At 42.5% G+C, this 72,089-nt stretch overlaps 2 protein-coding genes across 3 annotated transcripts; both read left to right on the top strand.

Annotated features, from left to right (window-relative positions):
• Positions 1-20,433: 20,433 nt before the first annotated feature.
• On the top strand, positions 20,434-36,694 carry LOC118208978 (short transient receptor potential channel 4-like). Its single transcript, XM_035383998.1, has 12 exons — positions 20,434-21,406; positions 21,791-22,197; positions 25,672-26,193; positions 28,973-29,309; positions 29,968-30,107; positions 31,923-32,236; positions 33,019-33,214; positions 33,411-33,605; positions 33,926-33,967; positions 34,152-34,241; positions 35,786-36,444; positions 36,543-36,694. The coding sequence occupies exons 2-11, from the start codon at positions 21,820-21,822 to the stop codon at positions 36,434-36,436; spliced, it is 2,865 nt and encodes a 954-aa protein (XP_035239889.1). The 5' UTR covers positions 20,434-21,406; positions 21,791-21,819; the 3' UTR covers positions 36,437-36,444; positions 36,543-36,694.
• Positions 36,695-42,217: 5,523 nt separating this feature from the next.
• postnb (periostin, osteoblast specific factor b) lies at positions 42,218-63,125 on the top strand. 2 transcript variants are annotated; one of them, XM_035383843.1, is made up of 23 exons: positions 42,218-42,386; positions 43,210-43,308; positions 49,683-49,747; positions 50,347-50,504; positions 50,828-50,992; positions 51,121-51,267; positions 51,661-51,802; positions 52,782-52,994; positions 53,567-53,701; positions 54,463-54,611; positions 55,342-55,478; positions 55,618-55,748; positions 55,977-56,107; positions 56,435-56,537; positions 57,224-57,291; positions 57,762-57,807; positions 58,033-58,062; positions 58,427-58,498; positions 59,496-59,765; positions 60,460-60,504; positions 60,848-60,934; positions 61,634-61,672; positions 62,220-63,125. In XM_035383843.1, the coding sequence occupies exons 1-23, from the start codon at positions 42,268-42,270 to the stop codon at positions 62,246-62,248; spliced, it is 2,580 nt and encodes an 859-aa protein (XP_035239734.1). In that variant the 5' UTR covers positions 42,218-42,267; the 3' UTR covers positions 62,249-63,125. The 2 variants fall into 2 exon arrangements, with proteins under 2 accessions (XP_035239734.1, XP_035239735.1); XM_035383844.1 differs by lacking the exon at positions 58,427-58,498 and having other exon boundaries at positions 42,219-42,386.
• The last annotated feature ends 8,964 nt before the right edge of the window (positions 63,126-72,089 follow it).

Here is a 72,089-nt window from a genome sequence, read left to right as displayed (position 1 = left end):
CAATGAAAAGGACTATCAGAGTCCGCAGCCTTAATGGTAAAGAGAGAAGAAGAAGAAAAAAAGCACTTAGTAGTTAGGACTTCTGAGAAACTGTTGTCATTAAGCTATCAGTCGTGGTTTAAGACCACAGAGTGACTGTAGTCTATTGAGATGGCTTTTAAAAACCTTTCCTGCTTTCTGCCGACTACACAAAAAAAAAAAATGACACTCCGAACTCTTGCCCTTTCTTTCTCCTTAAAGGCACTGCCAGACACTAAATAGTACAATTAATATATATAAATGCTAAATACTTAAAATATGTGATCACACTCTCAGATATAAAAGTACAGTGGAGGTAAATTTTTGTTCTTTAGGGAACAAATTTCACAATTTTACCCTGGAAGTACAACAATATTCTATGAAGTACCTTTTACAAGCAAAAAAGGTACAAATGAATTATTTACTGCTGGCCAGGGGTGCAATTTTATGTACCAACAGGCATTTGTACCTTTTTAAAACACTTTTTCATTCCTTTTTTTCAGAGAGTTCAGTACACTTTTCCTCTTTCCCCGCTTCTTGCCGTTTCTTACTTTTCTGACAAACCATCACCTCCGGCTTCTTGGGCAGTTCAGCGCGGGAATGATAATTGGTCTACAGAGGCCTTGCCCCTCAAGATCATAATATGTACTTTCTGAATGTGGACTACTCTGAGGTTCTCTGTGAGAGAGCTGGAGTCCTATGTAAGTGAGCATCTGTCAGTCCTGTAAGTATAGCATAATGAATTAATCGGGCTTGTAATGCAAAGGTTGCTGGTTCAATGCAGCAGGGACACTGGATGCTGTTGTACACTTACACAAGATACTTAACCTGAAAGGCTGTAATATATATCCAGTTGTCAAAATGAACAATACAGTATGTAAAAATTGCTCTGGATGACAACGTGTGCTAAATGCTAGTAATGTAATGTTTTTTAAAAATGGAACATATTTATGTGTAATCCCCCGTTTGACACAGGCAGTAGTTGTTGAAAGGAACATCTCAAAAGGGATAGACTGACTGATAAAGAAATTAGCAACACCTGTGTTGATTAGCATTCATCCACAGGTGTCAACGCCTTCAGGCCAGGCTGCTACTGTGGAAGGCCTCGAAAGCTCTGCAGGTTTGGACTGCAGAGGGGCAACACTTCCTACTCACACCAAACCTTTTCTGGTGAGATGCTTTTCTTCTTTTTTTTTTTTTTTTTTTTTTGATTCTCTTCAAATTTCCCTCGAGGTGTTCATGGATGTCACGTAAGCTCTAAGTGGTTTCAGCAGGCATTTACCTGTCTGTCTCTGACTGTCAGGGGCTCCTAAAAAAATTAGATGCAACTGGAGGAAAATTTAAAGCCATTTTCCAATTTCAGCCCCGGCGTACGTTAAACGCAGAGAGGTTTGAATGACAGCATCACATTAGGGGGCAGTGTCCAGAGACGAGCAGTTCATTTCAATGTGCGGAAGAAAGCCCACCCTTCAACTAACCTTCCAGAATCTTCCCTCGTGACTGTTGCTCGTTCACTCCAAAAAAGACGGAAGCATGCCCAAACACGAAATCGTGAGCTTGTGAAGGTTAATTGACGATGCGCTGATTTACGGAGCTTAGACTGCGCGGTCACCACAGAATCTTAATGAAGTGTAAAGCTTTCGCAACGAGGGACTAGGCAACTCCCTTAAGGAAGAGGGTGAAAACATAGCGCTCGTTTTTGCTAAATGTCTCTCTCGTGAAACATCAAATAATCGGTTACAATATTAGTTCAAGAAGCAAAGCATTGTCATAAATGTTAATCCCATATTTCATTGAGAAAATGTAGGTGCTGTATACATTGCACATTGTTAAAGGTGGAAATCCATAGCTTATGCAGTTGGCCTCTTAGCCGTTCTGCATCAATTTACAGCTGATTAGACACTCATTTTCTTCAAAGACTAAACTCTCAGCTTGATCTGCAGCACATATATATAGTTTCTTGATCAGGCTATGGAGACAGGAAAGTCAGTGAATTTTAATTGAGATCACAGATTCACTAATTAACCCACTGGGCAAAATTTATCACAGAGGCTACTGAGCCAAGCTTCAAGGTTTTTTAAATATACATATAAGGAGAAATTATGAATATGGCAATTACTGCGACAGATTGTGGCAGTTTTCAACGAGAGGAAAGCATGTGCTTCATGTGCACCAAAATAGGGTTTACACTTTATATGTGTCTCGTCATTCTGTATATCCCTTTGAAGAGGAGGTCTTTTGGAAGGTTTTTTTTGTTTTTTTTGGAAGTCAGTGTTCTAAACTCCATTGCCTTCAGTTACCAGTAGTGATTGTTACATCAGACTGCATCAGACTGTCCAGTTAAGAACATTATAATCACATACTGTATTTGTGATTACAGGGTAGCAATTCTCAGGTTGAAATTTCATTCGCTGACACTGGTGAGTCGATATGTTTGGGGAGGAGGTAAATTTAATGGCATTGGAGTGCCATGGAGTAGCTAGCTACCCAAACATCTGTGTGCCTAAGAGATCCGGCCAGGCTATATACTGACAGACACACCAGTGAGATGCACCAGGAAAATACTAAGGTAGAGCTCATCGGGATCACCACTAATCGCTTCAGATAGAATTCTCCAGTCACCTAACTGGGCGAGTGTGAGAGTCCCTGTGTCCTTATTTCTCACGCAACGCCCCAGAAGGGAAAAAAAAAGAGTTTAACTCTTGTGCCAGATTCAAATAAAATTCCTAATGTCAGTTATATTCCTTTTATTTTCCTATGGGCACAGTTACTGTGAGTGCACCTGTTTAGCAGATGGTTTATTGATCCATTATATAATGCAGTCTTATTCACTCATTTTGAAACGAGTGGGGCCAAGAATCGATCTAAATCGAACTCCAGAGGGTGCGGTTACTTGTTTGCGATATAATGAAACCTCTTGTTAGACAGGGACCATCCAAGCCTGGGTAGTCCCAAACAGCCACGGAGAGGAATGTCCAACCGCTACCATGCCCCGGAACCTTCTCTGGCAGTTTTTTTCATATCACCAAAGAATTATAATAATAATAATACCCTTGCATTTATATAGCACCTTTTCGAATGCTCAAAATGCTTTACAGTCAGGGGGAACTCACCTCACCCACCACCAATGTGTAGCACCCACCTGGGTGATGCACGGCAGCCATTTTGCGCCAGAAAGCTCACCACACATTAGCGAAGGTGGAGAGGGAGAGAACATATTTTAGCCAATTAAATCTGGGGATGATTTTTGGTGGCAGTTTGCGAGAACCAGATCTGGGAATTATCTATCTTATTTCCAAATCCAACCATTTTTGGGCTACTTTTTATTCTTCCGGGTTATGAATGGATAACCGTATTTGTTAGACTGTGCCCTCCTGGATTAAAATGAGGGTGTAGGGACAGGCTAACAAATATGGTTGTATCTTTATTTGTATCTTTGATTTATTTCATAATAAATCGTAACTTTTGAGAGATTCTTGACATCATTTTCATTATATCCAAAATGCTGCAAAAAGGCCTGAAAAACTGAATTTATATCTGTTTTTTTTTGTGGATTTGGATGGATGCCCAGGATGTACTTGAGCAAAATTTATTTCAATGTCTGAAATTTTGTTTATATGCTTGCATGTATTGATATGCATGTATGCACGCCGTATTTATATGTATATTTTCTGTAAGTATAGTCACACGACACAGCTCATCCTAGCAATCTTGAGAAAAACTTCCACATAGGTAAAACCCAGAACAGGAAGAATAATAGAATTTTTGCCGCTGATGAATGAACCTCAGCCTAATAGTGTCTTGAAAATATTTCTCAATGCATTGGCAGTGGCATTTCTGCCAGGTATGGAGCAGCAGAAGGTTGACAGAAGAACGTTCCAATACCTGAGGTCTCCTCTTCTGGGCCCCTGCTCTCCAACACAAACCCATCAAGGCCTTCTTGAGCCCTGGTGGTTTTCGGCTTCCTGTGGCTCCAGGCTGCTAACAAGGTTTCATTAATGTCAGGTTCCCAAAGCCATTTGTCTCCGCACAATAACATTAAAAAAGTATCCCAAATTGGGTGGGAATACGTCCAATCTGGCAACACCGATACAAAACACATTGGAGTTGCGTTCATCTTACGGTCCGTGAGCTCAACTTTCTTTGGGTCTCATTTATTCTTGCCTGACCCCAAGACCCAAATCGAAACAGTACCTCTGAAACATCACCCCCCTGCTATAGGCAGGCCTACCGGAACAGGGTGCCCTCCCCCATTTCTGATTTTCGCCGGTATTGATTTAGTGTCACTGAGGGACGTGTCACCCAGTTCCCAAAGTGCGGTTTAGCAGAAGCGCAGATTAGGGTGTGGGAAAAGAAAATTGCACGCGGCACACAAAACAGTCGAACACGGCCGATGACAAGCTGGCGGCCATGCCAGACGATGTCTGATGAGATATGAACGTCGGCAGAGCCTGCTTGATTCAGTCAGTTTGCTTGTTTGTTTCATGAGATGGAGAGTAACACTTCTTTGAATCTTTAAGAAGTGTTTAGAATTTTCATTCCAGCCCTATCTCCTGTGTATGTCATTTTTTACTCAAATTAAAAGCTTATCAGTGATTAATCAGAAAACAAATAATGCTATTACATAGAACCTAGTGCAGTTAGTCATTGCTTGATGTTTCGGACACCAAGTTTATTCACAGTGTATTGGTTATATATGAAGCATTCTTGCACAATGATCCTGTTGCTGAGCTGACATCAATCCTTTTGCTTTAAGAAACAGAAGACGGGCATTAAGCAGGCATTATTTACATTTCCTGTGCATGGCTAATTAAGGACTAAATGGTCCAGGCAATGCACGGTAATCATCCACTAAATATGCTTTAGTACTAATCTGCTGATTTTCTTTTACTGGAAAAACAACAACAAAAATGGGATTATTGGGAAATTGGTCCCCAGTTTCAAATGTCCACCTCCCTCTAAAGTGGAATTTTCTATTTCGCTTATTGAATTACGACAATTATGATGTTTTCTGAATCTATATCAGAAGAAAAATATCAGACCGCATCTGACCTTTTTCACTGTTTTTCTCAGAGGTTTATAGGGGCTGATCAAACAAAATATGCAAAAAATATTTGGCATTGACAAAAGGTTATGCTAATTTGATAAATTGTTTGTACCATGTGTGATCCAAAACATGAATTCTATAACTGAGACTGGATAAACACATATATACTGTATATACTCAAAACTACCACATTTCCCTTTCATTTATTCTTATTGATTTTGATCACCTTATACCACTGGTATTTAAATGCATAAATCAATCTACATTTAAAACAATGTTTTTGGCTATTTAAATATAATGACCATTTTGAAAACATTTTTTATGAAATACAAAATGCAACCTGATATATCTGTATGCCAAGTATGAGATATCTGTGTAAGTCGAAACATTTCAGAATGCTACTGTAATGCGTGCTCACATATATCAGTTTCATTTGTCTGTGAGGTGAATGAAAAATAAAATACTATACATCTTCTCTGTCATGTGCCACCTTCATTAGAGAGCAACAAAACTGACAAAACCTGACAAGCCAGAGAGAGAGAGAGAGAAAGCGTTGGACTGTTTGAGGAAAGAAGCCACTTCAGTAAAACCAGATTGCTGCAAGTGCCTTCTCTAGTTTCAAGGAGACTTCAGCAAATTGTATAAATTGGAGAGGAAAGCAAACCAGCATGTGTATTTTTTATTAAAATGATCCAAGAGGAGGAATGAAAGTTTAAAAAAAATAAAAAATTCTCTCTGGAATACTGATTCTTCAATTTGCACATTTTTGATTTTATTGATCAACATATGCTTTGACAGATAGTCTGCATATGAGGTTGAGGAACCGATTGCTAATTGCTCAGGCAAATGCAATTGCCTGCACTGTAAAGCACTCGTTCTCTGGAGAAAATAGCTTCCAAGGGATGTGAGATGCAATGCATTGAAGAGCCCAAGGCCTTGTTCTGCAAAGGCCTGCTGATGTGAAACATATCCTCCATAAAGCGATAACAAGATTAAAATTAAAGTAACATCTGTTCTAAAACTCAAGGGCCCCAGACAGCTAGTCATTTAAAACGAACAAATACAGCACAGAACATGATCGTGTCTGCATGGCGCCATTTAGAGGCATTCATATTCAAAGGTGAAGGAAGAAAAAAAGCAATTTTGGGTTTTTTGATAACTCGTCCTCAGCTTGAAACTCTCTGCAACCGCTTTCACACATCGTTTACCTGTTTACACAGCTCCCAAATCAAAGATCACTATCTGCCATTTTGTCTACGATTGCTGCCATTTCTACAGTGTGCGTCTGTTCCAGTGCGATTCGCTTAATTTAATTCTGAGATGGAGCAATGGGGCAGGTCCATGAAACACTGATGGGTTTTTCGCTATGACAAGCAATCGCAAATGCAATCTAACCAAGCTGGGCGATTGTACAGCCGGGTGAAATTGTCACGGCGACAGTGAAGAGCTGTAATTGGCTGTAATGGAATGCCACTGCTACCCAGAGAAACGGAATATTGGTTTGAAAGCCCTACGTGTGTCATAGGCCTCTTTTCAGTCAACATTTGTCCGTTTACTTAAAATTAAATGAGTTACTCTTTTTTTTCTTCTGAAAGATGGTTTCAGTGATTGTTGAATTCACCGTAGCAGTAGGATCTCGCCTTAGGTCATTGAAACAATGTGATTTCCATTTTTCCTGAACAATTCAGTTTCAATATTTTAAACAGTGTATAGCTTCTTGAGAACAAAATAAAATGCCTGTGACACCTATAATGTAAGGCTGGCTCTTTGGAAAGAGAAAATTCATGAGGAAAAACACGTGATCATCACTGAATCTGACACATTGCTATTAGACCACAGACTACAAGCTAAAAAGCTGCTGCAGCTGTTATCGACTGGACGCAAAGCACAATTCGTGGGTGACATATCAATCAAATATGCTGATGCACTAAAGCAGTGTTGCCAGATTTGGCGGATTCCCGCCCAATTGGAATACTTTGTTATTGTGTGGGGGGAAAAATGGCTTTGGCCGAGTTCACCATTTTCAAAACTGGCCACACTGCGCTAAAGGGAGGACTATTCTGAATTAGGTTGCCAGATTTAAAAATTGTTCACCACAATTAGAAAAAAACTGACATTCTGGTCCAAAAAAAGGTATCTGGCAACCCCATTCTCAATCCAGTGTGTCTGTGATAGCAGCAAAGAGAGGCCATTTTGTTTCCCTCCTGAACTCATTGATGATAAAATAATGTTGAAGAGAGTAGTGTGGGGCTTGTGAATTCACAAAGAGCAGGGGTTTTCAGCTTTTTCTGCTCCAGGGACCCCCACCCAGGCTCACCAGGAGACCTCCATCAAGGTTATATTTTTAAAAAGATTTTATATTTTGAAATATTTTCTCAAATCTATACAGTATATGGTCATTGCATATCAGGTTTGGTCAGAGATCCCCTACAGTACCTTGAAGGACCCCCAGGGGTCTGTAGAACTCCTGTTGGAAACCCAGGACGTAGAGGGTTAAACACTGGTAATTGTGTACCCTTGTGCACAATACATGGTTGCTCATTTGCATTTGCTTCTCTATGGACATGGCTGTGGAGGACAGGGTCTAAAAAAAAGCTATATCCATGAAAAACAGCAACTGTTCACAAATCCATTCTCTTTGAATGTTTCAGATTTCTCTTCTTCTTCTTAAGTGTTTGCCGTTGAGAATCATTCCTCCAAGGGCCTTTTTTTTTGGTCCTTTCTCATCTGTTCACAAGTACTCATAAAGCCAGCCTTGATAACCGATTCTGCTTGTCTTAAAATAAATCAGGACGATCACGCACCACCAAAGACCTACTGGCCAATCGGGAGCTCCCCAAACCCCCCTCCCCCTTCGCTTCGCTTCGCTTCCCTTTCTCAGATTCATGCCTGTGCGAGGCCCACTCACAAAACCAGAGTGGTTTTGGAGAAGAGCGTGTGCAACCTGCTGCAGCTGAGTGCTAATAAATGCATACGGGGGGGGGGGGGGGGGGGGGGGCATTAAAAAAAAGAAAAACAAAATTGGCCTTTACTCCATATTTTCAGATGCTTTGGAAACACTCGCAGATGGGTTGCTACGTTTTTCTCATGAAACGTTTCTCCAGCGCTCGCAGTAAATGACAGTTCTTCAAGTCATCATCATAATCATCATCAGATGGTGTCCTCTTGATCGATTCAAGGCATTGGATTTCATAATATTTAATTACAATATTTTGGTCTGCCTGAAAAAGCAATTTGGACCAACAGGTAACAGTACAAGCTTGGTCTAATGAAACTGTAAAAAGAATGATCGATATTCTCTGTCTATGATAGCAATAGGCACAAATGGAGGTTAGTGCCAATCACATCCTTCTGAATTATGCATTAATTCTCATGTTCACTGGAGACTGGTTCTTATTCAGTGGAAATGTCATCTGGAAATTAAGTTCTCACTCTCTGCTGACATCCTGCAATATTTAGAGCCCCAGCAGCATGATCTTCTATTTGCCAGGAACTAAGGCTGGGGCAGGTTTGTGCTGAGAAATCATTTTTTCCATTTCAACCTAAACAGTTTTGTACAAAGATAATTTTTCATTTCAAGCTAAACATGACAGATTCTGCTCATTTTAAATGTGATAATATGTCTCTTCACTGTGTGCAAGACACCAATCACGGATGGAGAGTCATCAAATGCACACAGGCTTGAAATGTTCTGGTTTTTTTTTCTTCTTTTTTTTGAAGAAAGAGGTCAAGGACATGATCAATATTGCCAATTTCCCACCATCTGACTGCCTTCTGTCTTAATTTACCTCCACCGTGGACGCCAGTGCATGCAGACCCCCTCAATTACATGCAATTGTGTTCCTTCTTTTTATTTTTTTAAAGAAATGCATCCGCTGTGGTCCACAAAACCAGAGGTAGTAACAGTGGAATGTTGTGCAGTGGTAGAGACAGTTGCGCTTCCCCTTGTCTCTTGTGTTCTTCTGCTAGCTGACAGAAAACAGAAACCGTGGGTTTTTTTTGGGGGGGGGGGGGGGGGGCAAAGCGAGAACTTACAGCTGTCTGTTAACACCAACAGAGCTTTTAACCCAGGGTTATAATTTTCTGGTCGAGCGATTCCTCCTTGGGGATATTGAGAGTGAGCGCCCTTGTCTGTGTCTGGCCGGACTTGGGATTTGTGAGTGAGCATGCTTCTTAGTGGCCTGAGCTGGAGCCAATCCTATTGAGTTGAATCTTTTGCTCTCTGTAGCCTGTAGACCAGAGGTGGACAACGAGGGCCATATCTGTGTCTGGTTTTCATGCCGACTTCTGGCTGTCATTACTTAAATAGCCCTAACATTTTGCCATCTGACATTTTAGCTATGTTTCCTGATAAGCGCATGAAGACTGCTCTTGTGTCCCTGTATAAAAACTTTTACTGTGATCGAATCTACGAGTGAACAGCTGTTGGTGAATAAAGCCAATTAGCTCATTTGGCCAGGGTAACTGGTGGAAACAAAAACCTGCATACACACCAGGGCCCTGTTTCACGAAGGAAGATTACTGAGTTAGCTGGATAACTGCACTGAGTAAAACCCGGAACCCTCCCAAATATGGAACATGGACTGAAGTTAAAAGAGCTGACACAGGTTTTGCTTAGTGCAGTTATCCAGCAAACCCAGTAATCCTGCTTTGTGAAATAACCCCCCGGCCATCCAAGAGTTGCCCACTGCTGCTGTAGGCCCTTTGGATGACCAGTGGGCAGAAACTGAAGAATACTCTCAAGCAGCAGGAACTTCTGCAGGATAGACATACAAGCCACCGGTCTGTTTGTACTATTCAAGAGACCATTTGTATTATTATTCCCCAAAATGACTTTGTCATTGTGCTGTACATAATGTACTGTTCTTTGGAGTGGGGTGCCAACTGATGGACATAATGAAATGTAAATCTTAATCTCCCCGCACACAATCTCACTTTTGCCACACCGACCGTCCTTCCCCTGAAGCAATTCCATTAACCTCGAGAGATTCTCAGCCAACAGGGAAAAAAAAAAAGAACTGTAATTACCTCAATGCAAAAAGGCCATAAAATACTTCAAGTGTTGTAACGGAGGGAGCAGGGTTTTACAGGGTCTTTGTTCGGAATTGTCTCGCTGAAATGGATTTATTGCTCTCACCTGAGTTCGTCTGATTAACTCTGACTGAAACCCTGGGAGAACTGATAAATCCGAGCCGGGGGCGCAGGCATGGGGTTCAAACAGGGAGCGAAGCTCTCACTGCCCTCCCTTTTGCCTGTTTTTACACGCTGCTCTCTCTGGACAATGGGGAGCTAAGAAAAATGTAGGCTACGGGTAACGATAACTTTTGTTAGTCCACCACTGATTGTTTCCTCTTTGTCCCTACCAAAGCACGCCTCATTCAACTGCTAGAGATCTCACTGAGCTGCTAATAAGTAGAATCAGGTGTGCCAAATTAGGGTTGAAATGAAAACCTACAGGATGATATATCTGCAGAAACAGGGTCATCCTTCTGGAAAACTGAAAATGAATTCGAAGCTACATCTAGAAGAACTTCAGTTATAGAACTTCAGATGGAACTGAACGTTAAGATTCCAGAGAACGGCAATTGGTTTTTCAACACTTACACTCAGTGGCCACTTTACAGGGACGCTTGTTCTTTAGTTCGAATAGTCTGCTCCTATAAATGGCAACTCATGTGGCTGCAACTCAATATATAAAGCATGCAGACATTGTGAAGTGGTTTCGTTGTTGTTCTACCAAACATTAGAATGGGCAAGGCGTATGAGCTTAGCGACTTTGAATGTGGTATGATCATTGGTGCCAGACATGGTGGTTTCAGCATCTGAGAAACAGCTGCCCTCCTATGATTTTCACACACTGCCATCTCTAGAGTTTACAGAGAATGGTGCAATAAACAAAAACAGCCAGTGAGTGGAAGTCCTGTGGGCGAAAACACCTTCTTAATGAAAGAGGTCAGAGGAGAATGGGCAGACTCATTCATGCTAACAGAAAGGCTACACACACACACACATACACACAAATAACAGCTGTTTACAACAGTAGCATCCAGCAGGCTGTTCTGAAGGTACAACGTAGACAATAGATAGGTGTACCTAGTAAAGTGGTCACTGAGTGTATAACTGGGCTAAAATAATTGAATTCAATTTGATCAGTTTGTGCCAAGTGCCCTCTTGCATCACAATTCACTAATATACGTGTGCAGGCAGATGCCAACATATTCTCAAGCATGCGCCCCCTGCTGTCAGCCCTTTTGGCTTTTTTTTTTTCGATTTTTGTTATTTTTTCATTTTTTAAACCACAGGTGGCCTTTGTGATAGCAATCTGCAATTTCACAGTATTCAGAAAGAGACCATTGGGCATGTTACTACAATGAAAACTTTCGCCTGACAGCCACTTGTGGCTGTGTAATCACTTTTTTTTTTTCCATGTAATTGCACAGAGTTTGTTTTACAATACTGCTCCTCCATGTGGAGCATTGACACAATTTGCTGCCTTGTTACTTCTGTCACATCCAGGATTGAATTGCTGAAATGTTTATTTATTTATTTATTTATTTATTTTGTGATTTTCAATTATAAATAGCATAACATTGAGCTCCAGGCGAGCTCTATATTCTTGGAAAGATCTGTATTCCCACAGCAGAGCAGGTTATGATTTGATTTGTAAACAAGATACATACAAATCAAGTATTCGCACAATGCCAGGGTTGCCAAGCCTCATGCATCTGGCTTTTGAGTTGGCAACTCAATGTGGAAAGTTTATTCTAACCTAAAAAAATGAAAAAATCCCCAAAATAAACAAAATGATTTATGTGTCTGCAAAGCCAGGCACTCTCCCCCTTTCACACAAAACAGATGTGAATCATTTGATTACAAAATTAAAAATATGGAATATAGAGCTAAATAAACATTTTTTTTAATTGTCTTTGTCCCAAACATTATGGAGCTCACTGTTTGAGCAGGGAAACAGAAAAGCTACAGAGAGCTGAAGATTGAATGAGATCTGTTTGCATATTACGCCACAGCAGTTACATTACACTGCATTATGGGTATTTGACAAGTTTCTTCTTATAATATTCTATACCAGCACTGCACAATCCTGTTCCTGGAGACTATCCTGTAGGCTTTCATTTTGACATTAATTTGGCACACCTGATTCTACTTATTAGCAGCAAGATCTCTAGCTGTTGAAGGAGGTGTGCTTTGTTAGGGTTGGAGTGAAAACCTGCAAGGGTAGGTCTCCAAAAACTGGGCTGGACAGCTCTATTCTATACATACAATCCATAAATACAGCTGTAAATTTTCTGAAGTAGTTCAGGTTAAGTATAATTCTCTCAAGGGTTCAACGGCAGTACCCCTCCTGGGAATCTAATGCACAACCTTGGAGTTATGAGCCCATCTCCCTAATCCTTATTATACAAAATGCCCAAGTATTGTGTTGTTTTTGCTCTGCAGATTGGATTTGAAATGAAACAACGAATACGAAATTAAAGTGCAGACTGTCGGCTTTAATTTGCCGGCATTTAAATCCATATTGGGTGGTCTGTTGCAGGAATTACAACCCTTTTTATGTGTGATGTGTATGTGTAATGTGACAAATCTAATCGCTGAGCTGCATTATGCAGCCTACATGGCTTATAGTTCAAGTGTTGCTGAATAATGCGTCCCCAGTGAGCACTGAAATACATTATATAAACAGGCCACAAGCTCTGAAACTAGTAAAAATGACTGACTCCCCCCCCCCCCCCCCCCCCCCCCGCCCTCCTCCCCATCCCCATTGAAATCCACGCCGCTCTGCTCAAGCATTAATCTCAATATGATATTCTAGTGACCTTAACATTAACACTGAGCAATTGAAAATTATTGCTCTCTCTTTGAACAGTAAACTCAATGCACCAGTGAACAAAGTGGGCCATCCAAATAACTATTAGCAGATAAAATGAAGAAGGGGTCAAGAACAGTGAAATCTGCAATGCAGTTTTGTTTGTTCCTATGTCCATGTGTTTCATTACACCCGTTTCTGTTACACCTTCTCAGACCAAAAACCTGCTAAAATGCATGCAAAAAGAAAAATCTTTCCCTTTTATGGCTTTTCGGAGGCAGAAAATGAACATCCAACTCAGCCTTCTACCAACAAGAATTGTAATTCCCGCAAAACAGTTTAATTCCCTGGTACAGTCCCCTAAGCCATCCTCAAACTAAAGATTCCATGTCTTTAGTTATATGTTGTCTTCCAGGACAGATTTCTCAGGGTAACACGTACTGTATCTTTTCGGAACTGAGGTGAGATTCAGCAGAAGCCTTGGCAGCTCATCATGTGGGCGTGACTTGATCCTTCTGCTTTGATACACAACAGTACCACAACGTTAATGTTGGCTGTGGCTAACCGCACGGGTGGGAGTGGCTAACCGTAAGGGTGTTAGTGGCTAATCGTGAGGGTGGGAGTGGCTAACCATGTGGGTGGGAGTGGCTAACTGTAAGAGTGGGAGTGGGAGATTGAGTCAGAATTCTGAAGAATGGACTTGGTCCCTGAATAATCCTGCCAGCCTGGAGCAGAGTAGTTTGTTTATAACAAAACTGACTCAGCAAACTGTCTTTGTTCTATAAATAAATGAAAGTTTACTTCTTTGGATGTTTCAATTTATCTTCAGGGGGAGGGGGGTGTCTGAAAAGTTGAGATTAAAATTTTAGATTTCTTTTGATAGGTGGGCTGAGGTGGAAAATCCAGATTCAGAAAAGTAAAAGTCCGGCCAAGTATTTTGTTGCAATCACCTAGATTTGCTAATTAGCACAATTCTTCAGCCAGGAGGTAGAATTAACTCATGAAATGGGCTGGCTGAGTTCACGGGCGATGGACACACATGGCAGGACTTTCACTTTCTGACCCCTGGACTTTACACCTCTGCAAGGTGGGAAGTGACTCAAAAGCAACTTGAAACAAACGAGTTCTGTCATCAGATAATCCTCAGTGCTAGCTGTAGAAATATTTACGTGAATATTTATTCTCAGCTGTTAACCGCATAAACAGACATGCTCAGTTCCTTCCAGCTGTGCATGATCCCAAAACCTCTTTCACAGAGGGTAAGATGGAAAGAGGCTCACTGTTCTCCATGCTTCTCAGTGCTAAAAAAAAAAAAAATTATTCCCCATTAGTGGAAAATGTGAAATAGAATTCATTAATACAAAATAGCTGTTTGCTGTGCCTGTCCACAGTGCTTAAGGTATTAGCATTACAATTGAAAATAATGATTAGGTATCTTTTTGAAGGACAGAAGTGTCTGTGTGGAGGGCGGGGGGAGGGGGGGACAGAGAGAATGAGAGCTAAACAGAGAGATGCAGATGCAAAGAGGAGAGAGAGAGAGAGAGAGAGGCAGAGAAAAAGGGAGGGAAAACCTGAGGGACTGTGAGTAACCACCCTGCAAGATACAGAATAACAGTTGGACTGAGAAGATACCGCATAATATGTTGTACATATAACATATAATTATACGTTCTGTAAATTTTAGTATTTTAAAAATAAGATATAAAAAGAGAGAAACTATATTTTCTTTCTTGTTCTGTGAACTTTCTGCAGAAAAGATATACGTTTGCCAGTAAGGGTAGTTTTTCTTGTAAAGTCTACAGGTCCTGGAGTTTAATTTGACCTTCATGTGATTTATACCCATCGATTCTGGGCTGCAGTAACACATAATGCATCTTCTATCCTAATTAATTTCTGTAACAAATTCCGAAAAACACAATTCACAGATGGGAAATTTTCTGATGCTTGGATTAAGAGAATTAAAAAAAGAACCGTGACCTCATCTCCTAATGAGCTGTCCATCTTAGAGACCCACATTGTACACTGTGGCTTTCTGGCACTGGGCCTGAAAGTCTGTGCAGACCATGCTGCTGGTCTCCGTTTTTCCTCGGTCAGCACTTAATTGATTAATTACAGGAGTTGATTGCACCAGGATTGGGCAGTCCCTCTGTATACTCTTGTGAACAGCCATCTCCCCAAACCCAACCATACTCACACAGAAGCGGTGTTTGTTGCGTTTTTTTTCCAAACATCTCTAAGGTGTCGACTGATTGATGACTCATCAATTCATCTGTTTTGCGTGCCGATTGTACCGCCTCCTGCCACCCATGACTTTTCCCTCCTCCTCCTGGTCGCGTTGGGGGATGCCAGCCAGTGGAAGCCGTAGTCTAGGCAACAGGACGCATTCCAGGAGCCACAGCTCTTAGATGCCATAGTTTATCCGGTGCTGCTATCGGCTCCCAAGTGTTCAAGTGCCTGCATGGCGACCACCTCTCTTGTCACCTTCTCTGTGAAAAGGCTCATGTCTCATGTCTGAGTGACAGCTCTGATTGCGATGTTTTTTTTTCATGCTTGGTCCTGCAAAAAGGGTAACACCTTTATGATTGTTATTTTTCCCTTTTTTTATTCATAATTTTGCATAAGTATTATTACATATTTTTTCAGTTTCTCACTAGCCTCTCGTGCCTTTCATAACCAAAACCATAAACGTCCCGGTTTCAGAAATGCAGTCAATGGAAAACACAACAGGAAAACGACTTTAATCAGATATATTATCATTTCCACCGAGCCATTTCCTGCTGAGCAGAAAACTGTAAGTTCTTTAATAATTTATATTATATTTGGATTTATTTAGTGATCTATTACACTGCACTGCGATACACTTTGGCTCTCGGAATCAGCAGGCAATTTGCTCATCAAGCAAGAGAGAATGACCACAGCGGAATCAATACTGTGTCTTTCTCCACGGCGATACGGACATCCTTTCTCCAGCAAACAATACCAACGGCTCATCATTTTAAAGTGTGGTCGCAATTTGACCCCTTTACAGTGTTACATCTAATGACGTTAGCCCTGCTGCTTGAATCACTATTGACTGGGGTGCAATTAGTCAGTCTGATTCCCCATCAGTAGTAATCATATCTGCCACAAACGCTGAAACAACATCCAAGACACTTAAAGACTGGACCTCAGGAACTCATAAATCCTCTGGCAGGCCTAGAAAATCCATTAAGAAAATTCATTGTCGTAACGCATCAAACCACAGTTGAGGAGAGGTTTCTGCCAGACGACTCTGTAGAGATGTCATTCCAGTAAAGATTATATACATCTGCTGTTTTGTTTCGGTGTGTTTTGTGAATGCATGCTGTTGAATTAATAGCAAGTGGACCAGTCTCCGTGGAAAATGTCCAACTTAGTAGAGCTTTTTTCAAAAATACAGTGCAAGTAAATTAAACAAGGAAAAGCTCGGTGCTGTGTTATTTTATAACCAGTAATTTTAGTGTTTCACTAGATTCAGTTTGATTTCAGCATGTTTATAGACATCCATGCTGCTGGCTGGTGTGTGAAGTTTTTCTCGGTCCATTGCTGCAGTCTTGCTCCCAGGTATAACTGTGTATTGCAGAAGCTGTTCATTCCTATCTACGGTAAAAACCTTTTGGTAGAACAAAGGGGAAATACACACGGCATTAAAACCTCACCCTGTGGTATGGTTTTAAAATCACGCACAACTGCTATCTGTTTGCAAGGCCTCACATGAGTGAGAAAACAAATACTCGGAAGAACAGGCACTAAACCGTCCAGACCCACGGCACAACTTGGCGAACTATAGCCAGCTATGGCACGTCCTCACCTCTGTAAAGTTATCTGTAATCCTCCGTGTGTCCATACATCTGTATCGGTGGTTATAGCTGTGTGTCCTTAGCTCCTAATCATGCGTACAGGATAGCATCTGTACGCTCTAACTAGGTTAACTAAAGTAGGCGATCCGTACGTGCTAACTAGGTTAGCTAAAGTAGGCGAAACGCGAACATGTTAGGGTTAGCTAAAGTAACGTTAGGCGATAAAGATGTGCTTAAAAATGTTGTGCCGTACCACCTGCGCATGCGTCCTACTAAATGAAGCACCACCTGCGCATGCGTCCTACAAAACGTCCCTGAAAGGTCGTCCATGAGTTAGTGAGTGAGTGACCACAATTTGCCATGCATAGCCCACGGCGATAGTTCCTGTGCGCCATGGGAAAAAGGTGAGTCGGAAAGTGTGATTACTGAAGGACACTCGTGAGATTTTTTTTTTTTTTTTTAAAACATTAATTCACAAATTCAGACCCACTGAATAATAAATACCATGTTAAAACATGGTATCTAACTATCAAATTTTCAACTGAATAGTTTTCATTCCAAAAGCAAGAACTAATGCACACATTCTAAATACAAACTGGATCCATAACAAGCACAAAGAAGAGAGACATAAAACCATAAATGTATTACCTAAAACCTTCAAAATACCATAACCTGTTCTAGTACAAAAGGTGGGAGCACTACAGGGTGGGAATGGGGGGGGGGGGGGAACTAAGATGCACTCTGAAGAGGTAGGTCTTCAGTTTGCAAGTTGCGTTGGACGATAACAAATAGAAAATGCATAGAATATTGCAAGCATTCAGAACTCCACAACCTTCCAAAAGTGATTCGCAGGCAGTTATTATAGCCAAAGTCTACCTGCTTACAACGGCCGACACAGGGTAAAACTATTGCTCCAATACACATGCTCGCGTGTAATTATAGCGACGTAGGCCTTGATGTAGTTGTTTTGACATGCCCTTTGACGCGAGACTTGACATATTGGCCTAATGTCTAAATTGAGATAAATGTAGGCCTATTTGATTAGCCCGCAATATTACAATTACAATATTTGCACCAATTCAGGGCGCATTTTGTTACTTTTTCCCCCCTTGAATTTCTGATTATTCGGAATGATCACGGATTGACCAAATTTCTCCCCCCTACGGCTGCTCTCTGCTGCAGGTCGGAAACGTATTTCGGGACTACTGTGTTTCCCCTCCGCAGTCTAGGAGAGGGTCGTCCTCAGTTGGGTGGGTAATACCTAAGAGGGAGGGAAATGGAGGAGAGTCTACGTGGATCGCTAAATCTAGCAGGAATTGTTCCACTGACAGTTCGAAATCTCTACACGACACGCGTTTGCTCTTTGGGTCAAACAGAAAGGCTGTATAAAAAAACGAAAAAAGAATGAATAAATAAAGCAAACTAAATGAAACTCATTTGGTAAGTGTTAGTTGATTTAATTGCAAGAAACAAGCTCCCCTTGGAAATGGAGTATTTTAATAAGCCATGGAAACGAACTGGATGAAAAGAATGCATCTTAATGAGACGCATCTGTTGCGCAACGAAAGAGCAAGCGCTTCAGGAAAAGAATGTTTAAACAATCAACTAAAGCATTTCCTCTAATAATGTCGGCGTTGTGTCTACTATACGATTGAAACACAACCCTCAGTTCTTTGGAGTAATAGTAGTGTTTCAACTTAAATTCTTGTAGTAACTACACTTTTTCAAAAACCCGCGGAGCGTTTTGTGGTGAAATGCGAAATACTGCGATTTATTTGCGCCTGATGACATACGCACAGGATGAGGCACTGAAACAGGTAAGTCCGTTTCGCAGTGATGCTCTTTAGCATATAACTGTACCACCACCTCGTAATTCAACGGCATTTTTTGGTTTCTTTCAATCTGCATTATTAATACCACTGCTGCCTGAGTAATTTTGTAATATCGTAATGGTCGTGTGGTTTTGTTCCTGCACCGTTTAGAGCGTAGGCTACCGGACTGTTTTGAATGTTTTAGAAGTGTTGAACGTCATCCTGAGGCAATTCGGGTTTTGATGAAAGAACAAGCCAAATGTAGACCCAACCATTTCACAGTTTTAATGTACAGTAAACGGACAGTAATCCAAATTTCATGTGTTCTAGCACCGTCAACGTTAGTGCGTGGTAATCTTTTAACGAGTAACTATGTTTATATTGATAGGTAGTTGTTGTCATTTCAGTATGTTGGTTGAAATGATATTTCATCGTTAGAAACGCTGCTGTTTTTGTTATGTTACATTGCAAAATTTAAACCAGCAATAAGAATACGAAATCACCTTTAGAAACCTTGGTGCACTCGCAGTTTACTGTAGGCTATTGATATGGACGTATGTGTCTGAAATAAAGTTAAATTGAATATCTCCCTGAAACGTTGGCTTACCATTACAAATCGAAATAAATGTTCTGTTTTGCTCGCGAGAGGAAGTGATCTGAGCTCTGAGATAATTATAATAATTGCACGATAGCGCTTTAGATTTTAAGCTCAATGTCATTGATAAATTGTCTTAAAAGTGTCATTAATATTAATGCAACGCAGGCAGAATAGCTGTTCCTAGGAGACTACACGATCGGCAGTGGACAGTGAATGTTTTTGAATATTTTCTCCGATGGCATTACATACTTTGCATTTTGTCACTCGTATTTATTTATTTTTTTACAGCTTACTTCGTTAACTATCATACATTTAACATTAGTTATAGCCTACCCTGTGTAGCGATGGGTGTTGGATTTATTAAAATGTGTTTGATTGATCGATTTATTGAAATGCGATTTTCCATCAACATTCGACTGCTTTCGTTTCACGTGTTTCATTCATTGTGAAAAATTAAGTTATTTTACTTCAACTTAATATTTCCCCCAGGAAAACGAAAAAAAACCCCATTCTTTATGCATGTTCAATACTGGAATATGAATCACAATGTTTATGGGGATCGTTGGAAGTTCTGCAGTCTGATGTTTCCTATAGCCAACCGGTGACATGCCAAGCTTATTTTGCAAGCTGACCGTGTGGTGTTGACCATGCGATCTCTTCTGCTGGATTTCCTAAAAAGGGATTTTAAACTGAGTATCGGGCTCTGATCACTCCTTATGAATTACAGCCCGCCGCTTTTGAAGTGTCATTTTGCTTTAGTTAACTGGGCGCGCTTCACTCTCCCGAGAATGTACTACTCCGGTTCTGCTGCATTAAGGAGAAAGTCATCTTCTGCCAGATACTTCAGCCTCCTGAGCCGAGTGGTGGGGACCTAGCGCCATTTAGTCCTGACATATGTTTTCATTTGACAGAAAGGCTTTTAAAGGACTGTTGGCCAGTCATTATGTGCTGTGTCCTACATGTTCATGTTCTTCATGCCTGCTTGTTAATCGTATGTGAACGGCAAACGCTGCCTTCGTTTTCCTGACAAATGTCGTTTATTTTGGGTTGAAGTCACATTGCAGGTTAGTCTACCCTGCCAGTGTGTGGTTACCTTTAACTCAACTGTGTGTTGTTATGAAAAATGGATGTGAAATGCAGGAGAGACAGTTAAAGGCGTGCGTCGTTTGTTTTTGTGGTGGACATAACAGTTCAGTAAGTGCATTGTTATGGAGAGAGAGATGGATGTAGGATTGACAGGAGTGAGTCATCAGATGAGCAGAATGGTTGGTTAAACATGATAAAAACTGGTGTGTGTGTGTGTGTGTGTGTGTCTGTCTGTCTGTCTGTCTGTGTAACTAAATTAATGCCTATCCCCCTGAACGTATAGAGCTAAATGTTAGCCCATACTTCTCAAGCTTAGATTACAAGAAGATAACACAGAACTGGGGATGTTGAAAAAAAAAATGTTTGGCAGAAACCAGGTCACCACTAAAATCAAAGTCAACATTCAGTTCATTAAAAAACAAACCGCATTCTCCTTAGAGCCCTTCTTTTTTTTTAATGCTCTGTAGACGTTCTACCCCTGCCCACCAGGGCTGTGGTCAACAGGCGGCATGGATTTCTCAGGAAGCATTAGGCTAAACAAAAGCGAATTGGTCAGTTGATGAGGCTTTCCCAATGGAATTGTTTTTCCAGGAACTGCATTCTTCCTGTCAATCTTGCTGCTCCTCCAGCTTATATATAGGAGTTCAACACGGGATGAAACCTTCAAGGAGTTAGCGTGAAGTTCATCACTGAGACTGGTACGCCTTAGCAATATTGCATAACGGATGTTTCTGTTGGGATGGTTACTGTGGCGGCAGTCTCTGGCATGGGCTGAAGCTTAGATCTGCAGATCGTCAGAGCCATCAGCACGAGCCGGCTAATTGCTCCTTTGACGTGACTTGGTGGGTTTACGCAAAGGCGGGCTTCTTCTGAAATTTCCGCTTGGCTAGCCTGGCAGGAAGGCAGGGCACACAGGGAGTGAGACAATCTGGTGTCCCCTGATCACGGATTCGATAGGCTCGTTGGGTACGCAGCTAAACATTCTTGTTGTTTAATCGGTCTCCTGAACCGTCAAAGCCAAAAAAATGACAGTGTGAGATATCTTTGGAAAATGGAATAAGGAGCATGACCACGTACAGTCAGGTGGCAATGGATGTTTTTTTTCTGTACTGTACCACAACACAGGAATGAAACTCCTGTTACCGACTGGGAAAACCTTCTGTAGTTAAGAAATCGAGAGGACGCAAGTAAAGCAGGAACTGTTTGGTGAGTCCAAAACAGGGCTGCCCAGCCCTATTCCTGGAGATCTGCTGTCCTGGCTTTCACTCCATCTCTAAGGAAGGGCACCTCATTCAACAGCTAGAGATCTCGTTGAGCTGCTAATTAGTATAATCAGGTGTACCAGATTAGAGTACCAAATTAGAGATCTACCAACCTACAGGACACTCTCAGAATAAAGGTACCGTTTAGAGGTACAGTTTTGTACTCGTACAGAATTTGTACCCTTGTGTACCTTTATTTCTTATAGTGGATGGTAGATCTCGAGGAACAGGGCTGGGCATCCCTGATCTAAAGAACCTGTGCCTGGTTGTTGAGACTCTGTCTTGATTTTTTCTGTTGTCATATTTCCTCCCCTCCCCCACCCCGAAGTCTGGTCAGTGTGAGATGGCCTAGCGACGATGTCTCAGCTGTTCTTCCGCCGCTCGGACATCTCGTCGTACCGCGACCGCATCCCCCTGCGCATCGTGCGGGCGGAGTCGGAGCTCTCCGCGCAGGAGAAGGCCTACCTGAGCGCGGTGGAGAAGGGCGACTACGCCAGCGTCAAGCAGGCCCTGGAGGAGGCCGAGATCTACTTCAAGATCAACATCAACTGCATCGACCCGCTGGGCCGCACCGCGCTGCTCATCGCCATCGAGAACGAGAACCTGGAGATCATCGAGCTGCTGCTGGGCTTCAACGTCTACGTGGGCGACGCCCTGCTGCACGCCATCCGCAAGGAGGTGGTGGGGGCCGTGGAGCTCCTGCTCAACCACAAGAAGCCCAGGGGGGAGAAGCAGGTGGGGTTTCCCCTTTTATTCATTCGGGCAGGCTGTCCTTGCTGTAGACTTGGGGAGAAATTTATTTAAAAAAAATAAAATAAATAATAATAATAATAGCTTTATTTGTATAGCACTTTTCAATACAGGAAACAAAGTGCTTCACAATAGTCGATACAAAAAGTGTGTGCCAGAAAGCTCTGACACGTAATGTGCATGTGATGAACTTCCTGCACCTGAGACAGTGTCCTGCAGATTTCTAGATGATAAAATGAGTAGGTTTGGTACTTTGCATTGAATATTTACCTTATATTTTTTTTAAATTATCCAGTTACTGTATGTTCATTTTCGGGGGAGGACATACAATGTTTTGCCAATTAAGGACCAATCAAGGAACATTCAACTAATGTCAGCGTTGAACACTCCTTGACTAGACCTTGAGCGCTTAAATTCTGCATACTAATAATAGTCAATGTAGATGCATCATTTGAAAGTTTTACTGCTGTCAGCTGAAACTTTTTTTGCTGTCATGACCCAAAAGTGATTTTCAAAAGCTGTACACGGAAATGATGAAATGGGTGTGTCAAGCAAGCACAGTGGTCCCTGGGGCAGTGTCACTCCCACACACTCTAGAATCAAAGCCAGATCACACCAGAGCTGACTGTGGCTGACAGTCCAATCTTCCCAGCTACGCACATCTATACAGAGCTGGCACTGTGCGCACCAGAAAGTTTTTCTATTTCTTTTTCATTTTTTTTCAATGACAAATACAAGTTTTTGACTGGGAAACACACAAACATGCAACTGAATTTGAAGCAAAAACGACCCAGGCATCTTCATTCTCGGAGGCGACTTAGCTTAGGAGGTAAGAGCGGTTGTCTGGCAGTCGGAGGGTTGCCGGTTCGATCCCCCGCCCTGGGCGTGTCGAAGTGTCCCTGAGCAAGACACCTAACCCTTAATTGCTCCCAGACGAGCTGATTGGTACCTTGCATGGCAGCCTTTCACCATTGTGTGTGTGTGTGTGTGTGTGTGTGTGTGTGTGTGAATGGGTGAATGAGAGGCACCAGTTGTAAAGCGCTTCGGATAAAAGCGCTATATAAATGCAGTCCATTTACCATTCATTTCATTGCAAACTCTTCTGTTGCAAATGATTTTACATTCTCTATCACATCTGCATACCTTGTGAGAGAATCCTGCAGGTGCCACTGCCTGGAAGAGATGCCCTCCTCTGGCTAACTGGGTGGACATGGTGTGAGAAAAAAAGGGCGTGGCTGGTGGCCGAAATTTTCAGGTCGTGCGTGCTAGTTTGTGCAGTAACAGGGCAGGCATACACCTGCAAACTGTGCTCATTCCAAAATTTGTAATAACTTCAAGTGGGATGAACAGGCAGTAATAAATAATTTTTCCAAAACTGAATTGATGACCCTGGGGTAACAGGACAGGCATACACCTGCAAACTGTGTTTATTCCAAAATTTTGAATAACTTAAAGGTTGGGATGAAAAGGCAGTGAGGTCTTTAGCCACTTTGATATCATCCTGGTAGCACAGCTGGATTTATTAAGGATTAGCTTTATAGAGGAAAAAACTCTTAGATGCGGGATCACACGCATTCAGATTCTGTCCCAGATGAACAACGAGGCAGCGGGATCTGAGAATTTGGCAAGTTCTCCACAGCCTTACTGGCAACGAGGTATAATTACACTGGAAGATAAATCTCTCTTTTTACAATATATGTTACGTGGTGACAGCCGGATATTATCTTAGCCTAGATGCACGCTTTTGTTTTTGGAGGACTAGGCTTCTAGACAAACTGAAAACTGCAGCACTGCTGAAAGCTAAACTGAATTATTATTTTTTTTTAGTCTGTGGGAAAAAAGGCTGAACCACTGGGGGGCTCAAATCACTGCACATCAGAGATTTTATCCTTCATCACAGTATATTTTAGCCCTCAGGTGTTCATCCTATTTATACTCAAGCGCTCAACACTTCTGTGAAATGCAAATCAGCCATTTTGCATCTCTGTTGATCGCACCCCAACCAGTCATTATGCTTAGGAGCTTTATGCATTAGAAGGTGCCTTCTTATGCGGCTGGACCACAAATATGAAATGGACGGCAATGAAAGTGCTTTATTCTCTTAGGTCAAGGGAAAGTGTTTTGTAATAAACCACACCAGTCATCCATTACGCAGTGGGGAAAAAATGGTGGTTCAAGTTGGATTTATGACATTATAAAAGTCACTTTTACAAAAGACATTACAAAATCAATAGATTTCTGAACAGCTACCACCTATTTGGTTCATTGTGTCTATCAATTTGTATTTTACATGAGAGAATAGTGCTCATAATTTCCCTCTTTTATGCAGAATTTTCACATTTTCAAGATGAGCTCGAGATAATCAGATAAATCTGTAAGGATACGCCACCGTGATGGATGTTTCTCCCGTTGACTATAATACAATTTTATGATTCTGTACTAATGACAGTGGTGGTGTAATTACAACACATTCCTGTAAAACGAGCAGCATTTGACATACTGGTCAGTTTTCAAGATATAGACCCCCACCCCCCTTTTTTTTACATTACTATCCATTACTATGAAAGCCTGTTATGAAATTTTTTACTGATTAATCTAAGATCATCTCTACCAGCATGATCGTGATGGAGCGTTGACCTAACAGCATTACAGTTATGTGATGTCATTAATATTCTCTCCTCCAGTCAAATAGCTTGGCTTTGTCCCTGTGACAGGGAGCCTGGTGACCTCTCGGCCTGAGCTCTGGCCTTTCCATGCAGTGATTCATCAGGGTGTGTTAACCAGCCTAATCTGAGGGGGTTTCACATCACCTCTTAAAGACTGTAATACTGAAAGGAGGCACTTAATCACCTCGGCTTTTTCTCCCTGTAAGTCCAACGAAAGCTTGTCGGAGTATATGCGTCTGGAAGAGCTGGTTTGGGTTGTTTCAAAATGGATCATGATAACACAGTTTTTCAGTTTCTCTCTTCAAACATATTCCGTCCTTTTTAGTCTTTGTTTGCAGATGTGTTTGATCTCTGATTTTTTTGTATTGCTGTCCCGTATACCCTAAAAGCTAAACATTTTCATTATAACATTGCAGTACCATGAGCATGATCACTCTGATGTAAGATAAGGCTGCCCAGTTTATTGCTTTGTTTAACATTTGTGAGAATGTAATTGGACAATTCTGTTGAAAGTTTTAGTAATTTGATCCTAGGAACTATGGGAAAATGGTTCAGAAGAAGCTCTGCTGGAGCTGATACTATCAACATGTAGGGGCTTTTGAAATGGAGAGACCAATGCCTATATTGTATTCCTAAATTGATACGGGCTACCGTAGTTGAAATGGGCTCAGTTACATGACTGTAGCAGCGTCATCTTTTCCAGCATATTCAGACGTCCATACTTGACTCGTGTCTTTCTCTATCCCCTGTCGCCCCCCTCACCAAACCCCCACTCCCCCCTTCCAAATCTTAGCAGGTTCCGCCGATTCTGTTGGACAAGCAGTTCTCGGACTTCACCCCCGACATCACCCCCATCATTCTGGCGGCGCACACCAACAACTATGAGATCATCAAGCTGCTGGTGCAGAAGGGCGTGTCCATGCCCCAGCCGCACGAGGTGCGCTGCAACTGCGTGGAGTGCGTGTCCAGCTCGGACGTGGACAGCCTCCGCCACTCCCGCTCGCGCCTGAACACCTACCGGGCGCTGGCCAGCCCCTCCCTCATCGCCCTGTCCAGCGAGGACCCCTTCCTCACCGCCTTCCAGCTCAGCTGGGAGCTGCAGGAGCTCAGCAAGGTGGAGAACGAGTTCAAGTACGAGTACGAGGAGCTGTCGCAGCAGTGCAAGCGCTTCGCCAAGGACCTGCTGGACCAGACCCGCAGCTCCCGCGAGCTGGAGACCATCCTCAACTTCCGCGACGACGTCAACCTCCTGGAGGAGGAGACCAACTGCGACCTGGCCAGGCTGAAGCTGGCCATCAAGTACCGCCAGAAGGAGGTGAGCCCCCCCCTCGCCCCCCCCTCCTGCTAGCACCCTTTCCAGGTGTAATGACAGGTGGGAGGCGCAGATGAGTGGTTCTGCTCTGTAAATAGAGTGAGGCTGTTCCTGTGGGTGGTGATTAAATATGGCCCATTTATGGTTAATTTCTCGTTTCCGTTGTGACGCATGATGCGGTTGCGCCGTTAGCTCCCCGTTTCGAACGTGTGTGTGATGCGTGGAGCTCGCCAGTGCCACCACTGCCTGTCAGCACGCAGAGCGTAATGCAGATGTGTAGCATCTTCCACACGCAACCTTCAGCAGACAGTTTCCGCCCTTCAGTTTTGCAGAATGGTACTCTGTAATGCAACGCCTTGCTTGCTGCCATTTAAAATGATGTTATTTAATTTGCCTGAAAACATATCTGCCGAATAATGGGTACTGTGTAGGTAATAAATCGATGATGGTGGTGAGCTACATTAGCCTTTTTGCGGTCTGGGATGTGGTGTGTGCTCCTGGGGATCTGTGGATTGGCATTGCTTCCGCCTGACAGTCCCCTAATGCCAAGCTAATGAGCCCCATCTGCAGCGTGAATGACCTAGCCTCCTACACTTAAAGGAGTTATAAACTTAAGAGAGTGTTCCTTGCAATGTTAACATCCTTTTTTTTCTGTCATGAGCAAGCAGGCACTGAACAGGAGTCTGAGCCCAGCCTAGTTGGCCTAGCGTTTCTGCTGTGCTGAGGCTTTATAATAATAAGAATCCATCCATCCATCCATCCATCCATCATCTATACCTGCTTATCCTGGGCAGGGGCCTATCCCAGCGTGCAATGGGCGAGAGGCAGGAATACACCCTGGACAGGACACTAATCTATCACAGGGCACACAGGCCATTCACGCACGCACTCATACCCTACGAGCAATTTATAGTCTCCAATTAGCCTGCCTGCATGTCTTTGGACTGTGGGAGGAAACCGGAGTACTAGGAGGAAACCTACAGGGACAAAGGGGGGTACATGCAAAGTCCACGCAGAAAGGCTGAGATTTGAACCCAGGACCTTCTTGCTGTGAGGCAACAGTGCTACCCATTGCATCACCATTCTGTAATTAAATAATTGCTTATTATATTCACCATTATTTGCTGATGATTGTAGTGCTAAATATATCAAATAAACTCGCCTACAAGTAACTCTGGAAAGAATAAATATTAAATGAGTGATATTTGAAAAAAGTCAGAGTGGGATATTGTATTTTTCAGATCAGCATTCTACCCTTGAGGGTGGAATCTGTGAACAGCAAGGCTGTTGATTTTCTAAAAGCCGTCTGTTCAGAGCCGTGACTCTCTAATCTCTCCAGATCACACAGTATGTTTGTGCCTTTGATCTGCATTCTGTTGCTGTTGAACTATATGCAAGATTTAACTCCTGCTTATGTAACTGCATATGTGCGGAATATGGTGATTCAGAAACACTGGTGTTTGATGGCAGTAACACAGTACTGATCTGCTAACAGTGTAGTATGCTCTGATCTAACGGGTATGAATATTCACCCCGAGAGACAAAGCAGCAACAACTCTGTCAAAGGGAATATTCAGTGATTATGACATATTTATTTCCATTTTGGGGTTGCAGTTTGAACAATCCCAAATGACTAATGTCTTTGTCTTTTTAATTTATTACAACTGGACTGCAAGAGCACTTGAAGCTCTTGTCGTACAATATAAGGCGAATTTTTATGTATTTATGGTTCTTGGTCCAACTCAATGTGCCTTTTATCTGTTAGGCATTTGTTTTGAAATACCAACGGCAGTTTTAAAAAATTTTCTTTACATAGACTGCTGTTGCCCCACTTTGCACAGTGGTATTGTACCTGAAAAGTTCTTAAAAATACACTGATAAAAATGCCCCTCAGCCTTCTGTGTGTGATTACTATTTGAGGACCTTGAGCATAAAGAACCATGGCTGTTCGTGAATATGTTTCCAGGGTAATGTTTTCTCCTTTTGCACGCTGTAGCTAATCGACCTTTGGATCAGTGCTGCGTATTTGTTCTGTAGTTTGTAGAGCAGTTCAGCTGTAGTATTTGGCCTGTCTTAAACTTTCTGCTTGCTTGTGCACTGGGACTGTGCATTAGTGTCAAGATGTTAACACTATGGTGGCAGATGAAGCATCTGTTCTTAATGCACCGCCACGCTTTCTCTGCAGCAGTTGCCTCCATTTTAAGCGACAGGCCTGCGTGTAAAAATCACACCTTTTTAATTGGCTAGCTCATTTTCTTGCCAGGCCTCATTTTCTTGCCAGGCCTGAAAAGCTGAAATGAGCCAAGTTCAAGAAAAGTCAACAGCAAAAATAGAGCCTTATTCACTTACTTTTTTTTTTCTTGCATTTGGAAAAAAAAGCGTGGGAGATGTTGGAACTACTACTGTGAGTGCAATGTTCACATTTTATTCGCGTGATTTGCTCTTTACTTGGAATGGAATATTGTGTTTCTTGGCCTTTGTCTTGACGTGAAAAAATGTGTTGGTAAGAGGGACAGCATAAATGTATACTTTCTACCTTTTTTCGATACAAAAAGCGTTCTTCAGTCCATTTCTCTCCCCCTCCCCTTGTGACTGCCTTCTCCAGTTGTGATTGGTTGGTTGGTTGGTAACTCAGTCAGGTATTGGTTCATTTGTTGAATTCACACATCAATGGATTGTCAGATCATAGCTTCTTTGTTTCTGTTCTTTCTTTCTTTCTTTTCCATTCTCTCTCTCTCTCCATCTCTCTCTCTCTCCCTCTCTCTCTCTCTCTCTCTCTCAGTTTGTGGCCCAGCCCAACTGTCAGCAGCTGTTGGCGTCTCGTTGGTATGATGAGTTTCCAGGTTGGAGGAGACGACACTGGGCGGTGAAATTTATGACCTGCGTCTTCATCGGACTCATGTTCCCCCTCTTCTCCCTCTGCTACCTCATCATTCCCAAGAGTCGCTACGGCCTCTTCATCCGCAAGCCCTTCATCAAGTTCATCTGTCACACGGCTTCCTACTTGACCTTCCTCTTCCTCCTCCTCCTGGCATCCCAGCACATCGTCTCCACAGACCCCTTCCGCCAAGGCCCTGCTCCCACCGCTGTGGAGTGGATGATCTTGCCCTGGGTCCTGGGTAAAAGGATGCTCACCACCGTCAATATTTACATCTCCAAGTGTTGCACCCCTTGTGCAATGGAATACTAGTATTCACCACTATTGCTATGAAAGATTTTTCAACCCTAGTACTGTGGAGTATTGATACTCAGTGTTCTATCACTAGTGCTGTGGAGCACTCATATTCTGTGTTCCACCTCTTGTGCTATGCTGTTGGCGATAAACTATAATAAACTGTGCAGAGAATGGAAACGTATGTCTCAGCCAGAAAAGGAAGAAAAAATTGATGTCATGAGAGTTTGGGTTGGCGGGTGAAATCTAAGCCAGAGGATTGAATCTAAATCCTGTCTGCAGGTCACAGACTGGCCTAAATTACAGAACCTGCTCAGAGCCAATCACAGCTCTATTATTTTACTGTATTGTGTTAATGAAGCAATCTACTTCATAATGCACTGGTATAATAAATTCCCATTGACACATACAGGGCTGGTTTCCTAGTCCTGGATTTTAAAAAAATTTCAGTGGAGATATTTGTTGAATTTTTTTCTTTAAAGGAAACAGATTAATCCTAGTTGAGGACTGGGTCACAGTATTTTGGCTGTGGTAAATTATCCATTTGGTTCCATGATCAAAGGTGACATGCCTGGTGAATAACTGCCTGCCTTCTCCGCCCATAGGTTTCATTTGGACGGAGATCAAACAGATGTGGGACGGTGGGTTTCAGGATTACATCCACGACTGGTGGAACCTGATGGATTTTGTCATGAACTCCCTGTACCTGGCCACCATTTCGTTGAAGATCGTCGCATATGTAAAGGTGACTCGCATGTGATTGCCACTGCTGAGCCCTTTGCTAATTATTAATTAATGAATTCATTAACAACAATTCCCCCCCCCCCCCCCCCCCCGCCCCCAATTTGGAATTGTAATTGTGCCTCTTGAGTTATAGCTACGTCACCTGCGCTCGAACGGCAAAAACATGGCAGTGCGTTCTTTCTATTCATGACCGTTTCACACCCTGAAGTCCACACAGTACCACAGGAGAGAGCTAACTGAGAGTTGAAGAAATGCATATCTCTGTGATCACAGCTGCAGTCCTGTACCGCAGGACGTTTTGCAGCACAGGCTACCGCTACGATGAACCTCTGTCCCTGAACCTTTCGTGACGAGGCTAACTGCTTCAGTCACAGTCAGCTGCTAATGTAACTAAGGCCAAGAACGTACATCTACAGAGCCTATATCCTGGGCTGATAGTGAGTGGCTTTTCTGACTGAGCTACTCGGGAGCCCCACATTTATTAAAACCCTTAAAGGTGTGAGATCACAAATATGATTTGGATGTTCTGAACATGCTAATGCTGGTGTAACAGTCACCACTGGTAACTGAAAGCAATGGTGTTCTAGAACATTGGCTTAAAAGTTAAACAAACAAACAAAAAAAAACATTTAAAAAAAAAAACCTCTTCACCAATATACATTTTCTGTACTGCTTTGTCCTTGAATACAAACACAGATTTTTGCTAGTTTACCATCTGTGAAACACTGCTGCCTTGGAGCGGAGAGTGAAAGGTATTGTTTTGTTTTGATGGAGATCCTTTGCTGAAAAACCGAGATAGAAATTACACTCGATAATATAATCAGGCAGAGAAATTGGTGGAAAGGAAAGAATGAATACAGAGTAAGCATTTGATTAAATGACAATTTCTGATGGTGAGGGTAAGTGGTTTGGAAAGCACAGAATTTCCTGGAGACAAATTATTCCTTTTCTCCTTGGAAATGAGTCGCAGTGATGTGATGTTTAGAGAACTGTCACATCTATTACCTTTCATGTTATTAAATATGATATTAAATAAATTACTTTCATAAATTACTTGTTTATGACAGCTATTTGTGCTTCATTAAAGCAAGGTTTGGAAATTAGTTTTGTACTTTTTGACAAATGTATGCAGATTCAATTATGGTGTAGATCTTGAAGTGTAAAATGGAGGATTTTTTCTCTGCTAAAAGTGAAAATAATTCTAGCAAAATAAAATGAAAACAATTATAGATTTATATGCAAGTCTCCTAATTATTGTACCCAGGAAAGCGTTGGATTTGGCCAACAGTACATCATGGCTTTAGAACATTCCAAGAATCCTGTAATGTATAACAATGCTGGGGAGTTCTATTGCTCCTTTCTGAAGACAATCAGGTGTGTCCGTACAATTATCCACCTGAAGTCCTAATTAACCTCACCACACGAACAAGCTGTATATATATAAAAAAATATGTATCACTTCTCATGGAAAGGAGGCAGCACATACTGACAGGAACAGCACACATTGTGTAAATCTGTTTGGCGGATTTAACTGTGTGAATTTCACAGCTAAGAATGGTGTAATAATAATTTTGAGGTGAAAATGGCTGAAGTCTAGTTACAGGAAGGTCGCATTTTCAAATGGAGCGCTGTGAGTGCTTTGTGAACAAGTGATGGAAATGCCGACATTTCTTAATCAGCAGTGTGAGATTAATGGTCAGGGTCATCTGTGGGGGGTGTTGGGGGGGGGGGGGGTGAATGTATTTCTGTGTAATTGCAGATGAAAAGCCTCGCAGGTAGTTTGAACAGATTCCTTGCTCTCTGGCTCCCCCTGCAGTACAGGAGCTGTAAGCCTCGTGAGGACTGGGAGATGTGGCACCCGACACTGGTGGCGGAGGCCGTGTTCGCCATCGCCAACATCTTCAGCTCGCTGCGGCTCATCTCCCTCTTCACCGCCAACTCGCACCTGGGGCCGCTGCAGATCTCGCTGGGCCGCATGCTGCTGGACATCCTCAAGTTCCTCTTCATCTACTGCCTGGTGCTGCTGGCCTTCGCCAACGGCCTCAACCAGCTCTACTTCTACTACGAGACCGACGAGAAGAAGGAGTGCAAGGGCATCCGCTGCGAGAAGCAGAACAACGCCTTCTCCACGTAAGCGCGGTCGCCCACGCGTGACTATTCATTGTCCCGCGCAAGACCACGAGAAACCGTGAAAACCGTGAAAAACCGTGAAAAACCATGAAAAACCGTGCCTCTGGTTTTCCCGGGAATAGTCACTGCCCCTTCAGAAAGAGAGGCTGTGGTTCCACAGAGCCAGCAATCCCATAGTGCATTGCTCTGTTGTTTATGAACAAATGCCACAGCCTATTTCAACTGAAATGATTTTGAAACGGTAACCAAATTAGGATATATGAGATATATCATTAATTTCCCATTCTCTGCAGTTTTCCCTTCTGGACTCATTTTATACTTACTTAAATATCATAATCTATTATGATTATAGCCTGCTGTATTTACAGTTATTCTCCAGCAGCAGTTATTTTACCTGCTTAAAATAACTGAATACAAATTACGGTAAATGCATTTGAAAGAAAAAGACTTACAATGACTTTATTAATGTAAGTTATGATGACAGTATTTTGTTATACATAGGTTCTTAAGTTGAACTTATCTTTACTGACTTAAAATTATGGAAAATTTAAAAAACAAATGCATTTCAAATGTCTTACAAATGAATTTTAAAATTACATACGTGATGTAATCCACAATGATAATATTCTGTTGTATTTTGATTTTGCCATGTATGTTTTGAACCACACCGACGAACATCGGATGAACTGCTCAATACAGTTTGCACAATTCCTTTACGAAGTAAAACTACGGTAAAGCACTTTCACTAGTTGACCCGATGGGACTGATTGTCTGCCTCACAGCTTGTTCGAGACCCTGCAGTCGTTATTCTGGTCCATATTTGGACTCATCAGTCTGTACGTGACCAACGTCAAGCCCGACCACAAGTTCACGGAGTTTGTTGGCGCCACCATGTTCGGCACGTACAACGTCATCTCCCTGGTGGTCCTCCTGAACATGCTCATCGCCATGATGAACAACTCCTATCAGCACATAGCAGTGAGTCACTCCTGTCTACCAGACTCACAGTACAGCTCTCTGTGGTCCTTGTATCTCCTCCTTGGTTTTTGTGCATCTTTGAGAGCAAGCTGATTAAGCATCTTTACCGTTGGAGAACTCTTCAGAGTCACATTTGTTGTAATGTACCGCTACTCTAATTACACAAAGTCCTTATTCTCGTCTTTACCCGTGACAGGACCACGCCGACATTGAGTGGAAATTTGCGCGGACAAAGCTGTGGATGAGCTATTTCGAAGAAGGAGGCACTCTACCGTCTCCTTTTAACATAATCCCCAGCCCCAAGTCCGTATGGTACCTCATCAGATGGCTAAAGAATCAATTTTGCAAAACATCAAGATCCAGAAGACCGGAAAGGTTTGGAACCTTAGGGGTGAGGTTCAGTATGAATAAAACTTTCATAAAAGCAATTGCGTTTTTAACTAAATGGAGGTCCTGCAAGGTAGCTTTGAAAATAATGAATAATAATAAATACTTTTGAGAGATTTATGGAAAATCAATGGCCTCTGGAACTTTCCCTCTGGATGAATAAAACTGCATAAGCGCTAAACAGAACTTTATGAGCATTTCAATAGAATTTTTTTAGCCAATTTATTAGTTTTATTTAATTTCATTAGTTGCCATGTGTTAGCATTTTAGCACTTTAAAAAGAGATTATTGGTGTCTTAAATGCAATTTCTCCTTTTGCTATAGAGACGGACAGCAGAAACCTTGAGAATAAACCATCAGTATCAGGTAATACCTTGTTCAGATATTCACTCAGATGCATACATTCATAGATTACTATTAGCTGGAGAACAAAGGGTGTCGACCAAAATGCCTTCCAAGTGTTTTTTTTTTTTACAAGATATGACATTTTTGCCCAAAATGAAGGCCTTTTTCTCCCTGTTGGTGAATATTTGTCTTTCCATATTTGCAGGAGGTGCTGAGAAATCTGGTCAAGAGGTATGTGGCTGCAATGATCAGGGATGCCAAAACAGAGGAGGGGCTGACCGAGGAAAATTTCAAGGTAATTTGCCATGATTTACACACACTTGCGCGGTGAATATTGAATGCAATGCACTCGCTGACTGTGAGGTAATCTACTGTATATAAAAAGTGAACACGTGCATTCTGGCATCGCCATTACATTGCACCAAAAATACGTAAACTGTTGCTCCTTCAGCAGGTCAGTCAATAAAAATTAATTTTCTTTACCTGCTTTTTGGCATCACTGTTTTGTGTTTTTCTCCTTATGCCGTTAACTGTATAGAACTTGAATAGACTGTGTTAATATGCTGTGTATCCCTACTGTTTATAGTCTGCACTGTGATTGGCTGTCACGCACAGTGAGCTTTGCTGAAAAAGGCGGGAAAAGTGACAGTTGCAGAGATGCTGCTATTTTTTTATCCTCGGTTTTTCTATGTGGTTGCACTGAGTGGGAGGTCCAGGGGTCCCAACAATCTGTTCCATGTAAACACTGCATGTGCCAGAACCAGACTGCTAGATAGTAGGTGACTGTGAGAAAAATTTTCATTTATTTTGTGCGTCGGGGAAAGTTCTACAAGAACATTATTGTTTTATTTATTTGTGTATTTTTTTTGCAGCAAAGCTCGGGTTTCAGTGGCATATCGAGTTACTAGCAGAACATGTGGTTTGTTCTGCTAGCCATACAAATAAAATTTGATTGACTTGATTTTGCATGTTTGGAGAGACGGCTGATGCGTTATAACACAGACGTATTGACTAGCATGAAAAACACAGGAATATACTGTGTAATACGCACAATATTCTGATTGGCCAGAGGTTTTAAAGTGGACCCTTCCCCACACTCTCATCCCATTACAGTTATAGCCAGACCAATTGTGCTATGTGCTGTGTTCTTCAAAAAATGGCCCATGGACCAACCTTGGCCAATGGGCATTGGTTTAACTCTTGACATCCCATTTTAGCCAGTACGTAGGCAGTGTTGCTGTTATGAATATGGTATTAATGTAAAAATGTGATTTTCTCTCAGAAGGTTTTGAACTGCTTAACACAAAGTGAGCATACTACATATAAATTCAGATTTTAGTGGGCTGTACTCAAGCTGATTTAACAGGTGCTAAAGGGTGATTTCCCATTTGATAAGGGGACACAGACAGAATGAACCACTGATTATCAATGAGAAAATGTATTCCCTAAATGCGCTGTGTTAATTTAGGCTCTTGAAACTGTATTTTTATTAAGTCTATTAATGGTAGCCCCATTGTTTTTTTCCATGGCCACAAAGGTACTGTATGAAATGCGATTTCTCTGCATGAAACAATGTAATGACTTGTCCCTCCGGACATTTTGGATTACATATTGAAAGTTTTCTAAATTGTGAATTATAACTGAAAGTTTTCTCTCTGTATTTCTGTCTGTTTCAAGTTCTCACTTCTAGCTTGATGTAAAGAAATCAGGTCAGCTATTTTTAGTTTACCTTAACAGGGAAAAGCCAATTCAATCAAATTTCATCGATGGTCCATTAAAAAATTTTTTTATTGGGATATCACCCTTTCAGCTGAACAGCTCTGTTTAAAATATTTGTAGGAGCTGAAGCAGGACATCTCCAGCTTCCGGTATGAGGTTCTGGGGCTGATGAAGCACAACAGGCCCTCCAGCCTGGGGGGCAAACTCGGCGTGAGTTCGTCCAGCTTCGTCTATCCCGACCACCCCTTCAGGTACTCCCCAGCATGCACCGCTGCCCAGGATAAGGGCACGCTGACCCTCTACAGCGGCACCAGCCTGCTCCAGCATGGCGACGCGGCTGCCGGCGGCTCCGAGGCTCACGGCGGGCTGTCCAACGGTTTCCCCACCTCTGGCCCCTCCCCCTCCCCTGGCCCCGCCCCGAGTACCGGTGACAACACCTCGTCCTCCAAGGAGAAGTTGCCCCGGAAGGACTTCCCGAAGGACATCACCGACTTGAGGCTCTTCCAGAAGAGTCACAAGAACAAGAGCCCGGGTTTGAGCCCCTGCACCATATACTCTGTCTCTGAGGAGGAGGGGGAGTCCGACCCGGAGGACCCGCCCTGCCGAGACGAGGAGGGAGAGGAGGAAGGGGAGGAAGAGGAGGCGGCGAGTCAGGAGGAAGCAGAGGTGGAGGTGGAGGAGGCGAAGGAGATGGACAGGTTTCTGCAGGGGCAGACTCCTGAGGAGGAAACTCGCGTCTCCTCTTCAGAAGGGGGTTCGACCCTCACCTGATTCCACAGGTGAAACCCGAGGGGGGGGGGGGGGGGGGGGGGGGGGTTTACACAACATGGGCATGACTGTTGGATTGCGAGACTGACAATCAGGTTTGTGTGCCTAGGAGACTTCCTTTTCTCTGCCAGTGTGTCCCAGGGATTCCTTGACTGCTCTCAGAACGAGGTGCGGACCGGAAGAGATCGATGCCTGTACAGTTTGGGGGTGGCGAAGTTGGAAAAAAACGTTTTCTGTATCTCTAGAAATGTGTGTTTTTTTTTTTTAGATCAATTTGAGGGTAATTACAGACTCAGGGAAACTTGTGGTGTGTAAGGCAGGAAAAGATAAAGTTCTCTTGATTTCTTTAACGACGCAGGCCTTGGCTATCTGGGGCCTGTCATTAAGGAATGAAAGGTTCGGTTAACTGGCGTCCGCTCCTCGGAGAGTCTCATTACTGAAAAACGGCACATGTATCCAGGCTTGTACCTATTTAGCAGAGACAGTTGCGATAACTGCATTTCTTTATGTAATGTGCATTACTTTCTCTTATCTTACACAGTGAAGCGCAGCAGTCCTTATCCTTATGAAGCCTGTACTCCGCACTCTGCCTTAGTATATACAGCACTCCCTCGTTATACCGCGATTTTAGGCAAGAAAATGGCCGCAACAAGCTGTAGACCATGTCAAACGTAGCACAATATTCGGGTCATCTGATTTTCAGAAACCAATGACACGTCCTCAGTGCTGGTGCGCCTTCTTGAATGCTAACGTTTTTTTTTTTTTTTTTTGTTTACCAATATGTAAACAACAAAAAAACAAAAAAATTTCAACAGCAATGAAACACTTCACCAATATGTCTTTTCTTTCTAGGTGACAGCCCACTGCACAACCCCCCCCCCCCCAAAAAAAAAAAAAAACTGAAAAAAAAAACTAAAGACTACACTATTCTCTGTTACATTGGTGGAGTCAAATTATACAGACCAACAGCAAGTGTGGTAATCGTACTCTAACAAGGGAGACCTGTAATCTTTATTTTGCACTTTAATTATATGTAGAAGAATGTGGGAGTTTGATGTTTTTGATGCAAAACAGGTATCTTTATATTCATTTAATACATTTTCTATGCAAACCTTTAGATTTATTCAGTTTTAGCCTCCAGGGTTAAATTGATCAACAGGGATGAACAGACACAGCCTGACTTAGTTTTAATTTCTTCCATTACAGTACCATACTGCAGCCTCAATCACTGGGTTGTTTTTCTTCAGTATTTTTACAGGCAGTACTAATTCATATCTAGTCAATATTAAAGTTGTGTATTGGAGCAGTGCATTTGCAGAAAATCAATAGTAAGTTTTTTGTAACAGACTTGGCATGGTTATGTGTATTTCATGCAAAAAATAAACATGCATTTTTTTTTTCTTTTCTTGTTTATGAAGCACTGATTATGATGGTTATGAGTATGATGTAATGAGTATGAACACATACAGTTTCATTTTCCATTCCAGAGCATGATGCTCAAGGTGTCAATACATTTAAAAATCAATAAATCAGTAATATACAAATGGATGTTACATTGCATCTGCCTTTTTTGATTTTATCATTAGATTTTTCTATAGACAGCCACTGTGTTTCTCACTGCCAGAATTTCATCATGCATATGTCACCTAGATTGCTGACACACTTGGACAAACTGAACAGATGTCTTCATCTCTCAAGTTCACACCTCTTCCCACACCAGCTCACATGTGGCTTTCTGATACAAAATTAGCCACCGGTCTGTGTAATAATGTGCTCCCTGTTACCATGGTAATTTTTAAATGGAATGTTTATTCTTGTGCATTGCTTGATCTTAACCAAAGACTTTCGCTCGGAAATAAAAGACTAATGGTTCCTTTTTTTTAGAGCTTAAAAAAGATATGTGGGAATTAGCGCTTGTGGAAATGTACTTGTAAGTGTCCCCCTGAACACGGTGTTAACAAGAAATTAGGCATGAAAGCATCAAACTTTCAAACGTGGAATCAGAAGGCATCTTTGTCCCTTTGTGAACAGTGACACAGTCTGCGTTATCAAATGCTAATGCATAGAGATAAGTGCATTGAATGTGCAGGGCTATTGTTAATGGCTAAACAGGCGGCTTTTAGAGAGAGATTGTAAAAGTGCCCTCAGAGGATGCACTCAGGTGTACACTTAGTCTGTGCTTTATGCGTCTGTCTCCATAAAACTACCCACGCAGCCAGCTGAGGTCGGAAAGTGCCACTTAGAGGGCTGCGAGACCTCTTCAGCATGGAGAATTTATGCATTTGTCACTTAAACCTTTTAAGGTGCAAGATCACGAATATGTAATTGGAACTTTCTGAAAACTGAAAATTCTCTTGCTGCTGATGTCACAATCACTGCTGGTAATTGAAAGCAATGGAGTTCTAGAACGCTGACTTAGAATTCCGAGGCAGTGGAATGCATTGGAGAGGTTTGGTACAGTCCCCCTCACACTTCACATGGATGTCGGGTCCCTCGGTATTGCCCCAGTGCCTTTACCCAACGCCGTGTTCTGTGTAGCACGCATCACACGGAGGGTCAGTCAGGAGAACACTGGCCCCCACAGACACCTGGGGCAGTGAAACTGTTGGGGGAGATGGCTTTCAGTCTCCAGTCCCATTGTGAGCAGTCTTCTCTAAACCCCCCCCCAACCCCTCAGTTTAGCCATGACACAAAGTTCCCCAGCCTTTGAAGTGTAAACGTCACACTGCTTGCAATGTCACTCACTGCTCTGCTGTCTGTTCCAAGCTCTGTCCCTCTGTGGTGCGTACAGTACCTCTGTGGAAGCATTTTCTCTCTCAACGCTTTGAAGAGTAGTCGTTCTAGAACTCCATCGCTTTCAATGATTGTTACATCAGCATCAGAGTGTTCAGTTTAGAGCATTTATAATCACGTATTTGTGATCTCACACCTTAAAGGGTTAAAGCTTTAGACGTTAGACTGTTACATTCAGAAATTGTGAGATTACCATCTGCAATCCATCACAATAATTTAGGACCTGCGGAATTTATGCAGTTTCTACCTTGTGTTGCTCTGTTTGTGCTGGACTGCATGGCAGTGGTCCGCACCAGCTGTTTCATTGGCTCTGAAAATTACATGACCTCAGTGATATTTATAGATTGCTTTCATCGCATTGATTGATGACACAATATTAGTGAATAGCATATGTCATTAAGCTTCCATTGCATTTGTTTCTAATTTGTAAAATGAACATCATCGACTGGACCTGTATGTGTGTGTGTGTGTGTGTGCCGTGTACAGTACGCGTACACGTGTGAAAGTGTGTATGTGCGTACGTGTGTGAAAGCATGTGTGTATGTGCACACGTGAAAGCGTGTTTGTATGTGTACATGTGTGAAAGTGTGTATGTGTGTACACGTGTGAAAGCATGTGTGTATGTGTACACGTGTGAAAGTGTGTTTGTGTGTGTGTACGCGTGTGAAAGTGTGTGTATGTGTACACACGTGAAAGCGTGTTTGTATGTGTGTATGTGTACACACGTGAAAGCGTGTATGTGTGTACGTGTGTGAAAGCTTGTATGTGTGTACACGTGTGAAAGCATGTGTGTGTACATGTGTGAAAGCATATGTGTATGTGTACTTGTGTGAAAGTGCGTGAAAACGTGTGTGCGTGTACACGTGAAAATGTGTGTGTATGCACGTACTCGTGTGAGAGTGTGTGTGTATGCGTGTACACGTGTGAACGCACGTGTGTATGACGTGTGAAAACACGTGTGTGTGTACACACATGAAAGAATGTGTGTGTGTGTCTTAATGCGCGTGTCAGCGTGTTTCTGACGGCTCACACAGGCGTATCTTGTGTAACTGCTGCCCTCATCTGGTCCTCAGCATTATCTTCCCTCTGTCCTCAGCTCTCTCCCCTCCGAGGGGAGCTGTCTGCACTGAATTATATAAACCCTTTAGATTACTCACGGACAGTTTCCCTGTATTGCAATTTACACATATGTGTCTTAGGCCCGTTCAGATGTTCCTGGTGCTTTTTAATGGCCCGGCTGTTTGGTGTTCTGTTTAATTCGCCTTGCGCTCATATGCCGAGCACATGCTGGAGCCCAGCGGTCCAGGCCGGTGTGATAAATAATGTGCGATAGAAGCGGGCGCTTTATGATGGAAATGAAAAGCCACATGAGCCCTCAGCACACAGGTGAGGGAAGTACCCCAGGGCACAGACCTCCTGATCAAAACATACTTCTCACCCTATCAATTTAGCATTAAAAAAATTCTGAAAAGCTGTTAAAAAATATGTGTGGTTATTATTATTATTATTATTTAATTTCCTCCTAGCAGCTAAAATGAAGCATTAAGCTTTATTGCAGATTTTGAAAAAATAAATACCTGTACTGTAGAGCATCTCTGTAAGATACTTCTGTTACCTCCTACACAAATGTTCCCCCCCCCCCCCCCCCCCCCACTGTTTTAGTTCTGCACAAAGATTTTTTAACACAGAACAAAATGTATTTTTTCTGTATCTTAATTTACACAAGTAAATCTGACATTATACGTTTTGTTAACAGTAGTGGATGAAATATTGCTTTAAAATCCAATCTTAAAACCTCGGCACTGTCAACATTGAAAATGTGTCGTCAGAATTAAGGAAGTCTGGAAGCTGTTCAGAGGCGATAATTTAGGCCCACTCAAGCGTGTTTCGCATCTGCAGGGAATCTTAATTAACTTTTTACAATAGTTTGTTTCTTGGGTGCGTTGTTTCCCGTTACTGTGTAAACAGCATTTCCTCTGCAAGAGTTTTAATTACTACCAGGACAGAACCACAACTGGAACTGAGCACAAGAGCAATGCTGTCTCTCCGCTAGATATTTCTCGTTCTTTAAAAATGATTTATTTATACTGCTTTATATGTTATATTTTATTATATATAACAACATCAAAAACTGCAATCAGTCATGTCAGTTACTCTCCCCACCTCTGCCAATTAGCTGCTGACCACAAGTAATCAGATTAACACGTACCCACACATACTATTATAACAACAAAAATGATCAATAGTGCCGAATGTAACTAAACAATACATGTATCTTATACATCTTCAATAAGTACTCTGAAGTTTTCCTTCATCTTGATCCAATTAGATGATCATGGCCTCGACCCGCAGCCCCGATTCCATTTAACCACTAGATGGCGCACTGCGCACAATGTTTAGTCCCTATCCATGTGTTTGTTCTGTCTTCCATCCATCACGTCTCCAGAAGTTGACTTAAAACTGTCTTTGTGGCCCACAGAATGAGATCACCGATGATAACTTACTGGAGAGTTTTCCATTTTCCAACGCTCCCATCTGGCTAGTGTTTTCTGGCTTCTAATTCGGGAACCCAGAGTCCCCCGTCCCTCGTCCCCCGAAATTGACTTACCACCTTTCGACCCGGTGGGAAGAAAGGTAACCAAACCTCTGTTCCTCGCGTCTGACTGTATTCAGCGCTATAACATTTTTTTTTTTTTAAAAAAGGAAACCATCAGAGAAAGATAACTTTCTCTCCCAGGTCTCAGGATGTACTTGGCTCAGGATACATATGTAAAAAGAAAATAATAATAGTAACACCAACAACAACAACCAGAACAGTAATAATAATAATAATGATAATAATAATAATATAATAATAAACTCCAGACTGTGGGACCACGCCCTTTTAGAGTGGAGGAGAGTCTTCCAGGGGTTCAAGGGGTGGGTGGTACAAGCATCAGGTTGGCTTCCTCCCACACCGGGGGCCCTGTGGTATATAAGCCCTCTCTGTCAGACCTGCTCCCACTTCTCACTCTGTAGTCCGACCAGGAGGAGCCGCGAGGATGAAGCTCCTGTTCGTGTCCGCCTTCGCCGTGTTCGCGCTGTCCGCCCTCGACCGGGCGGACTCCTCCGCTTACGACAAGATCCTGTCCCACAGCCGCATCAGGGCCAAGGACCAGGGGTAAGAGAAATGCCTATTCTACCACAAAAATAAATAAATAAATAAAACTTGTTTGTGAGAAACAAATGCAGAAACTACTACGTGGATTGCTCCATGAATATGAATATGAATATGAAATCAGAAAGGAGTATAGTGGAGTACAAAACTCCAGATTTGTATATAAATTGAAATAATTTCTTTGAGAGGTGTAATGAAAACATAAAGTGTTTTGCCAATTTTGTGGAGTAGGGTGTAGAGTGAAGAAAACTGAATGTTTAGTATAAATATTGACATAAACAATTGTGTTAATTGGTTTTATGAGCAAAAGACATATTTTTTCATTTTTCATGCATTTTCATTTTATTATTTTATTTTATAAATGCTAGTGCACTGCAGATGAATTTTGCATGGCTTGTTCCCTTTGCTTAGCAAAGAATGGAAAGATGATGGTAAAAAGACATGAAAACTTTTATATTAGGAATTTCTATTACGATTCTGGGGAAACCATTCATTTACTAGCAGTGTGTAGAGAAATAAGAAATTATAAATAAGCATTGTCCATTCTTAACCTTTTAAAAATAATTAATTGCTTTGTAACTTTTTTAGATATTAATTATTATTTTTTTTTTTTAAATTTTATTCTTATTATTCACAATTTATTATTCCATAAAATTTTCTAGCACAAAGTAAATCAACCCGTTCTGATCGCCATGCTAAAAAAGTTACGTGTTGACCCATCAGTCTGTGAGATGGTTAGTAGGTGAAGAAAGATTTCCTCTTGCCTTTTTTTTTTTTGTTTTTTGCAAAGTTTAATAACTTCCCTTTCCCGTTCTCTCCACCTCAGACCCAACGTGTGCGCTCTCCAGCAGGTCAGCGGGACCAAAAAAAAGTACTTCAGCACCTGCAGGAACTGGTACCGTGGCTCCATCTGCGGAAAGAAAGCGTAAGTGTGCACTTCCTTCACCTCGGCTGCCTGGATTAAGCGCTCTGTGTCTCTGGAACCTGGAGTTTTGGAATGCTCCTGAACTCTCAAGGTCAAAGGTCAAAGTTGTCCTTTCTTTCTCTGGATTTCCTTTTGGTGTAATATGAGTGTAAAGATTTAGGCTATCTGACTAGTGGTACTTATTTTTGTTACAATTCAAATTTTTTGTTTGTTAATATTGCACTTATTGATTATAGCTGGGCCTCTGTGCTTTCTTGGTGATGTGATATCTTATTTTTGTATTCCTGAGATTACCACTGATGTCATGCCATGTAACATAAAAGTTAAAAGTCCCGCCCCCCCTTGCCCCAATCCCCCATGAGCAAGGCTGAAATGAACTATGACTTGTTCACTTTTAGTCTTAGCCACTGCCAAATGTTCTTAAAGGTGGGATCTCAAATAGCCTTTACCTTTTCATTTTGACAATATCCAGCCTCTTTGAAGGGGCAGCAATTCACACAAGAAAAGTTCATACCCTCAAGGCTGTTTATGACAGTGAATAAAAGTAAGCACCGCTTCAGATGATCAGCGACTGCCACACAAACAGCCACCTCCTCTAATATACACAAATGTTACACTAATTTATTATGAGTCGTAATCTATCTGACAACTCGCACTAATAATTCATTTGTAAGCACGCACAGAGAAAAACATTGGCATGGAATGATATTTTACCTGTGGCTTGCCAAGCTTCCACCGTGTAAAGCTTTTAAGCAGCTTTTAAGAAAGGAGTCCGACAAAGACGTGTTCATAACATTCATATGAAAACAGGACCCATAATTTAACATGAACTCACTGTACGTTGAGCAAAGTAATAAATACGTTGCTAGATACTGTAGGCCGACTGAATCATTAGCTGGTTTGAGCGGTGGCCACGGCGAACCGCCGGCGTTCAGAACATTTTGCCGCTGTAACGTTTGGGACTAGCCTAGCATGCCATTTTTCGTGGTTTGAAAGGGGCGGGGGGGGGGGGGGGGCTGAGGGTGATTCACAGAGGCTACCTACCCGAGTACTCACGCTAAACTGGGCTGTAAGAGCCCTGGCGATGTGCCTTTCACTCGGTTTTGACTCTGGCCCGGGTCCCTTGTTAAAACCGCGTATCGCCGCCGTTGCCAGTGGTTTCTCCGCACTCGTCCAAACCGCAGCGTCAGCTTGCGCCCAGAGCAGTTTCCGCCGCCGCCGCCGCCGCCGCCGCCGTTGCTGCCGCTTGTTCGCTGCACTTCGAAACAACAGGGCCGTGCCTTGCGGGAATTTTTTTGTGCTCAGCATCAGGCGTCGTGAAACCGCGTCCAAAGAGTCTGGACAAAGATGATCGAAAATTCACCACTCGCCGTTTTCCTCCAGGACGTAGGCTAGCCTACCTCCGAGGTATCAAACAGGTTTGATACTTCAACAATGGAAGGACAGCAGATTTCATAAGTAGCTACGTACGTAAGCCAATAGGCCAACTGTAAAAAATTCAATGTATATCTGAGCTGCTAAGGCATATAATTATGTTTGGCTGAGAGTTTGCGTGTACCAATGATTGCTTCAGCTGAAAGAAATACACAGCTAACGGGCAAGTTTGGTAGATTTCAGTGAGACCTATCTGATTGGTAGCACATACAAGTGCTACGATACAAGCATTTCTTTACAACAAAACAGATCTGCTCCAAACATTTGCATTGTCTGCTCAGTTTATTGCGTCAGACGGGTTTATTAAATCAAATTATGCATCGTCCGACAAAATGTATTTTGCGCGTGATCAGTATTAAGATAAAGAGCAACTGCCCAACAGATTGTCAAGTTGTGCGGATCTTTGTTATTAATACTTTCGGTTGGACTGCACCTTGAAGGCCGCTGGATGTTGGCACGTTTGCTTGCGCACGGGCTAGCTCGTGGAAATCATTTATAGTAAAGGTGTGACTGCATCACTGGCTTAGTGCATTAGCAGCTGTTTATCTCAGTTAATTCCAGCTGAGAACTCAGTCTTCTGTTAGGCTTCCAAGTTCCAATGTTCCACATGTTCCTCGTGACTTATGTGTGATTGGCCTGGCGTCTGCAAATGCATTTTATTTATTTAAGGAGTTTTGTTTATCAAGCTTCATTAATATGCATCATAGGAATCTTTATTTTGTAACCACCTTTGTTTCCTTTGTTTCTTTATTCCCCAAATTTGGAAACCCATTTGCAACTGTAAGCACAGCCTAAAATGCAAATCCTCAGAAAATCAATGCAGCTACTGTAGCGGTGGCTAACTGTTTGAGCTGCACAGCCGCAGTACATGCATTCATCCAGAGGAGGCGCTATTGCGCAGTGTGGAGAATATCCTGCCAACAGCAGCCCATCCTCTCTGGGTGAAGCTGTGGCTTACCATACACCATCCCTTTAGGCTCTCAGCAATGCTGGCGCTGGTAGGATTACATATTCTGGACTGTGGGCCACATCACAGTGCTGAGGACTAGTACTAGTATGTTAAAACAAAACCAAAGTAACCCAGCTAGGACAATACTCAAGCCATAGGCTTGATTTATAGGCTATAGCACCTTTCAAGCAAAGAGCACAAAGCGCTTTCCAGAACAGGCAAAATAATAAGGTATAAAATCACAATACAAGGAAACAGCAAAAGCATAAAAGAGACGAATGAACAGCGAAATAAAATGGCAATAATATACGAAAAGACAATAATAAAAAAAAGCATGACTTTAAGGATGACAGCATGTCTTCATCCAGGTCAGTGACCCCCCATCTTCTAATAGACAATGTGGAAAAGAGGTGAATAAGGTGAAAAAACATCCTGCGAGGACTTTGTGACAGACTGAAAATGTATTTCTTTATTTATTTTTGTGGAATACTCCTACTGGTCTGCTTCATGGTGTGCTCTTGGAGCCGGGAGTTCATGGAGTACATCCTGGGCTCTGGAGCTAAGTGCAGAGAGATGCTGACACTTTATCCCAGCTCTGAGGCTGGATCTCAGGGGAGCTGCAGTGACCTCATCAGCTCAGCTCTGTCTGCCGCGGTTGAAAGACAGAGGGTGGCCCTTGGGCCATGCTCCATCTTGACTCCTTCTTCCCCATCCTCGCAAAAAAAAAAAAAAAAAAAAAAGCTGGAGCGCTCCTTTTTCCCCTCCAGTGTGTTTTTCCTGGAAACGAGCACCTCGGGTCTCTCCAGACTCTGTGCGCTTTGGCGTTTGGCCAGCCCCCCCCATCCCCCACTCATCCTCCCCCCACCCCCCCACCCCTACCCCCCTCCCAAAAAGTCTGGTTCCTGGCTAGCGTTAGCCCACAGCGGGGGAACATATGGAAGCATTTGTTAGCCTGGAGGGTTCCCACTGTCCACTAGATGGGGAGCACCCCTCCTTCTTTTCCACTCAACCCCCCCCAAAAGACCTCATCCACTGTCCTCTACCCCAGGCACGAGAAGCTCTGACTGAAGGGAAGATGATGGATTTTTTTTCTCTGAGTCTCAAGGCAGCCAATGAGTTCTGGGCTCTCGCGTCTATCCTGTGTTGCCCTGTTGCCCTCCCTGGAGGCAGTAGAGCGCTGTGGATTGTGTAACCCTGGCTTCAGTCTGCAGCGTGTCTGCAGCTGGAGCCACGGGCCAGTCGTGTGTAGGGGAAAAATAAAAAATGTGCGTTTGATGAGTCACTGATTGAAACATAAAAATAAAAAAAAATGCATTTGTGCAGAGATAATCGTGACTTACACACAAATCTCAAAGTTAAATTTATATACATAATGTGTATAGAAATACTGAAAAATCTTTTTGTGCTGCTGGTTTTAAATAGCAAAAACACACCTGTGGTGAAGTGAGCGGTAATTCATAGCCCCATTAACTCTTGGTACCCAGGTGGTTACTGTAATGTACATTAATTACTGCATGACAGAAGTACTGCAGGGCGAGAGGAAGCTGCATTGTCATGTGGGACACACGCATGCCAGAGGATTCCCTTCTGCTTTATACTCTAGCCATTTTATATTCATGTTCATCCTATTGCCAAATCCCAGCTGTGTCCTTCCATGAATTCATCATATTTGTCATGAATGCATGAATAGCTTATTCGTGAGTAGTAACGTGACTTTATTACACAACAACGCTATTATTTAAATTTGAATAATATAATATGAATAATAGTACGCCCCAGCACGTACACTTCATCTGAAACCAATTTAAAGTCAATTTCACGTGTGGAATAAGAAAATCAGTTTCAACAACAGCACAAATTGAGCAGTGGAGGCAAGATCACAAGCTTTGAGGAAAAGCATGCCAGGGTTTAGCAGAAAAGAGAGGTCTAAAGGCATGTCAGATGGTGTGTAAGAGCGGTGAAATGGCTGGACGTTAACTTTTGTGCAACGTAATCAGTCTCTCATTTGGCTAATTCCAGTTTTGCCATCTTTGCATGTGGCTCTACCCCACCAGATCTCTCTTAAAACCCAGTTGAAAATTACTGCTTTTCCTTTTCTAGATCATTGATGGGCCCCACGGTCTGGTATAGAGTCTGTGTGAGTGCCAACAGACAGTCCTGCAGGGAATGCGTAGTTGGCACTAGCGTTACCCAAGGGGGGTGGGTTTTGGCCAGCAAGGGTGGCAGTGTCTCAGGGACAGAGGTGGAGAGTTCAGAGGTCAGAAAGTAAAGTCCTGTCATGTGTTTATATCACCCACGAATGCTGCCAGCTGATATCACTAATTAGTTCCACCCTCCTGGCTGAGAAATTGTGCTAATTAGCAAATCCAGGTGATCGGGGAAAAAAATCCTGGGGAGGACTTTTAACTTTCTGAACCTGGATTTTACACCTCTGATCATTGAGCGTCAGGTCCTTTGGAGCGGACACATGCTTGTCTTCGAACTTTCTGACTCGATAACAGGCGGCACGGCGGTGCAGTGGATGCCCGGGTTCGAATAACTGCCAGGGCCTTTATGTGCGGAGTTTTGCCTGTTCTCCCCATGTCTGCGTGCGTTCCCTCCAGGTACTCTGGTTTCCCCGCTCAATCCAAAGACATACAGGCTAAGCTACTTGGAGGTAGTGGAGGGTGGGGGCACAAACAGGGCGTTGCTGTAGGACAGCTTGCATGCTCAGTCAGCCTACCTTACCCTGCATGAATAAAAGTTAATAAATAAATAAATAAATGTAAGTTGCCCCCTTTGTTCCTAAGCCTTTCACGTGTTCTGGCTTAGAATGGCACTGGGTGTGCGGAGGCTGCGATAGAGAGATGAGGGAGGAGGAGACGCTATTGACGGTCCGAGCTGTGCGCTCCGCGCCGTGAGCGTGACTTGACTTGCCCGCCTGCGCTTTGTGACATTTCACTCGGCTGTAACATTTTGTTCACGGGGGTAACAGGGAAAGCTCGCCTGTCTGTGTGTGTAATACCTTGCGGTACAGGTAAAGACATGGCAGCCCAGGGAAAAAACTACACCAATTCATTGTGCTCCTCAAAAAGAATCTGGCTTATTTGAATACTACTTGAATAATGTTTTGGGTTATATAAATACGAAACATAAAAAAATACTTTGTGCCTTGACTGGCCTGGGGGGAAGAGGTTAACCAGAGCTTGATCGTGGACCATGCAACTGCTTCTGCATTAAAGTAGGGAGACGTTAACATGCGTGCAATGGCATGGCAACACAATCTTAACGAGCGAGCAGTTTTCATCCGTTTGTTTGGCACAGAGACTCGGACCACATGGCATGTTCAGGCGATGAGTCAGCTCATGAACTCAGACAGTATGGAGAAGCACTGCGCGTTCGGCACCATAAAAAAATAAAAAAATATCGTTGCCCTTGAGTCAGCAAAAAAGGCTTCACAGAATGTTTCTATGGGTCTTTGGGTTCAGCAACCGTTGCAATTACTGTAATGTACCGCTGTCCACAAGGGCTCTCGTTTCTACTGGGTTTATGGAACAACACTGGATATCCTCAGCTGAACTTCGTACCCCACAATTTTGGACCCTTTCCCCCATTATTGTGAACAAAGTTATTACAGCCAGTGAGACTGGAAGGAATAAAGAAGCTTTCCTTTCCTGTATGTTTTCATCTCCCTCTGAATATGTCATTACATCATTAAAAAGAACTGAAGTTTTGAGTTTGATACGAATGAATTGAAAGCTCACATCATCAGGTGTGCTGTACACTGTCAGTGCTGCACGGCATAGGGACTAGTAAAGTTTGTTCAAGCCACCATTGAACTTGTATAACGTAATGTAATAACAATAATAAAGAACAGTTTTTGTAATTTCCTGAAAAGGAAGTAGCTTTTTTTAACAGCACGGTGCACATGCCAGCAGACTGGTGCTCTGTGTGTTTGTACTGCTGAACCAAAAGCAACAGCCTCTTTCTTCTCGTCCTCTCCTGCCCTCAGGATGGTGCTGTACGAGTGCTGCCCAGGATACATGCGGCTGGACGGAATGCCAGGGTGTGCCGCAGGTAAACACGCCCACCTGTGAACTCCCCCACCTGGGGCGAGGCTTCGTCCGGTCGTCCCCTGTTGAAAGGCTGATTGCATGCCTTTCTGCACGAACTGGCAGCAGGAAGCTGCTGGCATCAGAGCAATGAAAACAGAAACCCTGCGCAGAGTCAGCCAGTGCCTTTTAACATTCAGCAGAACCAAGATACTCCTTTATCGTGTTTGCCAGTATGGTTTACACTCATAGCTCACATAGCTTCTTAAATTTTACGTTAAAAGTTAAAGTTTTAAAATGAGTTCATGTTCCGCATAGCAACCTGTTCACCGTTGAATTAATTGACACCTCAGACTCTAACTTAATGAGTCCAGTATGACGACCATATGTTTATCCAGTTAAAGATACTTCAGAGCTGATTTTTTTGGCTGGACCGCAACACCAGGGCCAGCCCTACAAACGCGAATGTTTGTGACTGAGTGACTGAGTGAGTGACTGAGTGAGTGATGAAGTTACACCATTGGTCAGCCTGTCCAGCCATATACTAGGTTTTGACCAGGTCTTGTTTTACGTGAAATCTTTTCCCATTGTATGTTTCTAATTTGATTTTAATTTCTCTTCTAGTGGCACCCATTGACCACGTTTATGGCACGCTGGGTCCTGTGAACGCCATCCAAACGCAGAAGTACGCGGACATGTCGAAGCTCAGGCCAGAGATCGAAGGGGAGGGTTCGTACACAATGTTCGCTCCCAGCAACGAAGCCTGGGAGCTCCTGGACCCTGTGAGTCTCCTGGCTGAATATTTGTACCTGGGATTTTCAGGGGAATTTATGGGCAGTGTTTAATGGTTTGGCATGTGGAAAATATTTTTATTTATATTTCTTTATTTTATTGTTTCACTTTGTTCTGAAATGTCTGTAATGTGGTTTTCACACGTACAACAAAAGCACTAAATAAAGTTGTTATTATTATTGTTATTATTGATATCATTGTTGTTGTTGTTGTTGTCATTGTTGTTGTTATTATTATTATTATTGTGTTTTGGGGCTCCATGGTAACAAACTATGTCCCTGATAGAAGCTGCTTCCTTATTTCTGCCCAACAGGAAGTGAGGAACGCTCTGGAGAGCAATGTGAACATCGAGCTGTACAACGCCCTTCGCTATCACATGGTCAACAAGCGCCTGCTGACCAAAGACATGAAGGACGGCCTGAAAGTCAACTCCATGTACAACGATCTGGGCCTTCACATCAACCACTACCCCAACGGGGTACGTTTAAAGAGCGTGCGGACCTGCACGTGCCTGGGGGGGGGGGTAATCTCAGCAAAACGACGTCACGCGCTGCTTCGTTTGGAGATCACGCTAAACATCACGTGCCTTCACTCCCCTTTGTGCAGATCGTCACGGTGAACTGCGCCAGGATTATCCACGGCAACCAGGTGTCCACAAACGGAGTGGTGCACGTCATTGACCGCGTCATCTCCGCCGTTGGAAACACCATCCGTGATGTCATCGAAGTTGATGATGACCTATCCTCTCTGAAAGTTAGTATCACAATCACACGGACACTAATCCAGACCCATTGTAGCGGCTCAACAGTAATGATGATGTATGCATATATTATAACTTAAATGTAGCTTCAGTCCAGTATTTAGTGCATTGTGGGATTCCTGAATCTACTTTCTCCTACTGCTTCAGTGGACAGACTAGGTGAAATACTGCTATTGGCTTACATATAATATACATCTTGATCTCCTATTTCTGTGTATGGTTTTCATATACACATATGTATGTAGAACATAACATAACATAATGACGAGAACAGGCCATTCAGCCCAACAACGTTCGCCATTTTATGCATTTTTTTTGTATGTATGTATGTATATAGTATGACAACAGTGTTATAGCAGTACTAATAAACGGCATTTTCCATCCAGACCATAGCTGATAACTCTGGATTGATGGACAAGCTGGGGGAGAAAGGACAGTACACTCTGTTCGCCCCCACCAACAAGGCCTTTGACGAGCTGGACAGCGATGTTCTGGAGAGGATGATGGGCGACAAGGGAGTCCTCAAAGGTAAACCGTGCACCTGTATCCCCGCAAAGGTGTGGCTAAGAAAGAGCTGGGGTCAATTAAGGTCACCAGGAAGATAATCAGGTTTTTTTCTTCTTGACAGCAGAGAACTTTTCACAGTCACTTTATTTGGTTCTTGTGTTTTTGTTATGACAAAGGTGTAACTCTTTCTTTAACCATGCAACAATGAGGGGAAGGATTTACTTTTGTGATTATATTGAGAGAAAATGTGTGGAAAGGAAGGAATAACGTTTTTGTTTGTTTGTTTGGATGAGCCTGTTAAGAAGTTTAAGCTCTCTGATGTTTTCTTAAGAAAGGCCTTCCTGCTCATCTCGAGTCCATAATGAAAAAACCACACCCTTTCCAATACAAAAAAATCCAATGGCAATTCATATTATCCTATGTTTCTACTGTAAAATTCCTCATGCATTTATGAAACATTAAAAAAGTAAGAAAAAAATGGTTTGGAAAGTGGTTAAATAACTGAGCAGATCAGCGCAGGTTAATGTGGAATAATCCATGGGAATTAGTGTCACTAAAGCTATTAGACGATCCAGACCGCAGAGTTTTTCCAAATGCACACAACAGTACGAATCACCTTCGGGGCAAAAGGAAAAAACAGCAGCTTCCTTCCTTTTTAATTTCAAAGCTGTGAAAACTGGCAGCTGTGTGATCTCTCTCTCTCTCTCTCTTTGTCTCCTGTCTGTTCTTGTTTGCCCTGAGCTATGAGATCACGCTACAAAGTCTATCGGGCTGCAATATTTGAGCTGCAGAAATGCTGAGGGTCATCATGTTTTTTTTATTTTTTTTTTTATCATGCAGCCCCATACTTTATGAGGTCCTGTCAGGACATGTAAAGTCCTCACCGTGTGTGTGTGTGTGGGTGCGTGCATTTGTGTGTGTGCGTCCGATGGCTTCCTGATCACACGCTTCATCCTCCCCCCCCCCCCGCCCCCCCCCCCCCCCCCCCCCCCCCACGCAGCCCTGTTGAACTTCCACCTCCTGAACTCGGCCCAGTGCTCAGAGGCCATCATGGCTGGAACCTCCTTCGAGACCCTGGAGGGCCACAACATCGAGGTCGGCTGCGACGGCGACAGCCTGACCGTCAACGGCGTCAAGATGGTGCTGAAGAAGGACATCGTCACCACCAACGGCGTCATCCACCTGATCGACAAGGTGCTCGTTCCAGACTCAGGTGAGCTTCCCACCCATCGCCCCCCCCCCCCCCTCTATTCTCACCTCACAGTGCTGGGGATCAGAGAGCGATGATTTTAAACCAAGGCAAGGGCACTGCTACTGCAATGACTGTTTGAGAATAAAATCAATTATTATTCCATCTGATGACCTCTTACACCCGGGGGTTCCAAACCCTGGCCCTGGAGACTGACATGGTTTGCTGGTTTGTGTAATTACCATGGACTTAATTCGACAATTATAACAGTTGATTACAGTAAAACGGTTGATTGCACATCTATCTCACCTCATTTGGCTTCTAGGGTCTAAACTGGTTCTTGATTTTAAGGTGAAATTAAAAAAACATTAGAAAAAACAGCAGACCCTGAATGGCTCTCCAGGACAAGACCTGGCATTGCCTGTCTATATGGCTAAATTGATTAGTTAATGAATCAGTTAAATGCACTTGATGAAATCCAGCAGTCAATGTCACCAAAACGTACAGCAACAGTACAGATGGCCTGGTAATCATTCTTAAACTGGCAGGACTCTAAACATGTTTTAAATAATTTTTTTTTTAAATTTCTTCTTCAGCTAAACAGGTGACGGAGCTGATTGGCGAGTCCCAGGGCACGTTTGGCGATATGGTCGCTGAGCTGGGATTGGCTGCTGCCATGAGGCCCAAGGAGGAGTACACTCTCCTGGCACCCGTCAACACGGCTTTCACAGGTGAGGTTCTGCCTTTCCGGAACATTCCGCCGCTTACGTCACTTATTCCACAGCTGTTATCTGCCAAGGAAGGCGCAGTCTTAGCTTGGCACTGAAATGCGTTCTAAAACTCTTGACTTACAAGCGTGGGCCAGCGCACTGAGAGCCCTGATCAAAAGCTCCCTGTTTTAATGTTGTTTTAAGGTCCTGGCCCTTAGTGCATTCGTCACATCTGGCTTGTCATCTATTATTTTGCTAACCTTTATTTTTGTGGACGAATTTCACTGATTGTCAAGAGGGACCTGGCGCAACCACAGCAATGCATATATTTAGCACTGATTAAAAACTTGGTGTTTCAGACATCAGATTCAAACAGGGTTCTCAGATTGTGGCTAGGGATTGTAGAGGCAAGGCATTTGGGAAAGATCTGAGGCATTTTTTCAGAGTGATTGTTGTTTCCTCAAGTGAATCATATGCTTAGTCAATAAAGAACAACTCTGATAGACCAGACGGGTACATTGTTTTCAGATGGGTCTGTCTGATTCAAACTTTTCTCAAGGGATTTTTTTTTGTTGTCTGGTTTTTGTCTCTTTTATGAAGCGTCAGTGTGGCCCCTGGGTCTGCACAGGTGTCTGTCGGCTACATCTGGCTTTGTTTCACTTTGACCAATGTCTGCTTAACTGCTAGCCTTATTGTACTTATATGTCAATGCCTGCAACAAAAACATAAATCTCTATACCCTGCCTCCTTCAGTAGTTGCAAAATCACTCTTTAACCCACAGATGACGTGATGGGTATGGACCAGCGCCTCCTCAAGATCATTCTGGAGAACCATGTCCTGAAGAAGAAGTTCCTCCTGAACCAGTTGTACAACGGCCAGCGCTTGGAGAGCATCGGAGGAAAGAGCCTGAGGGTGTTCATCTACCGCACTGTGAGTGCCCGTCCCCCACGGCCCCCCTTTGGCCCCACACCAACATCCTGAGAATCTGAGAGTCATTACCCAGCGTCACTAATGCAAATCAGATTACTTTTGTCGTGCAGGCAACAGCGACCTTGGAAAGAATAATCTGTTTTCTTTTCTCTTATGTTTTGTACTGGCTTGTCATCTACCTCTTTACATTGGTTCCTCATCACCACAAAGAGTGTAGCCTTCCAGTACTGTCTACACCAGCGGTGTCCAATCTTTAATCCAAAAAAGAAGGTGTGGATGGAGGTTTTTGTTGTAACCCAGCACTATGACACCTCATTGAACTAATTAACTTATCATGATCTTCAATCCAGAACTTGATAAAAAAGAATTTGGTGTCTCAGTGCTGGGTTAAGATAGAAACTGGCATTCACACCTTCCCTTTCTTGATAAGATTGGAAACCCCTGGTTTACACATGAAGCGCAGTCTTAGTGCGGTCTACACAGTAGAGTGTAGTCTTCCGTTATAGACTACATATAGAGTGTAGTCTTTGAGAGGAGTCTACATATACAGTGCAGTTTTGCAGTCAGAGAAACAGAGAAGCTATACCTCTTTAAGCACAAACCCAGGTGTTGTGGACCCAGGTTCGGGGGGGGGGGGGGGGGATGGGGGCAGGGGCGGGGGGAGTGGGGAGCGGGTGCTGATTTTGGCGAAGAGGCTGACGTATCGCCGTTGGGTCTCTCTTCCGCGCAGTCCGTCTGCATTGAGAACGCCTGCATGGTGAGGGGCAGCAAGGAGGGGACCAACGGTGCCCTCCACCTCATGAAGGGCCTCATAAAACCAGCCGTGAAGACCATGTTCCAGATCCTTACGGACGACGGACGCTTCAAGTAAGTCACACATGGGCAATTCATTCAGAAATAGATTTTTATTTGTATTTATTTTTGGTATGGAATCTCCTTGGAATGGGAACCGCAACCCCTCTATTGGGAGAGGCCAGTTGACCTTGCGATCTGCTGCTGTCTGCAGGATGTTCCTGTCCCTGATAGAGGCTGCCGGTTTGACCGACTTGCTCAATCAGGAGGGTGACTTCACTCTCTTTGCGCCGACTGATGACGCGTTCGAGGGCATGAGCCAGCGGGACATAGCGCTGCTGACGAGTGGGTCATCCTTCTCTTTACTGCTCCAGTTTTTTCTTCATTTCTTTTGTTTTACTTTTCCATGGAAATCGCTCAGTTCCTCTCGTTGTTATTATCCTCTCGTGTTATTGTGCGGAAAACTGTTCAGCGTTTAATCAACTCTGCTGAGATTTTTACTGTACAATGTGCAGATTCATTTTCGGAGCTGAGATCAGTAGAGCTAGTGTGTGACCCCTGTTTCCTGATCAGGTGACATCAACGCCCTGAGGACAATCCTACTGTACCACCTGACCAAGAGCGTGTTCATTGGCGCTGGCTTGGAGGGCGGAGTCACCAACCTGATGAAGTCCCTGCAGGGAAGCAACCTCAAAGTAATCTCTGTAAGTTCCCATCATTCTCCAGTCCCCCTCTTTAAGTTCCCATGATCCTCCTGTCCTCCTCTGTAAGTTCCCATGATCCTCCTGTCCTCCGTTCCAGCTGCTGTTCAAGGGTTGCATTGTTTCAAGATGGCTGATTTGAGTCCATCCTTGTACTGTGTACATACTAATCCAAAAATTTCACAAAAAAAAGAAACAAACAAACATTGGTCATCAGTCCTTCAAATGCATCCTTTCATCGCTCCTGCAGTTTCCTGACTGCACTTTCTGGGATAATTGCTGTAATTTCAGCTTCGCATACTTACCGTACTGTTTTCATTTCGTTTCCAGGACAAGAACGGTCTCCAGGTGAACACTGTGGGCGTGGATGACGCTGACGTGATGGCGTCGAATGGAGTGATTCACATTGTGAAACGCCTGCTGTACCCCGCAGGTGAGCACAGAGGGTCTTACAAACCGGGGTAAAAGCATAGGTGGAGTTTGACTTGTAAGCATGGGGAGGGGGGGTGATAAGACTGCAATCATGGATGGGGGTTGGTGGGGGGTCGAGATTTGCGGTCGTGGATCGGGAGGTGTGGGTGTGGGGGGAGGGGGAGGGTGAGGAGATTCATAGATTTGCATTTGTGGAAGGGGGGGGGGGCGGTGAGTGGGGTGGGAAATTTTCAATACCAGCCCTGGGGGGTTTATGACCGTGGACGTGAGTGCTCATTTGCGAACAAGGAACGGATGGGGGATGAGGGTGCGGTTTGGGGAAATATGGGGGAGGCCAGGCTCCCCCAGCCCCATTAAGCACCAGTCAGTATGACCATGACCATGACCACTCCATAACCACTGGGCCTATAGACTTCTCTCATACTCAGCTCCTGTGTACCTTTCATCCTTTCTGCCTCCTAACTGCTAGAAGCTTCCAGTCGGTAGCAAGAGTTTCTGGTGTGGCATTATAGCACAGAACATCCATCGCCGCAATATTGCACTTGGTCCCATCCTTCATGGAAGATCCGACTGGAATGTTTCACTTTGACCGGAGGGAGAGACAGAACTTTTGGGATCACCAAGCCTGTGATTTTAAGCAATCGGTGAGGACTCAATGTGACTGTCTGTCTGTGTCTGTTTGTCCAGAGCTGCCCGTTGGAAGCCAGGACTTGCTCTCTTTGTTGCGAAGACTGATCACGCAAATTCAGTTCAGGGTAAGGACACCAGAATCTACACACACAGACACGCACACACACACACACACACACACACACATGCACACACACACACTCTCTGCACTCGCTCATCATTCTCTTGCTTCCTACTCATTGGAAAAGAACCATGCTTATTTTCCATTGAAAAATAATGTTTTATTCCAGGAAAATGTATAAATTGCCTAGGTAAGCAATGCATTCAAATGTACATAAAATATTTTCGTATTATATGTTTAGATGTGTTTGTTATGTATACATATCTTTTTATTTTCAAATGTGAGGGAATATAAAATTGAAGGTGTTCTATGTGAAAAGGCTGCGTGTAAAAACATGGTTAGGTTGTTCAGGTGGCCCACATCAGGAAATGAAACCATTCTTCAGCAGCAGCATTAGCGGCCGCAACACTGCATTCCCCGTGATGAATTCACATGCGATTGGGATCTGTATCATAACTGTTTGTCCTCTTCCAGTATGTGGCCGGACACAAATACAAGGAAATCCCTCTGACTTTCCTGAGTAAGTAAACTGCTCTTTAATTTCTTTATTCTGTTAAAATTCCTACATTTTTTTTTTGTAGTTATTTTCCAAACCTGATGCTGTTGTCCAATGTCTGTTTATTCGACATTGGTTGGCAGTGATATTTATTGTGTGGGACAGATGAATGATTTTGTTGTTCTGTCTCTCTCTCTCTCTCTCTCTCTCTTCATCTCTCTCTCTTTGTCTCTCTCTCAAAATATCCAGAGCGAGTTATCACCCGCGTCGTCGAAGCAGGTAAAACTTGAAAAAAAAGCCATGTATTTATCAGTATATAAAATATAAATTTTATATTACCATTGTGGAACTGTGATGAGAAACTGTTTTTACCAGACATCTATTAATCTTTTTCATACCTGATGTGGTTTTGTAATATTTTCTGCCTCAGTCTGTGTGTGTGCGTGTGTATATGTGTGTGTGTGTCTGTGTGTGTGTGTGTGTGTGTGTGTGTGAACCATTACAGCTGATCTGATAATGCAATGAAATTACCCAAATGTACCGTTATAACAACTGCATGAGTACCGTGCGCTGTGCGCGTTGCTCCGACGACCTGTCGTGACCAAGCCGCCACGGCGTGTGTGACTTTGTACCGCATGTCCAGACGTGACGGTGAAAACGCAGAGAAACAGGTATCGCGCAGCGCCTCCGAAAAGGATTTCCCGTGCTCTTCCAGGTACAGAGGGGGCCGAGCGCCGGCTCTGCTGCCCCCTGGCAGCCACGCTGAACGAGGCTGACGCTCACCGCTTTTTTGCCAAAATCACCGGGTCAAACTTTCGTGGGTTCACCGCGCAACCAAGTGACTAGGCCGGCGCGGCCGATCACCTTGGTTACCGTTGTCCGTATAGTGCACCGACTATAGCTTTGTCTATAGACTATATTTTCAGCAATGCTTAAAGTCATCTGGAGCTGGACATTAATTGCCTGTCCGTGGAACTCGGGTGTGAAGTTGGCGGTAATCGTATCGACACAGTTCAATTCTTTCAATTTAGGGGCAGTTTTGCTTCTTCAGTAATAATTGTCATTCAAACCGTCAGAGGGTATCCCTTGTTTCATCGTATAATAAGGTTACAAAAGCCACCAGTACTTGTATGCTATATACTGTTAATGTGACTAGGGTGACTTCAGAACAACCCGAAGAGCATAAAGTTTTTCACAATACCGTTGCATACCTCATTCTAAAATAAATATGCAAGGTTAATTTTTGGTTGAGGAGAACAAAGACATCAATGACCCCGAGTGTTCTTGAACTAGGCCATGAATGTCCACCAGCTAAATCTCTTTGGCGTTGCTGAAAGCTTCCCTGTGTGATGTTAATTCCAGAGGCCCAACACTGTTCTCCACCCTGCTTATGGACCGAGAGCTACTCGTGTTATACGCTTCTCAGTCCAAAATAAGAGTCTGATTCTTAAAGTGCCCGAGATTTGAGTGTGTTGAGATTGAGGCATGCTGAAAGAGGTTTTTCTGTACACCCCCCCCCCCCCCTTGTTTGAAGGCCTGTCCCTGCATGATTTTTCTCACCGTGTGACCTGAATAGCACCACTGTTCAGCAAAACAATGCTTATGGAACGCAGGACATTCCAGCTGAATGGTATTGTAAAAAAAATATTGTTTTCTTAAAAGAGGGAATCTAATGTTTCATGCTTGGTTTTTTTGTTTGTTTTTTTTTTAAGACCCGGCGATTACCAAGGTTACAAGGGTAATTGAGGGAGATCCTACTATTACCAAGGTTACACGGGTCATTGAAGGGGATCCCACCATCACCAAGGTCACAAGAGTCATTCAAGGCGAGCCCACTATTACCAAGGTTACAAGAGTCGTCGAAGGCGATCCCACTGTTACCAAGGTTACAAGGGTCATCGAAGGAGATCCCACTCTTACCAAGGTTACAAGGGTCATCGAAGGAGATCCCACCGTAACACATTTCACCAGGGTCGTCTCAGGTAAACGCCAAAAATCACAAATTCCCACAACTGCTTTCAGTATAATGAGCCACCAGTATGCCATACATGACACACATTAGGTAAGTAGTTTAGTGCATGGCACACATATGGAATTCAAGTAACATAAAAAAGCAATGTTGTCACTATCAATGTTGTTGAAATTCTTGTTTATAGTTATTTCATGAAGTTTCAGATTTGTATTTTACCTTTTCGTAGTTTTCTTCACCTATACTTTCCAAACACACTCACTACATACGCCATCAAAGTGAATCCCAATTAGATTGCAAAACTTTTTTTTTTTTTTTTTAACTGAGCTAGACCGGCTCTTAACTGGAATGCTAGATTTTGGCAAGTTTAGCTTTGAAATGATGGGTAAAATATTTAAATTATCTGATCTTTGCCAGATGATTTAAAGCTGCTGACACTATGTTATGTAACCCTTACTTACTGAAATACACCTGCACAGGCATGAACTCTGAAATGACTACTTACACTTACAAAGAAACCTGTGAGCAAAAATGTTACTTTTTGAGAATTAAAAACAAAAAATGTTTACAAAAAAAATACAAATTTATACACATGAAATAGTAGCTTTGGTTAAACATGCTGAAGTTGATTGAATAAGGTCCCAGGAAATGTGTTTTTTCAAAGGAAAAAATGAGGCCCTGTGATTAAAAGGCCTTTGTCTTCACAGGTGACGTGGGCGGCGAGGCGGATCTGAAGAAGCTTCTGGAAGAAGGTCAGTTCTGAGCGGAGCTGTAGAATGAAGGGAGCAGGATGCCAGATGAGCTCACCGTGGGCCTCGTTCACATAAACGACCTGTTTCAATGACAAAAAAAAACAAAAAAACCTGAACAGAAATGAGCGTGAATAATAAAATATTAGGAAACATTTTTTTGCAGAAATGTAAGCTGTAAATATCAGAACATTTGCTGGAGGGTTTAAAAAAAAAAAAAAAAAAAAAAAAAAAATATATATATATATATATATACATAGAAGAAGTATAGAAGAAGTACTTCTATAAGAAGTTTCTTGAGAATGGTATCTGACATCATTGGGTTTTCGACTGTTCTGTTCCTCAGGGACCAGCTACTCCCACTTCACCACCATCGAGGGCGACGCTTCGAACATTGACTTAGACACAGAAAAAATCACCAAGCTCATCGAAGGTCAGATCGGCGGCCTGGGCGGCCGCTAACAGCCACTGCTGCAGCCTGTCTGAACCGCTCCAGCCTGCCTCCGCGCCCCCCTCTGAGTCCTGCAGGATCGCTCCAGCCTGCCTCCTCGCTCCACGGCCACGGACTGCTTTTGCCCTGCTGCACCCTATGCCCATGCCTTGACGCAGCCCTGGAGCTCCAGATCTATCACCCGGCTACGCTAAGCTGCGCTGTACTGAACTCAATACAATTTGGTCCTCTGTTGTTCTGTTATTTGTTACCTCAGCTGTAGCCTGCTCAACCCATTTCATTTTGCTGTGATAGATCGCTCATTACATTGCTGTTACGTTGCCGCCATGCCACTGCTTTTATACCAGGCCGGCCAGTGGAGGATGGGCTCCCCCTTCTATAGTCGGATTCCTCCCGAAATTTCTTCCCATCAGGGAGTTTTTTCTCGCCGCTGTTTTGAGGGTTTTCTCCCCACTGGGAGTTTTTACCTCAGGTGCTTGCTGTGTGGGGGTTCAGGCCTGGTTTTTGCTCTGTTTGCTCTGTTTGCTCTTCTTGCCTTGCTGATCTGTAAAGCGTCTTTGTGACAGTTCTCTGTAAAAAGCGCTATATGAATAAAATTTTTAATTGAACTGAAAAAAAAAAACGTGATGAGTTCATGGCTCGTTAGTGATTGTAAATTCTCTTCTTTTGTGTTTATTGCAGGAAAACCAACAAGACGTGTCCCACCGAAAAAAGATAAACGTAAAAGTTACCGATAGCATTGTTATTATTGTTGTTGTTGTTTTTGCTGTTACACAACAATAAAACTAGCCTTAAAGAAGTTCACCAAAAATAAATAAATTAAGGTATATTTCCACCCGGAGTAGTATCTGTCCATCCAGATAGTTTTGCTGAAATGTGATGAGTTTTATAGACCTTCGCTGCCGCTCAGCCTGATAAAATGGACCTCACGGGTGCATCTTCGTGTCAAAGCGTCAGACATCGGCGAACCATGAGCTGCGCTTTCTGCAGCGAATATCTATAAAACTCGCCACATTTCAGCAAAATTGTCTGGATGGACAGATACTACTCAGCATAGGTGGAAACATACTTTAATTTCATTTTTTTTGTGTTGGGTGAATGTAAATAAAACGGCAGTGTTTTTAGAAAACGATTTGAAAGTGGACACGGTGTGTCCGACTTTGATGTTCTCCAGTAACAAAAAAAAACTACTGCAGCGCTATTACATAGCATGCTATTCGTTTGACGAGAGCATGGCGGGTGACTTTGTCCTCCTCCCTGTTCACAGCTAACACCCGAAGAAGAGGTCGTCAGTGAACGCTAGCGGAACGCACCATCACACTTATGAATACGAGGAGCTACGATCATTGGACATCAGGAGACCCACGGGCCCGTGACCTGGTCAACGCGCTCGACAGAGAACTCCTTGTGGATAGACTAGATCAACTGAATTAAAGAAGAAAGAAAAACAAAACTTTTTTTTTTTTTTTTGTGAAAGAAAATATTGGTGTATGTAATCCCTACATGCAATGAAAAGGCTTGGTCCAAAAAAAAAAAAAAAATGGTAGCCAGTAGTCCAAAAGCAGCCAGTAAAATTCGGAAGCCCTATACAAGCTATTTGTGCTTGTCTGTGTGTGTGTGTGTGTGTGTGTGTGTGTGTGTGTATGTGCGTGTGTGTGCCATCATTAATATTATATATGTCATATTATATATATCACAGCTGGAAACGGCAAGTGAAATAAGACCAAGAAGTGTATGTTTGTAAATGACTTTATTTGCAACGTGGGAGGAAAGGTTGAAGGGGCAGCTTAGGGCATTTACCTCTGCATGACCATGATTTTGATGGTGCTTGCATTTAAATTCAGAATGCCACTTTTCAGTTTAAATAAACAATGCTTGGCGACATGACGCATGTTGACAGTTCCCACCCATTTTTATGTATGAAAATGTGCTCTTTCAGAGGTTAATGCATCCTGTACGTTTTTTTTTTTTTCATTTTGTTTGGTTTTTCTTACTTGTTTTGAAATTTAATTATGTAACTGCTGCATCCTGCAGCCTTAATTTTTCAAAAAAACATTTCTAAAAAGCATTTTATTGGTTCCTGGTGTGCACATGGCTTCACACATTTTCTGCTACAAACTTCACCTTTGGAACAAGTGTTCAATAAAATCTATTATGGGTGTTAATATGTTCAGATATTGTATTTTTGTGTCCATCAGTTACATAACGTACTAGCAAATACGATTACATGCGATGTAATCACAAATTCATGATTGAGTTCATTTTGCATTACTAATGAATTGGGTTTGCTATGAGAACTCATTTTCCTGCACGTGGAAACATGCACAAATAAAATATCGTTCTGACAATGTATGGGATCAGGCCACTGAAACGCGGAGCCCCTGATAACCTGGTACATACACCACAAGGTCCCTTGAAGCCTGCACTCCATACGGGACTGTGCAGGGGACGGGGTGGGGGGGTGGGGGGGTGGGGGGGGGGGGGGGGTGAGCCCCAGAGCAATGCTGGATTTATTTAGAACCTCATCACTCCACTCCAGTCTGAGGACCCACATCAATAATACTAATGAATTGCACATGATTAAAGACAGTGAGCACCTTCACTTAAAAAAAAAAAGAAAGAGAGAGAAAAAAACTAACAACTAAAAAGATCAAACTGTTGTTGGAGCCCACATTATATGGGGGTGGGGGTTAGGTTGAGAGGCTGTAAATGTTATTAAAGTGTCCCTTCAGACTAACGGAGGTGATAATTCATATTTGGCAAAGATGGAACTCTCCTCCGTGTCTGTGCAGAATTAAACACATAAATAACTGTTCATTAGAGTGACATGGCCTGATATATCCCTGATAATGTTAGCAGAAACATGTGATAACATGGAGATGCATATCATAACCGGTCAGACACTATTTGCCCTTTGGCCAGCAAACCAATGATGCAGGCATGCTTGGCACAGAGATGATTGGCAGGTTGACAGAAAATTCAGAAAGTGATGAATGAAAAATGTACCTATTTGTCCAAGCCTGTGCTTGCACTGTAAATATGAGCTTGACTTGCTTGTATTGTACACTTGCTGATTGAATTAGATGAACTTGTAAAAGCAGAAAGCCACTTCAAGCCTGTTCTGGTTTTTGACTATGCAAAACACTTGAAATAAGACACTGAAAATTGCATTCACCCTGAAAAAGGTATGCTATTATGATTTACTGAATTTGCGGGCCACCAATATTAAAATTTAGGACCATATTTTATTTGGCGTATACTCATATCTTTGGTGACTTATGGAGCAGTTAATTTTAGATTCAAGTGCATAGTCCAAAAATGGAAGGAAAGCTCCTTTCAGAGAAAAGCACTGTAAATCCACAATTAATTATTCAGCTAATACCCAAAAATAATACGCCAATTACTACAAATCCATCAGCATTTTGAACATTGCAAATGTCTGTTTAAGTCATTTGGTCGCTGAGTGTCCAAATGTACAAATATCAGATTCAAGGTCATTTCAAACAAGCTGAGCCTTAGGAAGGCCACATAATACATTTACAGTACATTGCAGGCATTTAGCACACGCTCTTATCCAGAGCACCTTACACAACTTTTACTCAGCATTTACATGGCATCCAATTATACAGCTGGATATGTACTGAAGCAATGCAGGGTATGCACCTTGCTCTTCGGTACAAAGGCAGTGCCCCACCCAGGAATCAAGCCTGTGACCTTTAGGTTATTGGACCAGGGCCTTGCCCATTATTCCACACTGCCGCCATAATAAACACGCAGAAGAGAACGTCCTTGTTTTTTCCCGCTAAAGCATGTAGAAGGGTCACAGCGAACATCTGCCGCAGCCCAGCGGAGGCTGGGGTACTGAGAGCAAGTTGCCTCATCATTCTGTTTTTGAGCAAGAACACGAACTGTACTGATTTATGAACAAAGGCAAGATGTGCTGCATTTTTTGGCCCGTCTGTGTCTGTGCACGCTCTGCACGCGCACGCGCGCGTGTGTGTGTATGCATGTGTATGTGTGCGTATGCATGTGTGTATGTGTGCGTATGCATGTGTGTGTGTGTGCGTGTGCGTGTGTGTGTGTGTGTGTGTGTGTTTGTGCATGTGTATGTGTGCTTGTGCATGTGCATGTGCATGTGTGTGTGTGCGTGCGTTTGTCAGTATATGTGTGGACGTGTTTGTGAAAAGTATGAAAAGTTTTCCACTGGCCAGTAGGTGGTGCTCTAAATATCAATACACCTACAGTATTTAGTATGACCTCTGCAGCTGCTGTCGAAGTTGTGCCATAATGTCAGAGTGATATTTAACACTTAGTTTTAGCCAGGAAAGAGTTTCTTTCTCAAAACTTACACAGCAGTATAAGACTGCAGGTCTAGTATATATTTCTACTGGAGGAACAAGCCGAACGAAAGAAACTGGCCGTTCAGCAGAACTGACCACAAAACGCAGCAGCGCACGGTTGTGTGAAAACCCCGTAAAGACGATCAGGCCATTAAACAGATCCCAGCGTGCTTCAGTACCCTGGCTTTGTGTCTCATGCAACCAATCTGGGATCGGATGAAAATATTTCTTTTTATCATTCATTTTATTGAAGGAAATTCCTAAAGGTTTGGCGTACTGTACGTACCTCATTAACGTTGAAACTGTTGTTTTTGCTTCTTTGTTTTTCCTGCAGGATAATCCTCAGAAGGAGCAGGAAAATGAGTGGAAGAATGTTTGTCACAGGTTCAGTTTCAACTTCTTAAGAAGTTATTTAATGATAATGTCATTTAATAAATAGAAAGGTGCATCCATGTGATCATATTACATTCTGCTTTTAAGGGCCACTGCTTTTCCAAGTATTTCTTTTTCATCCAGCTCCTTCTCCATTTGTCATTAATGTTGTAAATGTCTCAGGGCCCAACAATGCTTTGGTCAAAGAAAGCCAACGCATAATTGAAAACAGGAGAAAACTCCAAGCTTTTCAGTTTTAATCATTAATTTACCAACAGATTATAAGCATTCATTCCAGCGTATCACTGCGCACATTTGATCCGTTACATTTTGATAAGTTCCATTTCCCAAACATAACATAGTTCACCGATGCCACTACTTGATTCTTTAATCGCTCTGACATTTTATATTTTAAAATGACGACCAAGGTGGAATATTGAAAAGGCTGTTTTTTTCTTTCTTTCTTTGCCTGGCTGTACAGAACGAGGCTGAACCGTGACAAAACCGTTTCCGGCATCTGGAAAACAAGAGGACTTGCGGCAGGGAAGGATAACTGCTGCATCAGCATCCGAATGCTAATGCTGATGGTAATGCTAATAGCCGGCACCTGATCCCAATAAAGCTGCGAGAGAAGAAAAAAACAAAAACGCAGTGTTCCGGAATGCGATGACGGCGCAGCGCCTCGCTGCCCTGTCCCGACTGCAGACACGCGGACGGAAAACCACAGAGCGTCTGAACAGCGAGCGGCCGAGTCAGTACCGAGGGAACAAAAAGGATTTGAGAATCGAAGGGGACATCACAGACTTGCTCCCGTTCGGCCACTTCCGCGCGTAATCGTGAAATGCGATTGATCATGAAATGCGGTGGGGAAGATTATTGATTGAATCCAGGCCACTGTGTGCTTTGTCTCCAAAAGATGGCCTGGATTCAAACCCAGTATTCCCTTTTTTAATGCACACACGGTTTTTTCCACAAATTTATCACTGAACCCAGCAAAAATGCATTTTTATAGGAAAAACATAATACTGGCATAATATAAATGTGGGTCAAAGTTAAGAACAAATGTTGATTACATCCTGGTCTTAGGTTAGACTGTGGAAGCATTCAGAAATGTAATTATTTTCTGGGATTATTATCATCCTGGTCCTATGTTCTGTGATATGTAATCCACAACGAGCAGATGGAAACAAAAATTGTGTTTTTAGTTTTTTCGTTGTTCTTTTTTTTTCATCCTGTGGACACTTGCTGTGATCGGTTACATTTCATTTTGAATTATGAGTTTTTAAGCCTCCACCAAGACAGATGTTGCAATGGAAATGACATTCTTTTTCCAGAATAAAAGAAATATTTCAGTGGAAGGCGAACCAAACCAGAGCAAAGGCTGGCACCAGCTGCAACATCAAAGTTTTCTTCAGAATCATGTAAACAAATAGTTTTCCCCTTTTTAGTTCATTAAAACTTTGACTTGTTTTTCATAAAAATGAATTAACACGCAGCATGACATATATTTAAATTTAGATTTTAAAAAGCCCATATCTATCTGCCTGTCTGACATGCTAGAAAGCGTACTAGTATTTTTGCGTTTTTTAACAAACTGTTTTTTACAGCGTGACCATTCACCAATGACTCTCTTGTACCAATGGCAAGCACTTGCATGTTGTGCATAAATTTTGCTTTGCCTTGGAAACTGTGTCTAAAACAAGCAGTTATGTGTAGAGCCAAAGTGTACAAATAGGCCTACAAGCGGAGATAAATGTGGCTTTGCAAGAGCTGTAAAACGAAATTTACTCATAAAACATGTGTAGTGTACAGCTCACGATGGCTTTATTAGGGCTAGGGGTGGCTGAAAGTAATCATGGAAAAACTCACGGCAACCCCCTTTTGCTATACCAGTGTATAGTATTGCATGCATCGCATTGAGATTATGGAGTTAGTTTATTTAATTACAGGGTTTACCTTCCAATATCATTAATAGTACCTTATAATGGGAATGCAGCTACATTTTATATATTTTGGCATAGCTGTTTGAACTCCCCAATGTTGTGGTCAAAGCACGATAAGGAGGCCCTAATTTAGTTGGATTCCCGACTCATTGCATGTGTTTGTTTTTTAGTTTTTAGGGGTTTTTTTTGCAAAAGTGATTTATTCGAGGACAACCCCACACTTCTATTCAATATTGAAAGTCAATGTTTACTCTGGCATAGTACACAGCTAAGAAGAAAGGGAGAGGAAGGGAGGGACGTGGTCAGACGAGGTTAAAAATGAGCTGGCCTCTTGCTACCAACCAGAGTTGGCTGGGGCATGGTTCCCTCAGCAGAGCAAGTCCTAATGTACTAGAACAGCGGTCTCCAACCGTGGTCCTGGAGAGCTACAGGGTCTGCTGGTTTTTGTTGTCACCTTAATTGAGACCCAATTGAGACCCAAGACACCAGGTGAGTTGAGTTAACTGTGTAACCGACTGTGTGCTCTAATTGATTCATGAAGTGCAGAGTCACTATGAAAACCAGCAGACCCTGTAGCTCTCCAGGACCAGGGTTGGAGACCACTGTGCTAGAACATTGGTTCCCAACCCTGTTTGAGAAGATCCACCATTCTGTAGGTTTTCACTCCAACCCTAACAAAGCACATCTCATTCAACAGCAAGAGATCTCATTGAGCTGCTAATTAGTAGAATCAGGTGTGCCAAATTAGGGTTGACATGAAAACCTACAGGATGGATTGTGGATCTCAGGAACAGGTTTGGAAACCACTGTACTAGATTCTGGAATGCTAGAACATATAGTGGAAGGGATTAAAACAGTGGTGTCAAACTCGTGCCATGGAGGGCCGTGTGTATGCAGGTTTTCATTCCAACCAATTAATGCTGCCTTAATTGAGTCCAATTACTCATTCAGCCATATGCGTTTAACTGCATTGAAGCACAGAATATAAGAAAATTTTTATTTAGACAATGCGGGTCACCATAGACGTCGGGTCACCATTGTGCACAAACCTGCATCCCTAATTCAGCAAATAATTTAACTAATTATATAATCAAGATCTGAGGCTGGAATGAAAACCTGCATACACATGGCCCTCCATGGCACAAGTTTGACACCACTGGATTAAAATATGGACATCTACTCTCTCTCCTACTATGTTTGATGGGAGTGGCTGTACATTTAAAAATAAGCATAGTTTTAGTTATTACATTATTCACGCATTCTATATGTATAGCTTGTTTTATATTTGTTTAGCTTGTTTTTTAGTCAAGTTTATCCTAATTGTTCCGTGTGATGTTTATGACTATCTATGCTCTTTTCTGTTTTAGGTGCTGGAGGACCATGGAGTATCTTAACTGACGACCGGTGGTATGTGGTTACTACATTACTGAGCCAATTGTGTTTTTGACCAATGAGAAGACAATCGAGGGCCAAGCCTCCCTTTAAATTCCACACAGCTGGTAGCCGTCAGGGGAGGGTTTGTGTCTCCAAACTGGGGGTAGTGGACACCTGTGAGGTGGTTTAGTCTTCTCTGTCAAGTATTTAGAGGAAGTGACTTGGGAATGGTGCCAATATATCTTGTGTTTATGGCAAGCATATGTTTTAGCCCTTTTTACTGATTTTTTTTTTTTTCAATCAGCTAGTCTAGTAGTCATGTGATCCTGATGGAAGAGAGGTATTTTTTTAATTTAACTGATTAGATAACTACAGATTTACCTATCTGCTGGGGTATGGAGGGGAAGGTTAGGGGCTACTGGGTAGTTTTGAGTTTACTTTGCTGAGTGAATTGGTTGTGCCACTGTTTCTCATTAAGTTCTGCAGTTTGTGTGGATTGAGGGCTTTTTAACATGTGAGGGTCTTTACAGGTAGAGCTTTTGCAATTGCTACCTTCATGCTCCTGCAGTCTGTTCCTCCATTTTAAATTTAAAATGCGTTCCTAAATGCACTTTAAAACTAGTCATTCGTCCCTGAATTCTCCCTCCAGATATTTCCAGACTTCATGCAAAGATATACCATAGGAGATAAAAATGAGATGACTGTAGAAATAAGGCAAATATGTTTATGATGTAGTTCAGGGTGCAATGAGGTCAGGGAATGGAGAGGCTCCATTTTGTTTTATTGCCCTGAGCTAAAGGGAGGACCCAGCTGATCAGGACAAGCGTGGTGTTTTCCATCATATCCAACTGTGGGGCAAGATTGGAGTGAATCCAAATGCAAGGAGCTGTTTCTGTTGCTCTGGATTAGATGTATATGACTGGAGCTGTGGAGGATATCCAGTCCACCTACAAGGCATCCATCCCAGTTATGCAATTAAGAACACAAACTAGTGTTTTTAATCATGAATCACATTTATTAAGGGCAGGTGTCTATTCGAGTTACGCGTTAATCTAAATATGAGTTTTCATAATATGCAAATAAATGAATTCATGTCAGACTGCAAAGATTTCAGTCATATCTTGTTATTGAGCTTCTGACTGCTAATACAAGCTGCAACTGGTTGCCTCCATAGCTTCCATTTGAATTTGACTTGCAGTCAGCAATGTATTTTTGAACTGGCATCAATCATATCTTGACACACGGGGCCACTTTATTTTGCAGTGTATTTATCCTCTGTCATTTGAAGAGGTGTTAATACCTGTAGAGCAGCCTTTAGCTATAGATATACACACATAGCACCATATATCACCATGATGCTGTACAGCTGAACAATTATAAAATAATATACAGCATGGGATGCTCACCTGCATACTTTAGTGGTGACTCATTTTCATGTGGTGAATGGTAAATTGGAATTTTTTGCATAGATATACTTTTTAAAAATTTCAGAGATGTTCATTGACATTTTAAATTTGTTTGACAGATGAAAGCATTCGAAAATATGTCCATTGTGCAAATGATCAACTTTTTTTTTGTAATGGTAACTAGCATTGTTATGGGCGTATTCAGTGTTCATTACAAACCCATTGGACAGAAATGAGAAGTTCCTTTGGGAGCCATTTGATGTAGATTGGGGATTTCCCTGATTCACCTGCCATGTGTTGTGTTGAAAAACCTTTTGCTGAAGTATTCTGTTCTTTCCATTGATTCACAGGCACTAGTTTCATTTGTTCCACCATCAGGCTCTGCAGAAAAGTTGTTGGGTAAAGATGGTTATGGTGATGAACTTTATGGTCTTTTTACACCATTTCCTACAGGTCCCTTGTGTCCCATTCATTTCAGATTCCACACCAGTGGGAAAAAATGGCTCATATCGAGCGGAAGACTAAATTATTATTTATAGGCATACCCCTGGCACATTATTTATACATTTTCCCTGAACAGATTTAATCCTGTTTTACTGGCCTTCGTTGCCCATGTGTCAAAGGGATGTCATAGCTTGTTTCTTGTAATCAGACAAAGGTGCTGTTTACAATTTGCATTTTATGCAGAGATATTTACTCCCTATAGCACTCATATAAACCCTGTTCCAGTTGAATAAAGAATTTGTCTTTGTATTGATATGGTAAATGCAAAAACCAATCAATGTCTTAAGTATGCATTCTCCAAATAATACTCATGGACAATAAACCTGAGGGTTTCTTAAAGTTATATTTAGGGAATCTACTTTTTAACTAGACCAGAATTTTCCACTCATTGTGGCCAGCATCATCTAAATCAGTTTCAAGGATGCCTGATGGCTGTCTGAAAACAGCACGTAAGTATATTAAGAGTACAATTACTTAATTTCGGAAGTCAAATGAAAAATGTGAATTTATTTTTCAAATCCTGTTTGTCCATCAAAGCCGGAGAAATAAGAATTCTTGATGCAGAAACAACACACACAGTCAATGTTTGGATGGAACAGGCTGATCGGTCCAGTTGTGTTTAATTAAAACGCTATAGGGCACAGTTTTTTTTTAAAAAATTTTTATTTTTTTACTTGTGAGTCTGTGACTAATTTTTATCACTCAGAGCATATAAGCAAGTGCAGGTGAAGACTGGAGATGAATTAAGGCTGATAACCAAAAACACAACTCATTTTCTATACAAAAACAAATATTTTGGCCAGGGATAACAGAGCAGCCAAATTATCTTGTTAGAGGTGATGGTTCTGTGGAGTACAGCGCAGTGTCACGGAGCGAATAATCAGTTGCCAAACTCTGACTCTGTTAACCACACCCAATACTCCCTTAGATCCTCGTAATCCCCTGCATTTATGTCTCCTGTAGGGGACATGAGTCTCTTATCTTAATCTGAAGAACCATATATTTTACTGTGCTGAAGCATACACTACAGGGGAAATTCATTAAAAAAATATATCATTTAAAAAATACATTTTCACTGAAACTTTTTTTGTTGTCACCCAACGCACTTGTATTATGTGAGAAGGATTTAGACAAAGACATCAAACTTGCAAACTTGTAAAATGCATTCCTGTGTTTAAATAGTTTTTTTTTTTTTGCA

The sequence above is a fragment of the Anguilla anguilla genome, chromosome 12 (genome assembly GCF_013347855.1).
Source record: "Anguilla anguilla isolate fAngAng1 chromosome 12, fAngAng1.pri, whole genome shotgun sequence".
Lineage (NCBI taxonomy): Eukaryota > Metazoa > Chordata > Actinopteri > Anguilliformes > Anguillidae > Anguilla > Anguilla anguilla.
The sequence above is the reverse complement of the archived record's forward strand: the minus strand, read 5'-3'. Positions and strand labels throughout refer to the sequence as shown.

Excerpts from the sequence above, each read along its gene's own strand:
- LOC118208978 (XM_035383998.1), top strand. The coding sequence starts at position 21,820 with ATGTCTCAGCTGTTCTTCCGCCGCTCGGACATCTCGTCGTACCGCGAC. Across the intron at positions 29,310-29,967 it reads GATCTTGCCCTGGGTCCTGG|GTTTCATTTGGACGGAGATC; the intron begins GTAAAAGGATGC and ends CTCCGCCCATAG. Across the intron at positions 32,237-33,018 it reads CAGAACAACGCCTTCTCCAC|CTTGTTCGAGACCCTGCAGT; the intron begins GTAAGCGCGGTC and ends TCTGCCTCACAG.
- postnb (XM_035383843.1), top strand. The coding sequence starts at position 42,268 with ATGAAGCTCCTGTTCGTGTCCGCCTTCGCCGTGTTCGCGCTGTCCGCC. Across the intron at positions 52,995-53,566 it reads GGTGCTCGTTCCAGACTCAG|CTAAACAGGTGACGGAGCTG; the intron begins GTGAGCTTCCCA and ends TTTCTTCTTCAG. Across the intron at positions 54,612-55,341 it reads GGGTGTTCATCTACCGCACT|TCCGTCTGCATTGAGAACGC; the intron begins GTGAGTGCCCGT and ends TCTTCCGCGCAG.